The sequence below is a fragment of the Solanum verrucosum genome, unplaced genomic scaffold (assembly GCF_900185275.1).
Source record: "Solanum verrucosum unplaced genomic scaffold, falcon-dt-bn FXZP01000093.1, whole genome shotgun sequence".
NCBI lineage: Eukaryota > Viridiplantae > Streptophyta > Magnoliopsida > Solanales > Solanaceae > Solanum > Solanum verrucosum.
The window spans coordinates 45,279-116,944 of record NW_026020065.1 but is presented as its reverse complement, the minus strand read 5'-3'; the positions used below and the strand labels follow the sequence as shown (position 1 = coordinate 116,944).

Sequence of the window (71,666 nt, the reverse complement as noted above, 5' to 3'; positions counted from 1 at the left end):
AATAGCAATGATGAATGAACAGAAATACATATCCAAGATGGTCTTTCCTACCAATTCATTGTGGACCCTTACATGCTAATTCAGCAAGTTGTCTGTATTCTGTTTCTCGACTGATTTCTAACCCCTTTCTCTTACTCCGCCCCCTCTCACAAACTAAATGAATTACCCACACAATAAAAACAGAAAAATACAGCTAAAATGCAATGCATTCTTCAAACACTGCACATAAACAACAAACGGTAGAATGTAAATAACAATATGTAATAATACTCTGAAATATTTCAAATGTTCTATTGACTTGTCTATGATAAAAAAAAGGGAGCGGTTAGTGAAAAAATATAGCAGGAGCAGTCGTCACGCCTGCATGTGTACGATATCTACAGGCCAGAATAAAATTTCAACATCTATAGATGATTTAACTGTTTAATATTGTTGAAACAAAACTAATTTCCTTTTTTGTAACTGAGACACAAACCTATCACATACCGACACAATGAATTCATTAAAAGCATCAAAACGCAGCATTTGACATCACATCCAAAAGTTTAAGAAAAACAGACATAGTCCAAAACCTGATACAACATATAGCATAATTGTCCAACCTACCGTGTTTGAAAAGAACCAATGAAACTAGTATTATGTAAAAGGAGTCCTACTATTAATTGTACACGGTTACGATAGATATAAGCTTCCAACTCTCTTTACCTGAAATCAGTGCTGGGACCATCAATTATCAAGAACTTAGAAGGAACCCTTAATCATGCGAAAATACTAGATTCCAGCACCTCAAACCAGATTGGTTATTTACTAATTGGTGCATCAGTCGCAGGTCCTAAAACTTTAGCTAAACTGTAGGAAACTTTCCTCGTGCAACATACTACTGTTTCTATTATTTTTATAAACCGTGGTGTCTGGTCAAGCTTGCGTGCACCTCGACTAATTCCACAGGATACCTGTCACCTTCACCAGCAACAGGTACCCAATAACTCCTTAAGATACTACTGTTTTTCCCAGTCCAATAAAGGTTGAAAAGCTAGAAGTATTCCTTCTGCTACATGCAACGGGTACTATTAATGTCAATTGCTTGAATGGGAATTGATCCATTTAAGTTGCACATACCGATCAAGTAACAAATATCAGAACTAGCAGAAAACTCAAAAGAATCTATCTACGTCTTATCTTTGTATTGTACTTTTTCCAGCTAAATTTATAATAATTCAGCCACCAGAACCACATTCCATTCGGGCTTTGACTCACTATTCAGAGGTTTGAGTCCTTCCATCCCAGATCAATTTCTCTCACTTCAACCTAATGTTGTCAGCGGATACTCAAGTTTATTGGAAGTATCCCAATGGTGTAATGCCTTGAAAACTCACAAGAGCACTGAGATCTTCACCTTAGCCCCAAAAGGTAATTTACGACTACCAGTCATACAATGAAACAACATGTTTATTGCTGCTGGGTGACTAGGGATGAGACCAGACTGACCATTGTATGGGTACACCGGTGATTAGACTAGCGCTCTCCCCCTTTAAGAAATATTTTAAATGGTTCATGCTATAAACTAATGAAGACCGGGTCCCCAGCCCCTGACAGTTGAGTGAGGCATTCTCTCTTTCCTTTTCTTTACAAACAAAAGAAGGCACAAACTAGAAAACTACAAAAGAACATTACACATTTGGTGGACATCCTTCAACATGAAGAGAAATGTTTCTGATGTCAAACTGTAAATGAAGAGAAATGATTATACTAACTAGACATGACGAGAGAAAAAGTCAAGTAGTTCATAGGTTCTTGATCTAGCTAACAGTAATAGTAATGGCATGCCATCACTGTGAAAAAACTAATAGTCAACGAAAATTATATGGCAGTTGAAGTATATGCAACAGTGTTAACATGATACAGTTAATCCTCAGACCCACCTCGGCAGCATTGACACCACGGTAGCTGTAGTCGACACCTTTTATGTCCTTCATCCCAAAGAAGCTATCCAAATTTTCATTCTCAAATAGCTCATCTGGATAATTGAGAGAATCACCAAATAGCTCTTCATAATTCTCAATACTCAAGTCCACCGCATCCATAATGAGATTATCACAATAAGGATCCTCCTCAAATAAACTAGAGCCCTTTGCTCCCATATAGCAGCCCTGAAAGTCGATAAAGATAATAGCTCAAGAAAATTCTCAAAAGTGACAAAAGGAGAGACAATCATGCTTCAAGCACAGACATTTTCAGTTAACCATTTCCTCTCCTCCCCCCAACCCCACCAAGCCGTCGGGATTGGGGAATCAGGAGCAGAGTTGCTAAGCATTTGGCAAAATGATGTACGACATATCGACAAGATAAAAACAGAAAAATGTGGAAAAAGATCATTTCAAAAAAAAGTTATCATCAATATAAAACAGTCCAAACTCACATATAACAAACTAGCCAAGAAACGTTTTAACAGGGAACAAATCCAGGACTACAAGTCTCTGAAGAATGGCACTTCTCAATTTAGGGGAACTGGACCTACCACAGACCGATTTCAAGAGAAACAAGGTGAACACATGCTAAATAACCACCCCAACCTTTACCAGATACTAGGATGTAAATGCAATCAAATGCTAAATAAATTATTTGGAGTTCTTCTGAAGATAGAAGAGAACGTCAGAAATTAGAGTTTATCTTTCCTCAATCATTTTGACACTCTTAGAACTCCACTAATTTCCTGTGAAGTGTAATAAAAGAACAATGCACTGTCAAATCCAAAATCAAGTTTGTTAGGCCATCCCTGAAGAATAGTTATTGCAAGACAACCTTGGGTTTAAGGAGCCAGCAGCTAACAAAAGTGGGGCATTTTTATATCTACAGTCAATTGTCATAGCTTCATCAAGGACACGACACTAATGTCTTCCAAAAACATGGAAATCAGTTCCACAAAGTTCCATTCAGTACAGGACAAAATATATCAGGCAAAAGTTATTCACTTCTACCAAAACATCAACTTAGATTACCTTCGACGAAGATCCAATAGGTGGTTCCACATTATGCAGCTTGTTGTCAAAAGTAGGCATAGACGATTCCACTAAAAGATCCGATTTTTCTGAAATATTCATGTCGTTCACTTCGACTGCAGCACACACATTTTGTGAGTTGTCCTTTCCTTGAGGATCTTGACCATCCCTAGGACGGTTATCATTGATGCTCATTGAACCCATTCTCTGTTCACAAGTATCACCAATTGAAGGGTCATCTAATAAGAATGACCAGATATTAGAAAGTTCAGCAGCGGAAGGACATCCCGTATAACAACTAAGTGCTTGTCTCTTGTGCATTGATGAACCTGAACTAGAACTAGCATGACCTGACCAATCACAGTTCTGGCAAAGAGATGTTCTCTCCTCAACACATCTAACAACAGCTGGTTGTGAATTACATCTTTCACATATAAGTGTCCTGGAATGACGTTGTGAAAGGGCATTTGCAGAATGGACATTTCGATCACACGACAAACATAAACAAGCTGCATCAGACCGGCAATATACAATTGATCTTTGCTCTCCACAGTATTCACATATATAACCCATAACTTTTTTTCTCTCAGTTATTCTAGACCAGAATCAATGTACAGATCTTTAACCTTCAAGCAGAAAGTTCACAACTTTTCGTGACAGAAGATGATTTGCTCAACTGAATTCGTACTCTTCTGCAATAAGGAACAAGAATCTGCATTATCAAAAGCTAATGAGTAAAAAAGATGCAATCTTTAATATAGTACAAGTCTATCCTTCATATTCTGATATCTTTTCCCATCCAAAATAAGAAAACTTACCTACTTTCATGAATTCAAACTGAGATCTTGGTCAACAAAATAATACTTTTAAATTCAACTTAAAAGATAATAGAAAAGGAAAAATCAACTATGCCACTATAGTCAATAAAGGGAAAAAAAGTGCTACAAACTAATTGAGAATCAATCATCCAGACAAACAGTGTAGAACTTTCACAGTCACAACTTCCTTTCTTTCTAAGCATCATTAATATCTACCACAAAAAACAAAAAAAAATTACAATTTTTTCCTTATTAAATTATCTTAAGCTAGAGGGGATAAAAATTTGAACAACAAGGTAAAAGGAATCATCAACAAAAGACATCAAAAACAAAGAGATTGAGCTCAAGAGAAGCATATAGAAAGATCTAAACAATGGAAATTTGAGAAACTTCAAAATTATCAGCAATCTACAAACAGATCAAACAAGAAACACCAAGCAACCTCATAAAAGATTCAAGAAAAACAACCTCAATGAACTCAAAAATAAAAAACTTTTTAACAAAACATTCAAAAAATACAGAACCCCATGTCAAAAGTAAGACTTACAAGCAATTTCAAACAATGGAAATTTGAACAACACCAAAATTATCAGCAACTCCAACAAAGATTCAAGAGAAGCAACCTCAATGAACTCAAAAAATAAATAAAAATCAAAACTTTACAAAAAATTCAAGAAAGTAACTAACTTTACCTGTTATAACCTTGAAGCTGACCAAAAAAATCAACACAACAAAAGGGAAACAAAGTACAGATAATCCCTTTTACAGCAGCTTTTTTTTTTCTTTTCAAAGGTTAGAAGAAAACTCCTATCAAGAAAGATGACCTTTCTAAAATATCTTTCTCTATTTGTGTGTGGGGGTTGTTTTTGGAAGTCTTTTTTTTGTAAAAAAATAATATTTTTTTTGGTATGTATATGCTGATGAACTGTTGAGTTGTGATAATATCTACAAATAAAATACTATTAAAGTTGATAAAAAAGTGCAGGAGAGAGAAAGAGGGAAGGGGGGTGTCATGTGGGTCCCTGTCCTTTTCATGAAAAGGAAAAGTTAGGCCCTCCCCCCACCCCCGCACCCCATCCCACCAATTTGGTGGAAAACTGTGTGAGGTGGCACATTGTCTTTCCTTGATATTTTTAGTCTTATAAAAAAGCAAAAGAAAAGCATTTTGGCAGATGTCATGAATAATTTAGATATTTTAGAGGGAGTGATCGGACTTGGAGTAACTAGTAAAGTTATTATCACGTGATGAAAAGGTCATAGGTTCAAGCATTGGGAACAGTCTCTTATAGAAATGCAAGATAAGGTTGCCTACAGGCTACACATAGGCTCATGTGGTTTGGTCCAGCCCTTTTCGGATCCTGTGTATAACGAGAGTTTTAGTGCATCTGATAGTCCTTAGAGGAAGTGATCGGGAATAATCTCTTTTAGATTACTTACTAACGGAAAAAAGAAGATTTTTTTTTTGAAAATTTTATTTGTAAAAAATGAAGATCCTTTATGTTTTAAGTAACAAAATAATAGCTAAAACAGATCTAACGCGAAATAACAAATATTTTTATGGAACATAAGTTCATATTTCTCGAGTATAATTTTCCACAAGTTATGTTGTAAAAGCCATAACAAGTTAGCGTGTCTACATAACTTCAATCCTACAAAACTTATGGAGAACGAAACAAATATTCAATTTCATAGCCCACAAATTATACTAAAAAAGTCATACCTTAATTTCTATCAAACTTATGATAAAAATTCTCTAATTATGTGCACTAAATAATTAAGTATAAAGAATAAAGTTTATTTGTTATATATGTGTAACTAATTTTACATGTTATTTTTCATTAGCACAAATATAAGATAATTCTATACATCAAAATTTGGATAATTACGAAGAAATCACCTATTCATTACTAAGTCACACATTTCATATATTTTACTTTAAATATGTTAGAGCACTTGTTAATTATCATTTGTATAAGAATATTCAAAAGAATTTAAATTATTCTATATGCTTAGATTATGTAATCACTTTATAATTGTTTTAGCCGCTTAACCAATCAAATGAATCCACGTGACCTCCATCATGTCAAAGTATTTTTTTTCTTTTTACCAAACTATCCCTTTCAAATACCCCTCATGATTTAATTTGATTTTTTTTGTTTTAACAATTTAAGAAATTAAATAGTATTTTTTATTATTATTTTGTGATCTTAAAATAAATATATCTAAAATGTATCAAAATATTTTTAATTTTTTGGTCTTAAATATATCGTGAGGAGAGTTAAAATTAAAAAGTTGTCGAAAATAAAGAGACATTCTTTTTTTAAACGAATTAAAAGGAAAAATGAAACGAACAAATTGAAACAGAGAAAGTAGAAGATTAGAATTTGTTTAAATTTAGAGAGAATTAGTTCTTTTTATTAAAGCAAGAGATAAAATAAAAAGAGAAAAAGGTTAGTTTAATAATGCCTTATTTCTTTCTAAAAATAAGAAAGATATTGCTCATAATTAAACCGTTAATCTGTCTATAATGTAAGCATAGAACACGGGAAACCAAAAAGAAAAAAAGTTAAAACCATATAAGAAAGAGAGTAACAATTGAGGAAGGAAAAAGGGTAAAGAATAGAATTTACAAAAATTCAAATATTATTAATACTACTATAAAAATAGTGATGGTACAAATTGTAATTAATTTATAGAAATGGTTTTTTTTTTTTTTTTTTTTTTTTTTGGATAAGGTATTTAAAGTAGTCCAATTTAACATGACAGTACATATAGGGAACAATGATAAGACTAATTGATGAAAATTGAACCCAACCAAAAAGGTCCCCTTCTCTATTAAGCAATATGTCACCATTTCCTTGTCATGTTTGGACTTGAAACAAAATTTGAAAAATCAAATCAAATCAAATCTCATATTTTTAACATTAAAACACATATATGTCAAAATGTCTTTTAATCTAGAAATTGTTAATAACTAGGACAAATATAAAATGCCTCGTTAACAACAAAATAAATACTCTCTTCGTTCACTTTTACTTGTCACATTTTAACTTGATACATCAATTAAGAAAATAATTATTGATATACGTATTTTTACCAAACTATCCCTATTAAATGATGTTAAGTACTCCTTTCGTCCAACAGTAGTTATCCACTATACTATTTTGAGATGTCCAAGTCCAACAATACTTCTCCACTTTATGAAATCAATGGGTAATTTTACACTTAGTTCCTAATTTACCCTTGTCATTAATAATTGTTATTTCTCTATTGCATTTTTCAAGACATTGTTTTATTATATTCAAATGGTGATATAGTAAAATTAGCCATTTATTTATAATTTCTTAAGAAGTGTGCAAAGTTAATAGTGGACAAGTATTGTTGGACAGAGGGATGAGTATTAAGTCTTGGAAAATGATTTGAAGAAAGAGTATTTAATGTCGAGGGTAAACATGAAAAAATATAATTATCTTTTCTTGATATATCAAAAGTGACAAGTAAAAATGAAAATCTATTTTAGAAATAGTGACAAGTAAAAGTGAATGGAGGAAGTATATGAAAACAAATATATAAGGCATAATACATATATAAATGTGTCATTTAACTTGATTTCATTTCACATTTATGTCATCCAACTTTGGTTGTGCACAAGTAGACACTTAAACTTGTATAAAATTGAACAAGTAAACACATGAGTCCTACGTGACATAATACACGTAGGACACAAACTTCTATGTATGATGTGTGTGTCTATTTGTTCAACTTTATAAAAAATTAAGTATTTACTTGTGCAGATATAAAGTTAAAGGGCTTAAATATGAATTGAGACCATGTTAAAGAGCATATTATGTATTATGCCAATGTAAAATGAAACGCGAGATTGAATTATTCATAGTATACATTTAAATATTTTTCTTGACAATATTAGATTTTATACTATGACAGTAAAAATATATATATTTTACAGCCAATTCAATAAAGAATTATTTACAAGGAAACAAAATTATTTGTCGTATAAGTAGGAATCAGTACTATTGGTGTAACTACTAAGTACTATCCCATTAAGAATTGTCATTTTATATCGTTTAATATTTTCTTAGTTATATTTCTCTCAAATACTGACTTAAAATTTTATTATTACAACTCTATTTATAAGGTAGTCTTCACAATTTTTTAGGATTGCAAATCCAATGCTTTAATTGAGTACCTAAAATTTTTTATAGTTTTGTCCGACACTTTGAATCAAAAAATGTCAAAGCACAATATAACAATAAAAAAAAATTATAACTAAAAGGCGGCGTGTATGTAATTTTACTCTTAACTTGTAAAAGCAGAGTGATCGTTTTTGATACATCTTTGACTCAAGTGAATAATAAATATGTAAAACAATAGTAATAGACAAGGCATGTTAACCAACGAAGGTTGTGGTGGAGTGGTAGTACTTATTTATTTTTAATCAGAGATTCCAAGTTCCACTCCCCCTAAGTAAAGAGTCACCTTTGTTATGGACCGTTTCGATGCGAATCCAAATTTAATCGAGTTTCAATACAGATATCAAAATTAAAAAAATCAAAAATAGAAAAGAAAAGAAGGCATGCTAAAACAATGAAAGTGAGTATTATGGCAAGAATAATCAATGGATAATCCTAAAATTAAAGTGGATGGTCTTAGTGTTAACAAATATACTTAATTAACAATCCAAAGTGCTAATCTATAATATTTTATTGTTTGGTATAAGGTATTTTTAGTATTTAATGAGGTGGTCCACTTGAGGAAACAATGATTTAGACTTGTGAGTGAGATTGATCACAACAAAAGGTCCTCATATCTAATTACCATTTAGTCCTTCTGTCATCACAAAATATCATGGGACTTTTCCATTTTGAGTCACAAGGGCAACAATTAAAATAATACAACTAGTTATTTATTTTTTATTCTCCTTTTCAAATGATAAAAAAAGATAAGATTTTTGGTGAGAGATTTAAACTAAATTAAATGAAAATAAGGTTTATTGTGAATTAAGTTAAGCAACTCCTAAAATGATGTATTAATAAAGTTATAAGTGTTTGGAACACAGTGATCTGATTAATTTAGATATTGAATATATATAATAATTTAAGAAAAATGTTTATTCGTATCAAGATTTTTTCCTTTTGTCAAGATTAGAACCCGCAATTCCATCATATTCTTTGATGGTGATGTGCAAGTATAATTGCAAGTAGTTGATATTGGCAAAAGATATTTGAAAAACTGCATATTATCTTACAAATTAATGTGTACTAATATATTCATGTTTTCAATTAATTAATTATTACAAATTCATAAGATTGTTTAACACCTTGTTTGGATGGTTGTTATCTGTTGTATTGTATTGTTAGTTTGAATAATTATTTAATAGTGTCATTTATCCTTTACCCTATCTTTTCATAGTGACTCTATCATGTACCATTTTATTCTATAAGTTTATCATTCAAATTGTTGATATGTGACATGAAGGAATGATGGAGAACGATACAATCTATTCAAGTATTGTATTTATTAAAATAATATAATATAATACAATACATTACGATATATTATAAAACAATACGTAACAACTATTCAGATTGTAACAGACTATTGGATTGATTCATATATTTGCTTGGCCCAACTACCTTTTCAGCATTCTAGCCCAATAGAATGCTCAGAATTGGGCTTGTTAACCAGTTTTTAATAGGGAAATTTGTATGAAATAGCCCATTCAGTATATATATATATATGTGTTGTTTATATATAGTAATTTTGTTTATATACAAATATTGTGTTTTAGTTTGTATATCGTAATATACAAATACAGATTTTTATGTATATGTATACCGAAATATACAGATTAATTGTCATAAAGTTTGTTATGGAGCGCAATTATACAAACTATAACTATAGCATACAAATATGATTATTATGTTTGCTAAACCTAAAATTTACTCTTTTTAATATTAAAATAAAACAACTTTTTCATTTTTTATGACGCGATTAAATTAACGAGATGGGATATCTATCACCTCACATCACTAATAAATTTTCAAATAACTTTGTCCATCGAATACAAGCCACCTCCCACCAACAACAGATATCAGATAACTCTGTCCACCAAAGTTAGGACAAATGGAAAGAAATCATCTAGTCTAGGTTTTTTTGTCACTAACTGAGTTTTGAACATAAGACCTTAGGGGTCGTTTAGTAGAATGTATAAGAATAATGCTAAATAGAGTGTATTAGTAATGCTTGTATTGGTAATGCATGTATTAGTTATGCTTGTATTAATTATACATAGATTATTTTAATGCATTGTTTGGTTTGATGCATTAAAAATAGTATGTATTGCATTAAAAAAATTATTTACAAAAATACCCTCCACTTTTATGGTGGAAAAGATGTAAAAAAAAGGTTTTGAGGGACAATTGGGTCTTTTATCATTTTAATGCATGCATTAAAACCATTGCATTGCTAATACCTATAAATCCATGGTATTAGCAATGCACACCTTAGTTATACATAGGTTGAAAAAGAGTACCAAACAAGGTACTAGTAATACACAAAGTTAATACATGCATTATTTTTCTTAATACACTCTACCAAACGATCCCTTACAGTTTTCAACCACTTCATTGACTACTATTACACAAATTTGAGTGCATAGAGTAACTTTTTAATTATAAAAATAATTTAATAAGTTTTAGTACAATAAATTTAAGAAAAACACAATTAAAAAATCACTATTTTTCAACTGAAAAATGTTTTAGCAATTATTCCCATTTATATATTTAGACTGAATCAATGAAAAAAAAGAAAAGATTATAATGTTATCATATATAAAAATTTAAAAGCTTCACACTTTTCCAATCAGAATTTGTTTCTGCCATGCATTTTCTCAATAAGCTAGTTCGATGAGAAATAGTGGAAAAATCAGGTTCTATACCACAAATTTCTCATTGATTCAAAATTCACAATTGAAAAAACTTTTATGGTTAATAACGAAAGGGTTTAAAATAGTCGTGAACTATTCAAAATATATCAACTTAAACTCTTGTTTACGTTTTTAGTTCAAAAATGAAAAATTAAAACATTTCACACTATTTCACTAAGAATCTGGTTCCGCCATGCATTTTCTCAATAAGCTAGTTCAATGAGAAATAAGTGAAAAAATCATGTTCTATACCACAAAATTCTCACTAATTCAAAATTCACAATGGAAAAAACTTTTATCCTTAATAACGAAAGGGTTAAAAATAGTCGTCAACTATTCAAAATATATCAACTTTAACTCTCGTTTACGTTTTTGGTTCAAAAATGTCCCCGTCCTTATATTTTAGCTCAAAAATACACATTAATTATCCAAATATACCAAAAATACCCTTGGGCATAAACATTAGATCCCTTCACTCTGTTTCTGCCATAGCCAAAATCCAAGAAAAAAAAGAGAGAAATTCCCAATTTGTGAAGAAAGGAAGAAGAATAATTATGCATAAAACAGCACAATCATGGTTTACTGGAGGACCAAGTAACGATCTGGAGAAGACCCCATCGTCTCTGTTAGCTGATTGGAATGCTTATGCTGCTACACAAGATGAAGGTTCATCATCTGATCTTGGGTTTGATCTTGAAGCTGCTGTTAGAACGGCTAATGATAAAGTTTCCGGAACATTTAACGTGTAAGTGTGTAATTTTGTTAGTATTTGAAAATGGAAATGAAATTGAAAATATTTGGATTAAACCCAGTTCGGTTTTTGGTTTTTTTTTTTGAGGGGTTATGATGTTTGCTTGAAGAATTCGACGTTAATATAAATGAAAGTGGAAATTCAAGTATTTGGATGAAAACCCAGTTCAATTTTTGAATTTTTTGAGGTGTTGTGATGTTTGCTTGAAGAATTCGCCATTAGTGTATCTGAAAATGGAAATGTAATTCAAATATTGGATGAAAACCCAGTTCTAAGTTTCAATTTTTTTGATGTGTTATGATGTTTGTTTGAAGAATTCGCCATTAATATATCTGAAAAGATGGGAATTTAAATATTTGGATTGGAACCCAGTTCAAAATTCAAACTTTTTGAGGCATAATGATATCTGCTTGAAGAATTCGGTCGTGGTGAGATATCCCATTCAATTTATTTCGTCTCAGTTTTTACTCCCTTGTCTGATAAGAATGGCGGGTGTATCAGACCGAATGAACGTAAAGTTTTGATGTACATTGGAGTGTAGATCTTTTGAACAGGAGGGGGGCAGCTTAATTTTCAATTTTAAACTTGTAATACTTAATACAAAGCAAATGAAAGTGATCTAATAACTTCCAATGAGTTTAGCTTTTTCCATTGTGCAACCCCATTTTGATGTGGGGTGTATGGACACGACATTTGAGACTCAATACCTTGTCGAGGTGTGTGTGTGTGCTCGTGTTAGAACAAGGAGGATAACAAAGTCCAATTTTAATTCATGCAGAGGCATTTAACTATAGAAGCTATTCATCTCGTAAGGAGACTGGTAAAGCAGTATAGGGAGAGGAAGAGAGACTTACAGATGGTGTTCATCAACCTAGAAAAAGTATACAACAAAGTCCTTAGAGGTCCCGTGGAGATGGTTGGTGGCTAAAAATGTACTTGTATCTTACACTAGTGAATTAAAGACATTTATGATGGAGTCAAGACCCGAGTGAGGAGAGTGAGAGGAGACTCGGAGAACTCCCCAGTCTGGATGAAGTTGCACCGGGGATCAATTTTTAGCCCATTTCTATTTGCCTCTCGGCGATGGATGAACTGATATGTCATATCCAAGGGAAGGTGCCATGGTGTGTGCAATTTGCATATAACATAATATTGATTGGTGAGAGTCGAGACACACAATGGAGTTAACAATCAGGGGTGAATTTATAAGCACAAATTGGGGCGTGTGAACCCGTGGTTTCTTCGTAAAACTAGGTATTCTATTCTTGTAATAAATCTCGATTGGAGTGTGTTCACCCTTGATAGATTTACTGACACCTTTCTGTAAAGGAGGATGCAATTAAATTCTCTTAATAAATTTATAGACTAGTTGGTCAGAGTATGTGAAGTCACCGTTGATGAATTCAATTCGCTAACTGCGAAAAGATGGCCTCTTCAATAAGATATTAACAGAAAAATCTTAAATTACTTAAGGATTCAAGACACATGGTCATAAGGTGTCAAATGATTTTGATTTTCGTGGAGCATAGTAACGTTCATAGGGTATTATCTACTTCATTCAATGAACTTGCTTAGTTCAAGATTCGTTCACAAAGTAAATTTGAAAAGTCTTCATTAATTAATGGAGCAAGTCTCTCCCACTTCGCTTTCACAGATTTATTGAAAAAAATAAATAGGAGTAAGATTGTGATACATTCACTAAAGAAATCCCTTTGTAGCCAACAATTTACCAAATAGTTATGAATTATCTCAGGCTAGGATAAAGGAGGAGGGTATTTTAGTTGATGATCAGGGTGAAATACTCAAATAATGATTAATCAGATATTGAAGGGTATAGCCGTCTTCAACTAGTTTGGGATTTAGCTGCAGCGACATATTTGATTGATTCACGTGTAATGATGTTTGCTGGCTGTATTCACTCGTAATATTTCCCACTCAGTTGTGTGAACTCTGAGATTGTTAATTGGCTGGGATATTTCATAATTGACTTCCATTGACCTAGTGGTTTGATAATTTGGGTAAAGATTAGTGGTATATTCATGCACCAGGTAGTACCCTTGTAGTAATTTAGGCCAGGCGTAAGATGTTGCAATTAAAGAAGTAATGAATTTTGTTTGTCTTGAGTGTTTCAATTTAATTAAAGTAGGTGAATCCTCCAGGAGTTTGGGTTTTATTGCTCACTTGCTAATGATATTTGTTAACTTTTTCTTTTTCTGCACAGGGTTACTAAAGGAGTAAGAGATTTACCAGGAAGCTTCCAATTCGCAACCAGCAATGTTCCTTCTGGGAAGTCCCTTATGTACTTTGGCTTATTTCTTGCAGCTGGTGTTTTCTTCATCTTCATTGCATTCACTATGTTCCTCCCTGTCATGGTGCTGATGCCTCAGAAATTTGCTATCTGCTTCACAATTGGTTGTGCATTCATTATTGGCTCGTTCTTTGCCCTCAAAGGTCCAAAGAATCAGCTTACACACATGACATCAAAAGAGGTACTTTATCATCCTCAGTCTTGGTTTGCCTTCTTTTATGTCTAACTTGTTGGTTTGTCAAAATAGATAAAAGCACCTTTCCCGTTCATTGTAATAGCTCAGTTTTCTGCAATCTCATTATTCTTCTTTCGTGTCCAGAGACTTCCTTTTACAGCGCTTTTTATCGGCAGCATGGTAGGGACTATTTATGTCTCTATGGTGCTTCACAGTTACATTCTTTCTGTGCTCTTCTCAGTGATACAGGTATTGGATTTCTGGCCCCTTTCTCTTTGGTTTTAATGCTAGTGCTACTTTTAATTAGCTAGTAATATGGCCATGATAAGTTCTTTTGTTAGCCTCTATAGATGGGAGATGCGACAAACACTTTTAAGCTTGCTAGTTAATATTTCCAGGGCACATTGCCCGGAAAAATCAAAAAGGTTCTAGGACAAATAATATGCTACTATGAGCTTTCCAACTTATCAAGTCTTCACTTATTAAAAGTTCTATTCCGGACCATGGTTTTTTTTGATAATAGTAACTGTGTATTCACACCAAAAAGCCCATCAAGCAAAAGCTGATGGGGTGGGATTTACAACCCCAAAGGGCTTCATCGAGATTAAAAGACTAGATAGGAGGCTTTACAATTGTCCTTTGAACTCAACTAAACTATCTATTTCCCCCACTATATCATGTTTACACCAAAAATACAAAAGACTTATACTCTTCATCTTGATCTTCTGGAAACAGCCAGCTTTTCCTTCAAAACATCTTTCATTTCTCTCTTTCCATAAAGTCCACCAAACACGTGCTGGGATACTTCTCCACCAATCTTCTTGTGATCCCCTTCTTCCAACTCCTTCCCAGCTTATCAACATATCAAAGGAGGTCCTGGGCATTACCCAACTTATCCCAAGTAAACAGAAGAACATGTTCCACAGATTTACAGCTGTTTTGCAATGAATGAACAAGTGACTATTTAGCTCTGCCTCTTGCTCACACATAAAACACCTAGAGCAAATCTGAATACCTCTTCTCTGTAGTACTTCGTGTGTTAAACAGGCTCTCCTGACCACCAGCCAACTGAAACATGAGATTTTGTGTGATATTTTAACCTTCCAAATCAGTTTCCAAGGCCATTTTGCTGTCATTGTCTGGCTGAAGTTCAAACTCCAATAACATGATTTCACGGTAAAAGACCCCTTGCTATGTAGTTTCCAAATTGGCAAATCAGAACCTACACTTACTCCTGGGAAAGCATTTAGAGTCTGCAGCAAATCAGCTACTCTATGTATTTCCCAATCATTCATGGCCCTCCTAAAAATCAAGTTCCACCCTTGAGGACTCCATACTTGTGCCACCTTATCCATCTGTTGCAAGCTCAAGATGTATAGATCTGGAAAGGTAGTCCTCAGAACCTCTTCCCCAATCCACAATTCATTCCAGAAACTTGTCTTCTCCCCATCCCTAATTCTGTACTTCAGGTTGTTAATGAAAGAGGGCCACAGTCTTCTAATTGTTTTCCACACGGAGCATCCAAAAGTACCAGTCACCTCCTCAGTGGTCCAACTATTCTGGAGCCCATATTTTTGTGAAATGAATCTCCTCCATAGTTTGTTTTGTCTTTAGTAGCCATTTTGCCATTGTTTTCTTTGGGAAGTGCATTCATGCCTAAAGCTACATTTTCTAGCCACTTCCTGGGGGTACCGACTCATTCAACTAGAAGTTTATCTAGTTTTTCCTTGATTCATGAGCTGTACTATTTGGTCTTTTGTTTTGGTACCAAACAGTTCAAGCTTGGGGGTTGTCATGTCTGCAGGTGGCGTTATTTACTTTGACCACCCTGACTATCTGAAGTTTGCTATTCCTACTTCTTATGTACTAGTTCATATTGCATAGATTATTTTACCTTTCTTGGCCTTATTTGGTAATTAAAGAAAGTTTTTTTGTCGACATGCACCGATGCGAGGTAAAAACTAAAAGCAAAGTCTTAGCTTGCATTTCTGAATGCATGGAGTGATTATATTATTTCAAGGCGACCCAAGGGATGGGTTACGAGTATCTGAGTACAAGACTTCACAATATAGTGGAAACTTGTGTCTTGCCTGAATATAAGCATGGATTTTTTGGACCTGTCAAAATTACATCCTGGTACTGCAAGGAAGCTTTTTATACTGGAGCTTCTCCTTTTACAGAATAACTTTCAGAAGTTTCAAATCAATTTAGTCTAATAAGTTTTATGTGTTGAAATACTCGACATTCTGAGTGTTCTAATAAAAGAAATTTGATTGCAATTTCGCTCTGTGATTAGTTGGATATCTATCCTAGATCCCACCTGTGGGACTACACTAGGTATGTTGTTGTTGATTAGTTGGATATCTAGTAGATCCTTCATGTAAATAACATCATAGACACCAAGAAACGTGGAATATTTTCCTTTTAGTATGTGAGCTAACTTTCCCAAGTCTGCTTTTCGTAAATGTTCCCTACCAAATGGGTTTTAGCTATGATAGCTTAGTAAGTGGATAGATGAGTGGTAGGAGTTGCTATAAAACTGAATGATTTAGAAGGTGACGAAATAACTGGAGTTCTGAGTCAGTAGGTACAACTGTGGTGAAAATCTGTATCATTTTTATATGAACTATGTTGGCTCCATCCCCTTGTTTTATCTACTTTTCAAGGGTGAATATCAATCTATAGAAGGTACAAAAGCACATCTTTTAGAACCATCTGAGAGGACGGAAGATGTTATTCCTCTTGACCCGAGTTGATTCCCGTTCCTCTCTATAGAATTGTTAGATTGGTGACTTGACAATTATCCGTACCCTCCTATCCCTCTAAATCTTAGGAAAAGGTGAAAAGAAGGAACAGAACTTGCCAAGGGTACACTTGGTGATTTCTTCCTATTTGTCCAAAGCTTTGGTGATAGAGTTACTTGGTGCATGTGCTAGTGAGAGGTAGTAGGTACCCCGTGAAATTAGTCGAGGTGCACGTTAGCTGGTTGGACACGACAATAATAATAAAGAGAGAGAACTGAACTTCTGGAAATTAAGGAACTACTAAAAAGTGGCCACACCTAACACTGCCAACTCACTCAAAAATGGTTGTATGGTCTGAGAGCTGTTGCTTACATGCGTTTAGCTTTGACATTTTATCAAAAACCTTCCAGATAACCATCTTCAACAGTAAAAGAGACTGAAGTTAACCCCAACACTTCACAGGATCACTGGTGTAAGAACATATGGTACATATGTTAAAGAAATAGTATGCTGTTTCTACTAGTTTTAAACAAAAGAATCGGTTTATTTTATCAACATTGTCGCGTTCTCTCAGTGCAATGAATGTTACTATCTTTCAATGAATCTATCAATTGTACTACATACATAACTTATGTGCTCGACAATTCTGTTTTTGCCAGGTCCTTGCTCTATCTTATTATGTTATCTCCTACTTCCCTGGAGGTTCAGCGGGGATGAGATTTCTTTCTTCAACCCTTACATCCTCTATTTTCAGATGTTTTGGAAGGTGACAACATCGCAGCAACGTCCTCCCTACTTTTCGAGAATAGCGTAAGTCTGACAACAGTATGTACTCTTGACGAATTGATTGAATGATAAATGATGAGAAGGGAATCAAGATTCCATTTTTTGGTACATGTTCTTGCCTTAGTTTTCGCATTTGAACTCGATTGGTTTGTAGTTGGATTAGTTGTTAATATTGTTGAGTTGTTATGATGTTTGTAAGACCAAAGTTTAGATGTATTGCGTTTTGGAGGGAAGAAATAGAAATTGATTTCGTATTTTGCATCCATAGAGTGGGTGAAAATCACGGGAGTTCAAATCCACCACAGAAAGTGATTTATTCGAATCTATGAGTTATCTGATACCTATGCCTGATGGAAGTGACTAGTTGGCCAAACAGAGCGAGTCATGAATCAATAGATCATTTTTATTTGGCACAATACATACACGTGTCTCTTAACTTGGTTTCTGATATCTATGCCTTCCAATTTTGAGCAGGTACAAGTAGACACCTAAACTGTCATAAAGTTGAATAAGTAGACACACTATTTGTCATGTAGGATCCACGTGTCTACTTGTACATACCCAAAGTTGGAAGCATAGATGTCAATTGAGGCCAAGTTAAAGGACATGTTTATGTATGGCGGTATTTCATTGAACCTATTGACTCTAAACCCTAAATCCACCTCCGACATTGAGAATAATTTGCGTAATAGTCGCACCAATTTTCCATCTCGAATGTTTTGCCCATTCTCCTCCACTCCATCTATATTTTGTTTCTTCATCGTTGCACATTGACAAAAGCGGATCTAACTTATAACTTTTGGTTCACGTGGATTCAGTTTAATAACTTTTATCCAAACCTTATCGCATGTATTAACACATGTTAAAATCTATAAAACTTCAAATTCTAAATTCGTCGGCGATGACATTGATGTTAATATCTCAATCTTTTAAGCTTCCACCATTCTTGTTTACCAAGAAACCAACAAGGATTGCTTCTAGATTGGCTTGAAAATATCATATACCTAATTTAGTACAAAGATAGTATGAAATACATGTTTTTCATGCCATGATAAACATGAAAACATGATGCACCTAATTGATTGGTTTCAAATAGTTGGAAAAAACAATGTAAGGAATTAAAAGGACCATGTTAACATCTAGAAAAACTTTTGAAATATGATGTTTGCCTAATTTCCTGTCAAATATATTATAGAAAAATTTATAATATGTTTTCTCCACGAGTGGGTTATGTTTATGTCATTTTAAGTAATAGAACATGAAGGAAGTTAAAAAAAAAAGACTATTGGATTTAAATAAAAAAAGGAACCTAAAAGGAAAAACTACCTAACTAGACATACATCCCTACTATATATACTAATATTACCTGTACTTTTAAACAATTACATATATTATCACTTTTAATATTTTATACCATATATTTTTAAAAATATAATTAGATACACAAATCCCTTAAAACTAGGATTACTTAATTGTCTTTACATTTTAAAAATTAAAATTAATGGTCTAAATATCTTTCTCTCTCATCAACCCCCCCACCCTCCTCCGTAAATTGTCTATCCCCACCCCTCTCCCCCACCAATATATTATTTTAGTGGCAATATATATGTCATGTATATGGTCATACAATTCATCTTATGTATATTAGTTTTTATTTCATATATTAATGTTTCATTCAATGTATCTATACATATACATGACAGTGATGCGTATCTGATATAATTATTTCGTGTATCTAAGCATGATGTTATATGTATTCTATAGATGTTTAGTATACATGTATCTAATATGATAAATAGTGTATCTGACACTATCAAAAATTATTTTTTCTAAGCAAAAAAATAACAAATTACAATGTATCTAACTTAAAATTCATATTAACTAGTTTAGAGAATTAACAGTGTATCTAACATACCACATCAATTATATGAGCTACTACCCTTCTCATGTATATGAACAACAAAAATAGATGTGTATCTGACGTAAAAAAATGTATCTTATTATAAACAAAATTTAGAAACAATAATCAACAACATATCTAACAAGGTAGATAGTGTATCTGAAATATTAAATAGTTATTTATTATCATGTATCTATCGGAATTGTGTGTCTATCTGATGTACTTAAAACAAAACATATCACAAAAAGCATTCATTAAGTTATAATGTATTTGAACAAGATCTCAGATCAATCAATTCAGAGCACTTATATGAATGCTTAACATAGTGTTTATTCATTATATTCAAAAATAGTTTAGATCATGTATCTGAAGAAAAAAAGATAACCAAAGCAACGTAAATAGCTTACATCATGTATTTGAAGAAAAAAAGATATACAAAACAATGTTTCATACATAAATTAGCATTAATTGATGTATCCAACTCAAAAGTCATTACACCATTATGGCTACATCCAATATTTTCTTTGTAATCGTTATGCATAATGGAAAAAATCCAAAATCATATTTACGTCTTTTTAATTTCATAAACTTCATTCTCATCTCAATTGGAGTCGAATTGTCTTCAACGTTGTATCTGATCTCTAGAACATTGCGACTAATTTCATATCACACACTATATCTTGTCAGAAATACATCAATACATAATTATAAGAGGTGAAACTAACAATCCTCTGTATAAAAATCATATCTTGTCTAGAGGTTCATTCTCCTCCCATAGAAACATGATTTGCAGGGAAGTCGGATAATTGGAATAGGTCAAAAACTGAAGTAGATTTTCCAAATTTTAGTCTCAAACATTGCGACTACAATCAATTTGTAGTTGTTTGAAAACACCTTCAATGATATCATGGAAAGTAGCATTATCCTTGAGAAGTATTCCATTGATTTACCATTATGAAAAGGAAAAAAAATCAAACGCAAGAAAAAAAAAAGAATTGTTGCCAAGAAGAAGAAGTTTTGAATTAGAGAATTCTTGTGGTTTTAGGATTTCGTTATTTTAGGAAGATTTGTTAGAGTTGATATGTTAATGAATCTGTATTTTCAATTAGAGTTGTTAATTAAGCCTAAATTACTCCTTTATTTAAGGAAATCAGTTACACACATTTAATTCAAAATATTAAAATATGTATCTTTTTAATTCAAACCGTCAGATACATGTATCTGATAAGTAATGATACATGTATCCGACGGACAAAATATGGTATAGGATGTAATTATTGAAACTATCTTGAATCATAGTAATTAGGTACTAAACTAGTGGGATTTATGTAGTTTACTCAACCTAAAAAGGGTGGGGGAGGGGGGACTTGCACTTTTACCCTGTTTGGTGCTGGTCTTTAATTTATGTTTCTTGTAACAAATAATTTTTTTTGGCGGGGTATAAGTGCAATTTTAGACTAACAAACCATATATACTTATATATATCAGATTATTTTTAAAACCAAATCAATAAATTAAAATTAATATTTAACGTGATTATACATATTATTAATCATGGTTAAGTGATCTATATATTAGTTTGAGGTAAATATATTGCCATATGAAAGAGATCATTAATTAGGAAAATATCTAGGAAGTCAATATGTTCCTATTTGTTAGGCAATTATATCACTTGTTGTTTTATTTAGTTGCACATGGAATTCAGAGGTTTATGTTTGGCTTGGCCTAATAATTTGGCAAGCCATGGAGTACGGAACGTACTCGCTAAGTATCATCGATCAATCGTTTCTAACAAAATAATAACGAGTTAATATATAAGTATAATTTTTTTAAAAAAAAACCTTGCACATATTATATTCAATAATAGTAGACACAAAACTTTCAAGAACTGCCAGGACCAGATAGAGTTATTCTCTGAGTTATCGATCGAGAGTTTGAGTCTTGTGTGTTTTAACTTGTATGATCTGTTCCAAATCTATATAGGAATAGATCGTGTTATTTAATTTCCAACCAACAGTGAACATAGTTAGAGTTAATTGTATCGTATCACGTATGTGATTGAAGTCTATATTAACTAGAGTTAGTTGATATAGTGGGCAATAGAGTTATTGTTTTGGCTCTTTCTGTAATAGAGGTGATACATGTAGGATTAGGAGTTAAATCCTTGCATGATTGTTGAAATCTGTATTCACTTGTTACTTGAAGATAGTGAAAAGCAGTTGAAAAATCCTATTGGACAGGTCGTGATTTTTCCTCCCTTGAGCAAGGAGGTTCGCATGTAAAAATCCTTCTTGTTCTTATTCTATATATACTTTAGTTTTTACTGCATTAAAGTGTGACAAGAACCTGGTCCTATGACATGTAGTGGACACGTATAACTTATCATGCTTAATCAAAATTTTGAGTTTATGAAATCTAAATAAAAGTAATTTGTTGGATTTTATTTAAATTATTTATATACAAAAATAGAGTTTGAATTAAAGCAATTGAGAAAAAAAAGATCATTCAAACATAGAGGAAGAGTGACAATAAATGGCTATGAAATTTCATAACATAGTACTTAATTTCATTGATTTTATTACAATAATAATGAACTATTATGAGTTATTTTGCCACAAAACATCATATCCTATTTCTTCCATAGGAATTGAAGAAGAACAAAAATGAGAAAAATCAAACTCTAATTCTCCCACATCGAAAATCTCGTTTACTCCCTCGTGGGAGACAATTATATCTGACAATTCCATCATTTCTAGCCACTCGAAATCTTCGATTACAAGCTCCTCCTCCTCCTCCTCCCTCTCCTTCTCGATTTTCGAGAAATTCGAGGCCATATCAACCACCATTGGTTGTATTACACAATCTTGGACAATATTAATATTTTCATAATTTGGTTGTAATTCTTCTTCAAATAATAATTTTCTTAGTGTGTCTTCATCAAATTGTGTCACTTCCAAATCTTCAAATTCATCAATATTATTGGTAGGACTCAATATAGGAATTTGTGTATCCATCTTATCTTATAAGAATATAATAATAAAAAGGGAAGAAAGAGAGAAAATGCTAATATTTTTGAAAAAATAACTTTATGACTAAAAAGCTTAAGAAGAGAAGGCTTTAAATAGGCTCAATAAAATTTAAAAGAATTTTATTGAAAATGTCATATACCTAATATTTGCTGAAAAATAATTAGTACCTTGTCATGAGAAACTTCTGCTTGGTTTTGGAAATAACGAGAAACTTCTGTTTATTTTATTTTTTGTGGAAAATTAAATGTTCATAATAATAGGCATGTACGGATTTAATCGAACCTAATAGCTTCAATTAATATTTTATAATTATATTATGAATTTTATTAAATACGTACAGAAATTAAATTCGAAATCAACTTTTTCTGAATAACATTTCACTTTATTTGAAAATTAGTGTCTGATCATGAAAAATTTAAATTCAACTTGAAGGTAGATTCCGAATTTTAAAAATGACTTATAATGTGTTTTCCTTGTCTATCTTTATAAATTCAAAGAAAATGCTCTCTTCTCAAAAGTATAACTAAACGCAACTATAACTTCTACTACAATTTCAAATAAAATAAAAAATATTTGATTTTTATGATTAAATGCCTACTTTAAATTCGTAAAGTTTAAATTCCATTTCCCCCTCCACAAAATAATATATATATTTTTGGAATCCCAAAATAATCTGCAGCCGCTACAATCTTTGCCTTTCGAATGAATACTTTGCGATGAGCACTATGTGCATACTATGTAAATCCCCCAACTGTGTAATTACCTACACAAAGGATATATTCCACTAGGCAAGCTCTATTACAACAAGCGCGATTCAGAAGATATTAAGGAGGGATCGATTCAGAATCATCTATGCGGATAATCGTCCTCTAAACTAACTGAGCCATTCCGTAGGATGGGACAATAATATTATAATATATATATATATATACCCTTTATTTCCTTTGTCAGCAAAAGTGATGTTGCTTTTTTGGAAAAGTGGGGTATGCTTATCCCTTTTTTTGGATAAATTGTGAAAGGGAAATGTTTGGTATATAATAATTTCAGTTGCGTTTGAGGATAGGATATTATTGAGTGCAATATTACAACTTGGTTAACACCATTTACAGCTCATCATTTTTATTTTTATTTTTTAATCATACGACATGACAATGTAAGGAATTTTTAAACTATTAAATCACGTAAAAAAAGTAGTGTTTATTTTAAACTTATACATATTAGAATAGAAAATTAACGTTTATATCAAATACTCATAATGAAGGCCCTAAGTAGGAGATAAAAAGGATGGTGCATGCCATAACAGGTAAATTAAATTACTTCTACGTCATTCATAATATGAAAAAGTATCGATATAATCTTATGTAGTTATTCCGTTTGATATTATAAATATTAAATTGATGCGATAGATAAATATGAAGCTATTATCCGTAAAATTATTCGAGATGCATGATTGGTTCATTTCAAATTGGAGATTCCATATGGCCAAACCAAGCTATGCCATATTTAAATATTAGTTAGCACACATGGTTTGCCTCCAATAATTTCTAAACATATTAATTACTTGTAGTATTATTTAGTTTCTTCTCATAACTAAAAGTTAGGTTTTGGAGAATAAAATGACTCATTAAAATTTGTGTTAGCTTTTCAAGTACATGATGGGTGCATTTGTTATGACTTGTGAACATGATAATAGTTTTTTCTTTTTTACTAATTTACTTCATAGATATGATTAGAAATAAGTTTAGAATAAGATTAAAAATTAATTTTTAAATCGTGTGACGATCATCTCATTTAAAAAGTATATATAAATTGCCTGGTGATAAATCATTAATTTAGGAGCACAATATAAAAATAATTTTTAACGATAACTAATTAACGATAATAATTTAATTGTCGCTTAATATGATTTTTAGAGGTAATTAACACTTTTTGTACATATCCCTAAAGTCTATATCGATATTGAATTTAATGACAATTAACTAATATCAATAAAGACGTTAGTATTCTTTATTAATGTGTATATTACCGCTAAAAGTTTTTTTTATTTTTTTATAGTAGAGCCCTTGAAAGCTTTAAGCTAAGAAATTGACATATACTTGTCCCTAAGTGAAGCATCATCAGAAAAAGTCAGTGGCCACATTAAAATTACATTCTAGGACATAGTCGAATTTCAACAAAGGGATAAAACAAAAAAGAAAAAGAAAAGAGAACACGATATTATTTCAACAAAGTTTGATGATATAATTGAACTTTTTCCTTTTATTTAATTATGTATTCGATACGCTTCTTCACATACATGAATAATTATTGTTTTTCTTAAGCCAAATATGTGAATTTTTTTTTAAAAATCAATTGGTGGTGCATGAGTGGTGACACTTAGAAGTCAAAACAATTGTTTGTTCCGTTACTATACTTTAGGCTGGACATAAAATATCGAAAATCGAATTATCGAAATGAATTGAATTTTGTAATAATTTGATATTCAGTAATTGGATATTTGGTATGGTATTCGGAAGTAAAATTTTGAAATCATGGTATTCAGGTTTAGGTTTAGGTTTGGTATTTTCTGAATACCGCACTATTTACTTAATGAAGATCATGTATCAACATGTCCATTACTCATTAATAAAAGTCCAAAGAAGAAAGTTAAAAGAATAAACATAAATAACCCATATACATGTCTTTTAGTTGTATCAATTTGTTTTTCTTAGTGTCTTCTTACTTATTAATTTTCTATTATACTGTGCCTCCACATAAAAAACAGAAATAATTGGAAAATAGTATTAACTTTGTAATACAATCGGCTACAACTTCAATACAGTATTACCGTATACCATACCAAACTGAAACTTAACTTACCGATTACCAAAATCAAAATTTAAAATTTTGAAATTTGATATCTATTTGTAACTATCAATTACCGAATGCGAAATTAATAATATCAAATGCTCAGTTCTAACTATATTGTATGGTTATCTTATATAGAAATTTAAATTATTTAGAGAAATATTTATTAATTTGATTATATTGTCGATAATTAAATGAAGAGTAAATATAAAACAAAGATAAGATAAAGATATAGAAAAAGGACAAAAAAAAAGTGTTTGCAATTGATGAATTCATTTGGTTTCATTGTAACCCCACTTTTATCTCTTTCATATGAATGGTTTTCCTTTGCCCACGTATTATATTTAGCGTTGTTTGTGCTCAAATTTTGGTTTGTGAAAAATAACAATATTTTACTTAATTACAAAATGTAAAAAGATATTTTAATTTCAAAATATAGTGAAATATATTATATTCATCCACATAGTAAATTAGTAATGATGAAATAGATTATATTCACGTATATGTAATAACATTCGGAAAGTAGTATAAATTCTACTATTAAGATAGGTTAAAAAATGATTGATATTTTTTTTTTTTTTTAATTCTAATCTTGAAATTTTTAATTGATAATGTACTCTTAGTCTATTTGAATAATTTTTACCATTACTTGTTCACTATCACTAACCAATAGCCATCTTTGTTATTACAGCTATTATCATCACTCTCAATCACCATTATATCAACAATGACTATAGTATCAAAGCTAATAGTTTTGTGAGATAAGTAAAGATGACAGAGTTATGGCATAAGAGTGTGGCTGTAAGGCCTTCGCCCGTCGTCTATTGGGTGGTGCATTACCTTTACCCATAAATTGAAGATGCTTACCCAACAAAGTAGCAACAAACTTTGTTGGCTATAAATATTCGGAGGATAATGTGGGTGACACATAAATAATCTCCAAATTAATCTATAAATGGTTGATATATATTGTTAAACTTTGTTTTTGGGTGAGATTGTTTGGTGTACAAACTAATTTTCACATCGAAAGTTGAAAATAAAAGGAACCTATGTATAAGTGGTAGGATTCTCTTAATAGTATGAGGCCTTTTGGAAAAATTGTACGGACATGACCCAAACAGGTAATATCACATTATGTAAACTGTGTAAGGGTATCGTGCGGATCACCACCTCTGCCACCTTTGCCATAATTACAATTAGACATAATACATAAAAAATGTCTCTTAATTTGACCTTACTTGATATCTATGCCCTCCGAGTTTGCGTGTGCATAAATATATACTTTAATTTGTAGAACGTTGAACAAACAGACACACATCAGATTCGAATATCTTAATTTTAATGCAAACATATAAAACTTAAGTCAATTTATTCGGTGCGAAATCAAATTAGTCATACCAATATATCTCGAATATAGAATAATTAAATTTTTGACAAAATAAAAAGCAAATTGAAAATGAAATAGAAGTTGAAAGACAAATAATGAATTAATGAGTTGAGTGATTCTTTTCTCCATTATGTTGGATGTGGAAAAGATGAAAACTTGTACATCGATTGTGAGAGGCTTTTTATCAACTTATATTATTTTGAGACAAGAAGACATAACACGTACTACAATATATATGATGGTCTATTTTTCTTGACACTTACTTATACCTAATTTTTGTGACAATAATTAATGCAACAAAAAGTATTAAGGAGGTAAAAAGAAGTTGTTTATGTTAAGATCATCAATATAGGTCTTAAGTCACCATTAAAGCAGTATTGGAATCAAATTTTTTAAGAGTCGAAATACGAAAAAGTAAATATATGAAGAAGTTAAATAAATTTTAACATTTATATATTAATGGATTCAAGAATTAAAGTTTATCGATTTTAATGATCCTTTACTTGCCAACGAATCCACAATTCATTGATATACTAACTAAGTTCACAACTTATTATTCGTACATATTTTGAATTTTCTTTTTATATATGTATATGGTATCATTAATTTGAACCTAACAATAATAATTTATAATTAATATATGCAGAAGCTTAATTGGTTGGGTTCAAATTTGTACAAAAAATATAGCTACAAGGACTAGCTAGTACTTCACATTTTATTGAACTATAGGAAAACACAAAAACTGGGTTGGAAGGTATTTTATTAAAGATATTTTAATTCTCAAATCAATAAAATAAATATAAATTAATAGATTAGCCTCAAGATTTTGGTCTAGTGATAAAAGTGTAACACCATGACTCATGACAAGTGGATTGTGCATACATTATGAATTCGAACATGTGACATGTCGATTCAGTATTAAGATAAAAAAATTTAGGAAGGAAATTCAAAATATAAATAAGTAAACATTTAAAAAAATAAAAAAAGTTCAATATATATATATATAAATAATAATCTATGCAATGTAATTCTGCTATGAAAGATTGTTAATTGATACCTCTTAGACAAGAACAACCCTGCTAGTGATTGAGTTAGTATTTTTATCAAAAAGATTTTAAATATATAAAAGTAAATATGTAAAAAAGTCAAAGTACAAAAACTTAATATCTATTATATATACATAAAAAATAATTTTGATCCGTACTTCTGCCCATGAGCTTTGCTATATAGTGTAACACTTGGATATATTGTTAAGGTGAGATAGGTAGGAATATGAATCATATGATTGGAACTTTACACAAATTAAAGTGGAAAAGTGTAGGGCTTTTTTTTAGGTAAAAAGTAAAAGTAAATATATATCACATTCAACCCATTTTCAAAATTAAGATAAGTCCATGGATATTGGCTAGCTCCATTTTTCTCTTGAATTACCACTTTGTAGTTTTTTGATATTTAATATTCGATATTCGAAATTTACTAGATAAGCTAAATTTGAATTAACATCAGATAAGCTTATTAAGGGGGCGGGGATAAAACACCTTTTATCATAAATTCTTCATTTTCATATTTAAAAAATAAAATATGTAATTAAAGATCGAGGAATCTCGACCATTTTACTGCACCTTCTTGGTCGTCACTAGGGGTATGTCAAATTAGGGGATTAGGTTGAATTTGGATGAATCGGGATAAACTAAATTAATAAATAGATGAGTCATTAATCCCCCCGTAAAAGTTACTTAAGCTGAGATGAGTTAGGTCAAGATGGACTAAATAGTGGATCACAATCCAACTATCAGACTCTTACCAAGTTTTAATTTCTTTATTTTGTCTCTTTTTAATTTATTCAATCATCTAATAATTTCTTCTCTTTATTATGACTATATACAAATATTAAAATTTAAAAAAGTTGATAAATTTTCTCATGGATCAATTTAAGCTATATATTAGCCAACTTTTATATGATTTGAACTGAAAGTGTCAAAATATGTTAGAATAAAATAAATGAGTCAATTAACTCATCCAAACTTTGACGAATTAGATCGATCATATTTGTATGGACTAATTTTATCATCTCCACATATGTCTTCACATTTTCCCACTAGAAAATGGATAACTAATCCATAGTCAAATCTTAACATTTAGTCTCAAGTCCAACCAAATATTTAGGCACAATTAATGTGAATAAATAACTGAGGAAACAAAAGAGCATTCTGTTATTTGTTGGGATCAAATTGAAAATAACAAATACCTAACTTACATATTGCTAGCACAAAAACAAATTTATCAAATGGCCTAAAAGAAGATTCATAGGCAAATTCATGTTAGATATGTGTGGCTAAATTTGTAATGTTAGTGAAACATGTAATGTTTTTTTGTCCTTTTTTTAATATACATAATTTAGGTACTATAGTTGGATGGTATTATACAACTATTTAGGGGTGCAATATATAATGTTAGAAATTTTTAATAAGTAACAAAAAGTATAACACTTATCACTATATTTTATAAAAGGGTCAATAACATTTGGTTATTATTAATACTAAATTCTAATTTTAGTTTCTATGATACCTGATTAAGCATATTTAATCTTTAATTAATTGAAATGTTCACTTTTGATTTCTTTACTCGTGAATATTCACAAAATTATCATAATTATTAACAGTTTTAATGCTTGACTACTCGAATATTATGTTAAACTTGTATTATTACTTCATATCTAACTGCATATTGTTATAAAAATAGTTCACAACATATAATAAAATTACTATATAGAAAGATAAAAATGTACATTTTAATTTGTTGAAGGTTAGACATGCATAATCAAATATAAAAGGATCAAAACTATAATTATTACTTATAATTATGTATTTCACATACATATATACATGAGAAATACATAAATATACATCCTATTAACTAAGAAAAAAGAAAAAAAAGGGATATGACTACACACTATGCTTTCTATAACAACCTAATATCTTAAAATGCGGTGGTCGATTAGATATAAACATATTATCAAAGCAAGTAAAATATTAAGTGCTAAAATATGTTTCATTATTTCTCCATTATCAATAAAAAGAATTTTAACGTGCTTGTCAGAAAATAAAAATCAAATTCATACGTACGTGATCATACATGTTGTTCATCCAAGAAGCTCAAATTATTTTAAAATTTTGTAACTTTTTTTTAATACATACATGTTCATGAAAGAAGCTAATAATCCATCATTGATCACTTCCTTTTGGAAATTATGTAGATAATCTTAAAATAGGACTACACACCATGCTTCATATAACAACTTCATTTCTTAGATGAGAAGTTCTTTTGATTAGACAATTCAACATACTAGCAGAATGCTATAACAACTAGAAACACATCTCACTGCTATCCATTATCAATAAAAAGGATTTTAACGTGCTTGTCCAGATAAACAGAATCAGGTCTACACGTGAGGAAGCATATAACGTAGACATAAGTAATTAAACTATATACTATTTCTAAATTTTGTAACTTGAACACATACATATTGTTCATTCAAGAAGCTCATAATCCATCATTGATCACTTCCTTTTGGAAATGATGTAAATCATCTTTTTGAAACTTTCAACTTGACATAAAATCCTTAAGGTTCCATCTTGATTGTAGCCAAGCTCATTAGCAGAAAAATCAAGCAAAGTTACAACATAAGGATGCTTAATCAACTTCATGGGAATCAGGATTTTCTCCACTAATTCCTCATGATTTCCAACAACAATAGGGACATACCCTTTTCTAATTGTTTGATCATTTTCATGAATCTCATAATCACTTCTTAATCTCACATAATTAAAAGAACATGTGAGTTTCTTAACTCTCATTAGTCCTACTAATCTCATACTCACAACTCTTATGGCCATTGATAATTGGCTTGTAACTCAAGTTTTTGTTGTTTTTTGTTTGGTTGTGTGGTTATATTCCAATATAACATAAGATCTATAATCTATTTATACCTTCTTTTTGCATATAAAGATGTGAATGTGAAATTAATATTTTTCCTTGACTTACACATAATTTAATTAATCAATTAAGTGACTCTAGCATCAACTCCTATATTATATGTCTATATGAGGACTTTTGATTGAAGTTAATTATAGTTTAATTTTGTTTTCTTTTTTCAATTGGTCTTCGAACCAACTACAAAAACATGTTTTTTCACTGTAATCTTATAAGTGAAGTCTAAAAGGAATAGAGTATACGTAGATCTTATCTTTACCTCATAAAAATAGAGAGGTGGTTTCCGAAAGACCCTTAGCTCAAGTAGGGCAAATCAAAATTAAATATTCACGTTAAAAGAAAAGACGAAAATGAAGTAAGACATGTTAAATAATTAAAAGAAAAAGCAATATCTTTGAACCAACTGTCCAACAAACCTTGATAGGTAATTAATTAACTTATAAAATACAAAGCTTTTACTAATTGTTAAAAAAGAGGGCGGTTTTGATGAATCATCAATATTCGATGGATCAATCACTTAATTAATATGAGAGTTTTGAAGCATTTAAAAAAAAATTCAACTTCTCTTGGAATCAATTATATATATCCAACAAACCTTGATAGGTAATTAATAAACTTATAAAATACAAAGCATTGAATTGTTAAAAAAAAAAAAAAAAAGTTTTGGTGAATCATCAAAACTTGATATATACATTACTTAGTATATGAATTTCTTAAACAATTACAAATCATTGAAGAGAGAATTAAGATTAAAAACTCAAATAGTTTTATTATTGCCACTCATTATATTATGGAATTGCTTTGATTAAATTATTTTAATTGGACCATGGATCAGAACGAAAAATTATAAGCCATAGTATTTTTTTTGTTTGTTGTATTATAACCTATCTGGTATCAATACTCAATGGAACTATTAATTCAGATTTGAGTCGTGTAAGGCCTATTAAGAGGAAATAGCTCCTTAGTCCTTAATGGGGGTTTGTCCGATCTATTCTGAAGGGTTGGAATTCGAAGTCACTGATTAAGGGTGGGAAGATCCTATCCAATACACCACATCCCTCCATGATGAAAGCTATAGTGTTTGACGACTACATGACGTATAACAACAACAATAACCAACTCGGTGTATGTAATTACACAAGTAAGGATTGAACTCCTGGAAAGGATAAGATGTATGCGACTTTACTTTTATTTTGTAAAGTAAAGAAACTATTTTTGATTGACCCTCGATAAATCTCCTTCTTTTTATTGGATTTTAAGTTGACAATGTGAAAGAGCTCCTGCGAACTAAATTAGTATGATAGTCTTCTAACTTGAAGATTATTTCAGTCTTACAAAATAATCTTTGAAAAAGCAATAATCTCACCTGATTGGCTTAATTATATAATATAAGTTATTTGGTTAACCAATCTAAAGCTCTTATATTGTGTTTCTGTCATGTGTAGTTGTCAATCATCTCTATTCTCTACTATCTATACTTTTCTACTTAGCTTTATATTTAATCTTTTGACTATAGTACTATTCTTATATTTAATCTTTGGGCAAAATTATTGTACTAAAAGATTTATCAAGTTTTATATTTATGGATAACTTCCATGAACTAGATATATAATGGGAAAATTTTCAAAATGTCAATATTTTAGCATTTAATAGGACCCCTTAGACACACTTTCAATATTTATTAAAAATGTCAATATTTTAGTTTGTTATATTGCTGATTTATGTATTTTTTTTTCTTTGATTTAACTTTAAAAAATATAACTAAGCAAATAACAAGATGAATTATGTGACTAGTTTGCTAATTTTCCCATATATAATTACTATAATAATAGTAATTTGAATTATGTGACCACCTAATTCTAAAGCAATATAGAACACAACAAGATGAAAATATAATGAGAATAGTTAGAAAAGATCATAATTAATGACACCAATTTTATATGTGAAAGTGAATAAATTTTGAGAAATTTATGCTCATTTAGTTTAAATATTTGATCAAGCATGTTTAATGACGTAAAACATTTTCTCATTAGAATTGACATCAAACTTTAAGTTTGTATTATTATTGCACTAAACATGATGGATTATCATGTATTGAAATTTTGATAAGAAGCAATTTATATGCCTTCACTATTATTATGAATTATTAATTTCTACGCTTATTTTAAATATATAGGGAATGGTCAAGGTTTAAGTGTCCCTTATAACTTGCCAAACAACACTTAAACAAACAGAGGCACACGAAAGCAAGATGTATCAATTGTTCATTCCAATATATATAGAAAAAAAAACTCTTTTTTTTGTCTTAAATTTTACATCAATTTTGAAAATCTTGGTACGTTAATTATGATGAGTTCCCCACCTCGCCTGCTTTAGAGCCTGTTTGGATTGACTTAAAAAAAATGGTTTTTAAGTCAAAAAATAAAAAGTAGGGAGAGGTCTACTTTTAATTTTTTAACTTATTTTAAGTAATTTTTATATTTACCAAATATTTCCAGAAGTCAAAAACTGACTTAAAAGTCGGTTTAACCAACTTTTAAGTCAATCCAAACACCCTCTTAGTCTCAAATAAGGCACAAATTAAGGTGAACAGACTGGACCGTGCCTCCTTATGTCAAGAGCACTAGGTCTAACACCATAAGACTGCACCCCTATTTAGTTATTATTTCTATAAAAATTAGACTACCTAATTAGTACCTAAGGTACTAATACGAACTCCAGAATTCAAACACATTACATTGTATAGAATGACAGTAAACTTACAATTCATTCAAAAGGTTTTACCAAGATTTCATTCAGAAATGAAGCAAACATATGAATTTGACTGCGTAAAACAGTTAAGTCTGAGAAGCAAATCAAGCTCAAAGGGAGGCAAAAATCTAGAGATAAACCATGAATGTGTTTTCTAAATGATGGAAATGAAATGAAACGAGACTGAATGAGAAATTTCAATCAGAGATGATGATTAGCGCACTTGGGATGTAGCAGTATTTGATTCCTCAGCTTCATTGACAGCAATTGGTGTCGTCCCACTGTGTTGTGTCCTGTAAATCAGATAAACAACCTCAGAATTGATTCAGAAATATACTGAATTTTTATCTAACATCAATCTCGTTGGGACATAATGAAGACTAATAAACAAAAGAGCACATATAAGGTTCACTTATTAGGCATATACTCGTAGCATAGTGCGCGAAATATAGACATCAAAGAAGCAAAGAATACCTTTGTGAAATGTTAGTTTCTTCAGACAATGCCTTCTCTAGTCTCTCCTCAAATGGCGTTGCGTGCCAACTAACTTTTTGATCCTAAAGAAGTAACAAAATCATCAGTTTTTTATTTGTCGAAATATATAGCTGAGAGTAAGTGAAATGAGTAAAGTAGAAAGCATGGCAAACCTCTTTGTACTTGTTAGTAGAATTTGGAATCCCATTTCCATCCCACCATTTAGGAGATATACGGGAAGTTTCATCGTCATTCCAATGAGCAGCAACCAACCCGATGATAGGTCTATCTCTAGGAGTTCTTCCATAATGAACAGGACCAAGATGCTGCTTACTCTGCACTTGATTGATTGAAGGTGGTTTTGAGTCTTTATTAGCAGCACTTTCTCCGAATCCAGACATTCCTAGTTCTGAAATACGGGTTGCCTCTTCAGGCCTTTGATCAGAATCTGTCGTGTGACTGGACAATAATCTAGAATTGGAATCTTGAGTAGAGTAAGAATCTTCATCTGACAATTCCTTCAACTGTGAAGCATCATCCACGGGGTTTAGAACGGGATACACATACTGAGACCTGATCCGTGCAGTTTTAGCTATTCCCATGCGGTCCAAATATGCTGGAAAAACGGTTCCAGGTGTTTGCATCTCATCCGACAGCTTTAATGGGGTTGGATAGGGTGAATACTTTGATGCATTGTAGTTGCCTGATGATTCAGATTGTTCGGAGCTTTGACTTGTTTCAGATGAAATACATTTTGATGACATTGAAGACAGATCAGACTCGCTTTCAAAATGAACAGATCGGTATCTGTACTGGGCAGTTGGAGCAGTGATTGGTGAAGCTGCTGAAGCCTTGTTATCATTACGAGCCAGATTAGCTTTAACTTCAATGAATATCGGAGTGCTAGAATTCTCATTGCCATTGATGAAGCTTTTAGATAAACTTTGATCACTTTGTCCATCTGTTAAACAACTACATAAATATAACAACACATTAGATGGCTATTCATGTCTTTTACATTTGTGAAACATGAGATGTTAAATGACTAGGTGTATATATTCAGAGTGAAACACACCGGAATAATAAAAGGTGGATCAGTATATGCAATGCATTCTTTAGTAAATAAAAGCAATATTTCTTGCAAAATCAGAACACGAATTCAGTTCTAGAGATAGTATGTGAATAGGAGAGCTAGAAATAATGTCATTTTATACACAAAGTAATGCTACATTTAGTTTTAGAGAAGAAAATGGAAGGAACTGAATACTTGCATTTTCATTTGATAAGGTTCAGTAATATCTAAGAATATCATTTAATCAAACTTCTCTAGCCATGTTTTTGAGGTTAGAATTCCACCTGCTAGGCGTATGCACGAAGGAACCAGAATGCGTCTTTACTCCATCAATCTTGACAGGTGTAGGCTGATCAGATAACGAATTCAAGTTGAGCTTCTGATATGTTGTATCAGAGGGCCATGAATTGACTTTTAAAGGCTCAACTTCTTCCATTGGAGCTGACAGGTCTTTGCATTTCATTGAGAAGTTCCGAATTTCAGGAGTCTCAGGTAAGGTTCCACAAGCTTTGAGAAACTTGGCCTGCAAAATTAAATTGGATAAACTATATAAAAAGCAATTCTCAAGAATAGGAGCTGTTCACCTTAAGTTAACTTTAGAGAACTTGAAAGTTAATATCTTAAGAAAGAGGCATTAGCATTCACCTCCCAAAGCCAAAAGGAAAGTTTTCGAGGTCCTTGTACAAATAGAAACCACTAGCAAATCAAAAAGAACAACTGTGGTACAATACACAGGCATTCAACTGACTTTTAGTATCGTACTCCATGTTACATCTTGTTTCTTTCAGCAGAATAATCACAAGCCATTGATTTTATCTAAATATTTGAATTCAACTTCCCTAAGTTGACATGACGAAGCTTAAACAACCAAATAAGCAGGTAAGGGAAATCGTACTAAGATCCTGTTTGGATTGGCTTTTGGATTTTGACTTATAAGCCAAAAGCCATAAGTTAGAAATTCTAACTTATGGCTTATTTTTACCATTTTAGCTTACAACTAAGTGCTTATAAGTTATAAGGACTTGTTAAAGTTACCTAAACATTCCAAAAGTGCTCAATAGCAGTTTTGGCTTAAAAGCACTTAAAATAAGCCAATCCAAACAGACTCTAAGCCTCAGTGTAACAAAATACGTACAGCAGCTTAGTGAATGATCCAGAGTGATAGATCAATAGACTGTAAATACCAAAACTGGACTTCGACAAACAGAAAAGGCTAACATAACAAGAAGCTGAGACTATTTTAACAAGGATTAAGAGTAAAGACCAAACTCATCATCTGCTAAGATAACTCAAATACTTTCTTCTCTTTCCAGACATCTCCGCAAGTATTTCCAAGTGGAACTAACATACACTACATAACTTTGACCACAGCCAATTTATAGATGCTCCAAAGAGTGACAGCATACTTATTACTGAATTCTTGCTTCCAGAAGATCAATGGTGTAGGTTTCAATCAAAATAACTTTCACGCAGGTTAAATGTTACTAAACAAAAATCTTTGCTTTGTAATTAGTGAAAATTATAGGTGTAAGGAAGAAATTGCTACGCCATGTTTTCATGTTTTACATGGAGCAGAGATATGAAAGTAAGAAGTAAAAGAGAAATTCAGGGATATCTAAATATACAGTAATGCAGTCAACATAGTTTCAGTTTCAATTGATATGAAAAATTACTAAAAAGGAGATATTGTGCACTTCATCTTAAGATACAGTAAAACACAAAAGACAATCTGTACACATATTTCTTTATTAGTCTGCTAATATATTGAGTACCTCAATAATATCCCTTTTTTGCAGTTCAAATTCGAAATTTTAAGGCATTTATTGCTTCTGTCAAACATATCCTCCTTTTTGCACATCTCAAAATTTATAAATTTGTATCAAAACCATAGAATTCCAAGAAAACCAACCTGATTCCTAAGCTCATTTGTGTCCAACTGTGGCATTGGTGTATCCAAACTCAGATTCTCCACTTCTTTGCATCCCAAAGTGTTGGTCTCCTCATTTTCTGAAATCAGCATTATGAAAAAACATATGAACTTGAGTCTAACAACACTCTAATATAATTGATAAGTTGAAAAGCTACCTTCAGTAAAAAGTAAAGATAATGGACTTCTATTGCGAGACACCATAGGTTCCTGATAAGCAACAAAAACAGTCAAAATATATAGAATAAGAATAAAATGGAATTATTTGCTTCTTTCAGTAGATATTAGTGCAGTATTCACAAACATAAATAACACGAACTATCAGCAATTTTTGAATCGTTAGTCATTACTATCTAGCAGACCAAATTACGTCTTTGAATCGTTAGTCATTACTATCTAGCAGAACTGCCTGCAGATTAGTTCTCTGTACAGACTATAAATTAGGAACCTATTAATCAAATTTCACAGAGAACATGAGAAGTAACAGTAAATAGCTTCTTCATTCTCCTTTCTCTTACAGATTTCATCAGCAATAAAACATAGCTTCAAGCCAAACAGCAAAAACAAAAAAACAATTAAACAAATAAATACTCGTTAATAAGAATAAGAAAACAGCTAATCGAAATATTCCGTTGGAATTGAGTAACACAGCTACTTCTTTGCTCTTTCACCGCTGATTGCTACTCCGAATTGATCAAAATATGAAGTAGTCCGAATGTCAAATGGTTATTTTCTCGAACAGAATCAGAACCATAATACACACAGGAAATTAAAAAAAAATTATATCATGAGAAAACCGTAGCAGGAGCAGATTAAACTTACAATTTATCCCTATATTTGTACCTTTTTCCACTTCATCAACAACCGAACAGAATCAGAACCAAATCACACACAGAAAATTCAAATTCAAATTCAAAAAAACAAATACAGCATGAGAAAACCTTAGCAGGCGTAGATTGCGAAACGCGATTCGACTCCGAGCTAGAACCAGGTGTAGCAGGAAGCGTAACATCCTTGATTTTGAAACAACCAAATAGGCAAGCCATGACCTCCACAACCACCACTACCACCGCAGAGTTACAACTAGAGAATCCACCATTAACTAGTATTAATAAACAAAAAATTCAAAATTCATCATCAATGATAATCCGAATAATCATCTGCATTTATTGATTGATTGATTGCGATAACTGTAATTTGAAAATTTTTATCCCAAAATCTTAGCTAAGATTTCAATTCACATTGCTTGCGATTCAATTCAATTATTGGAGAGTTTTAAGGGGGAGAGGTGAGCAGTCACTGTATGTGAAAATTGGCTCTAATGGATTTTTTTTGAAATTTTAAATCGGATTCTTATAGGACACGTGTCAGTATGGGATTGGTAAGTTAGTTTTTAAACTTGACGCAACTGATTAGTTTCGTTCTTGAACTATTGGCCGCCTTAGAAACACCTCTCTACTTGACTAACTAAACTTAGATACACCCTCCTACACATAGCAAGTGGTCTCAAATTCTTATAGGAGCATGTAGTTTTTAATAAAAATCGAAAGAAGTGTTGAAAATACCCCTAAACTTGACGAGAATTTAGGGGTGTATTTTAGTAATGTTGTAAGATTGGGGGTATATTTAGCTTCAGTTAGTCCAGTAAATGGGTGTTTTTAAGGCAATCAATAGTTCGGGGATGAAACTAATAAGTTGTGTTAAGTTTAGGGATGTTTTCGATACTTCTCTCTAATAATAATAACACTTTTGATCCCTTAATTATCCATAAATTTTAATATTGGTCTTTGTGGTATCCGTTTCAATGTTTTTGTCCTACTTTTTCTTTTAGTTGGATCCATTGGACGGCAAGTAGCCGCGGTGATTCCGGCTCCAGCAGTGTATATTTAAGTTGTTGAAGTTAAAAAGCTTGTAGTTTTAAAAAAGGATATTTATTTATTTATTGGTAATTTTTTAATTTGAATTTTTTATATGATATACTTAAGATCACAAGATTAAATGATAGTTTGGTACATTCTACTTATCTTTAATTTAAGATCATAAGATTCAAAAGTTTTGTTTATTTTCTCTAGGGATAAGGGCCTGAAAAATATCTCAACTTTGGTCGGATTTGTTGTTGCGATACTAAACTTTCATAAGGACCTATTACCTCCCTAGACTATTTAATAGTGTATTTTAAAGGTATTTATGTGCCCACGTGGACACATTACTATTTATAATTTTGTATTATTTTTTATGTCCACGTGGACAAATATATATGTTTAAAATATGGTATTAAATAGTCTAGGGAGGTAATAGGTCATCATGAAAGTTTATTATCGCAACAACAAAGCGACCAAAGTTGGGGTATTTTTCAGACCTTATCCCTTTTCTTTAACTCCGTGTCAAGTCAAAATAATACAAGCAAATTGAAATAGAGAAAGTAATATAATTGAATACTTCTACAACAAAAATATATCTAGTGTAATCTCATAAATGGTCATTTTGTATTTTTGAAACTTATAATACTTAAATATAGATAATAGTACAAACTTAATTTACATACTATTTGTTGTTGCTCTCCATTATTTTTTGCATTTTCTTTCCTAATGATTTTGAAATGCTTTAGTTGAATCGATGGTCTATCACAGCAACAACATAACCTCACTGTATTCGCAAAATAAGGATAATTTTGTGTACACACCACCCTCCCTAGACCTTTGGATTAGAGTATGTTGTTGTCACAACCAAAACAATCAAAAGTGGATATTTAAATTAATTAAAGGTTAAATGGGCTTAACAAATATTACTAAGATCAACTTCATAATTTGTCAATATTTAAGGGGTTAACATTAAAAATTCTCTCTTTTTAATTAAAAAATTTGCTGGATTAAGACAATCATTAATTGGTTTTGAATGTTTGTAACGGTAGATTCTCATGGCATGGAAAAATATAAAAAAGAAAATTCAAATTTTAGGGGAGGGAAATACTCCTTGAATAATAAAAGAACTGGTTTTTTAAAATAATTTTTATGTGAATTTGGATACTGTTTCTCAACTTTTGAAGCAAATTAATAATAATATTACAAATCACACATTTTCCAAAAAAAACAAACAACAATTGGTCAGAAGTGACGCACCACCCATTAATAACTTTATATAACACAAATTCAAATTAGTCGAAACTCTAATATAAAATTGAATATTCACTGAATTAAAAACTAAAAAATTTGTCATGTCACATGACTAACATATCCAAAAATCGATGAAGGTGCAAAGAATGTTACACATTTGACAATAAAATGTCAAAGCTTATATTAAAAAAAAATTAAGTAATGAACTTAAAAAGTTCAATCTTTACCCAATCCTTTTGAGCTTCATTCTTTGCGCCAGCTGACAAATAGACTTTGGTGGTACCAATTATTTGAAAAAAAACGACTTAAATACAAAGCAAAAGTATTTCATATTATGAGTTTTGCTACTTTACTATTCAAACTTAGAACTTCTAATTAAAAATGAAATTTTTTATTTGTTTTACCACAACTCTTCAATGATACGATTTATTGAAAAAGAATCACTCAAAAATCATGATTATATCTTTGAAAAAAAGGGTCTTTTTATAATGAAAAGAGTCACATGCAAGACTATATAATAAAGAATAAATAAGAGAATATTATAAACACTATTGAAATGTGTGAACATACATCTACAAATTTAAATCATTATTATTTTTAATTCCTTTTCCACACATTGAAATGTGATATATTCCACGTAATAAGGAAAATCAAGGATAGGTTAAACAAAGTGAATCACATAGATAAATTTCTATCATAGAGGGAGAGTAGGAGCAGTCGTTAAATTCGAACTATCTCTTGGACTAAGTCCTTTTGCCAGTATGTTGAACACGGGAGTGTGACCCGAATATGAGTCTGAAGTCTGAACTATACTTTTTGCAACTTGACGTATGTAAAGTGATGTCCAAACCATTAGTTTCCGAACAAACTTCATTCAATTATGTTATTTAATTTATATTTATATAGTACATAATTTCTATGAATATGTAATAAAAAAATTCAGACGAGGCAATATCGTTGCATGACATCTCTATGACTAATCTACATTTGTTTTTGATGATGCTCACATTGTCTTCAAATCTTATAACCACCTCTATACTTAATTAAAAAATATCTGAGCAATTGAAAATACCAATCTTAAAAGTCAAAAAAGTTTAAAATATACGAGGAGAGTCGACAAATGTACATAAATTCTCTCTTAGTTTTTTTCTCCCTCCCACTTGTTGTCTATCTTAAATTTTTGTTTCCTTCCAATGATGGACAAAAACGAAAAAGTATTCCATGTTATTACAACTATAATTTTGACCTTAGGTTTATTAACAGCTAGATATAGAATATGCTATAGACTTTATGGTATGGATAATTTGACTTGCTGAAATTAAATAAAAGGCTGAAAATAACGCACGTTTATAATTTAATAAAAATTAGAAGTACAAATACATTGTTAGTAACGTGTGATAATTTCCATCCTTTCATTCCACAATATAATTCATTTTTAAAAATTATATCATATTAAAAATAAAAATTAGGCAAGATTCCAACTTATATTATATTAAAAATAAAAATAATAATTATTATATAGAGATGACATAACTGTATATATTCTGAACGAGTGAAAAGGAAAAAAATTATACTTAGTTCTTTTTCATGAAAAAAATAGAAAATTTCTATATATATATATATATAAAATATTGTGACATGATTTCATTTAATATAATTATTGGATAGGTATACTCTCTCAATATATATATAATTAGCAAAAACTATAAATTTATTAGTTGCTATTTACATCTAGCGCCTAACTGCCTATATGATTTTAATTCAGTGATATTAAGAATATCAAAATAATATAATGACGGATAAAAAAATCACTTAATATTTTTGCTTTAATTAGAATATGATTCTAGGTGATTTTTTTATGATTCTGATCAATCCATTTTATTGATGAATTATCCATACGTACGGCAGTTATATAACTCAATTGTACATACAATAAAACATCTAATGACATTATTTTATTGGAACAACATTTTCAGATTATTATATCGAAATGTTATTATATAAATATATAATATAAAATAACATAAAAAAATATTTTTTTGGAAATAAAATTAATTATTATAGTGAAATAATATTATTATGAAGAGATTTGATTGTACATATCGCGAGGCAATGGCGTAGTCACATATAGTCCAGGATGATCAGTGATCGAAGAATTATACTCTATATATAAAAAAATTATACAAAATTTATTCATCAAAAATTACTTTTCATACATATATATTAAATTTTGAATATCCATAACGGAATTTTTTATTTCGATAGTGTGATAAGGTGAGTTGTCAACATCATTTTGCCTTTTTGAGATTATTCAAAGATTATAATAATTGCCTAGTCATTTTCAGTTTGGAATGAATTATTCAAGCCCCTTAATTGCACTGCCTTTTCCACTCTACTTTTATCTATTTAAATTTATAAAAACAATATACTAAAAATAATATCCCAGCCGCAATTATTGTACCTAATCTTTATTATTTTCATTTATTCGTTTTCTCTATTACTTGCATGGGATTTCTACGTAAGTTCATTCAAAAAGGGAGAAAATAAAAAATAGACATAGTGTGGTACTATATATTAAAAAATAAAGACACTTTTCACATTAATAAGTTTGTAGTAATTTCTTCGTTTAGTGTCGTGTCCTCATTTGACTGATACACAATATTAAAAAAAAATATATCTTTCTAAAAATCTTGTAATTTAATTTTAAGCTAAATATATGAGTATATAAGATACCAAAATAAATGGTTATTAGATTTTGTGATCCTAAAATTATCATGAGATGCTAAAATATGAAAAGATAGTTTTAAACCGTGTAGTTTTAGTGCTAAAGTAAGTTATCCGATTAAGTTATTTGAATCTCTTTGAGTCATAATAGATTGATAATTTGAAATTTACGAGTTCTGATTCTTAATTTCTTAAATTAAAGTTATTTAGTTTTAAATAAATAATTTTAAATGAATATAAAATTTGAAGTCAAAGTTACGAAATTTTGCCGAACCAGAGCCTCAACTCTACATACGTGTTTGCCCTTGGCTATAACATATAGTTTCTCCCTGTTGCCAACTTTTTTGACTTATTATTTTCTAATTTTTAACTTTTGTATATATATTCATTTTGAAAGAACTGTTCAATTCCAACGAAAACATTTGTTGATTAATTGCTATGTTGCATTTGAATACCTATATTATATAGTTTTCCCCTCTAACAATAAATCACATGTATTGTTTTTTATAATTTGTAACTTTATTCAACGAATTGAAATCCTAATTTAGATATATTTATTTTGTATTTGTTTTCAAGTCCTCCAAGGGCAAACAGCCAAAAAAATTAAAAATTAGAATGTCTTTCATTTTAGTAATTTATGTTTCACCAAACCTTATTAACGCGGAATATTTTTTGTACATCAGACTGGCCTTTCATTATATGGCATTTTAATATTTCTAATTAATTAGAATTCATATTGGATATATTCACCGAAAGAGTGAAGTGCGCGGTTCATAACTTCAATAAAAAACATGATATTTTTAACGAAATTTTCATTAGAAATCACTCAGAAATTTGCTTGTTGAAAATGTTTTTGATAGGCTTTTCATAGGAAATCTCCTGATTTTTGACGAATTTCCAAAGGGAGTAGTTTTGTTGATTCTCAATATGTTATTATAACCCAAGCTCATGACACGTACTGCTCGCTTTGCCCTATCAAATCTCATAGATTTGCTCCCCTCGAGCTACACTAATCATTGAGTCTAAAATTGCTTGTACCGTGTGAACTTGTGCTATATCTGATAAGTATTCTTTTCAACCTGTTAATCAACCCGCCCTCTATCATGAACATCACACAACATTTAAACATGACATATTAAATTAAGAATGAATATATTTCTACCATATTCTTAAGGTACAATTTGATTCTAGCGAGCCCCCTCCTTCCAAAAATAAGTGTTACCCTTAGCAAAAATCACGTTCAAGAAATCAATAAATACAATGTATAGTTTATTAAATCGCCTTATTTAATAAATGTCTCTAAAAAGTTAAATATTATTAAGAATGAAGTATATATAAAGATATAGCTGGAAAAACATATAAACAATTTTTTGTCTTGAATTCCTAAAGACTTGTGTAGTAATAACTTTTTTTAAAATTAAAATAACACTTATTTTAAAACCGAGAAAATAGTAAAGAGAGAACAAATGTTAAACCAAATGTAAGTTTAATTAGTATTAAGTGGAACCTAACAAACCTAGATACCCTTTATAGGGTAGACAATTATGCACCAATATATATGAATATCAAGTGAACTTCTTCTTTCTTTCTTTTTTATTTATTTTTTTTTTCTATTCTTACTTTTAGCAAAATAAATAAATAAAGATATAGTATATGTTGCTTTCATGAAATTCTAGGGTTACATTGAATTTGGTTTACTGTTGAAATTAAAACAAAAGTAGGCACCGCCTTTTTTTGACATGAGAATTTTGAGACTTTAGCTTAGGTTAAAAAAATAGTATTTAATAGGAAGAAAAAATAAATAACACTTTTTTTCTTGGTTCAAACCTTTGACTTTCCATTTCTTAATTATTTAATTTAAAATTTATATATTAATATATACTCATCAATGAAAAAATAATTTCCGTTAGAGCAGAAAGTCGATCGAATATAGTTTTTTTTATTGTATTTGTTTCTTAGATTTCATTTATAAAATTACGCTAAAATTGATGTTATTGTTATTTTGATTATAATTTGTTGCTATATAAGATTAGTCACAAATTTTAACTCATATTTTTTAGTAGTGTATCACTAATTCTTTAACGAATGACGATTAGTGATGAAATAACAAAAATGTTATGTTAGCTACGATTTATTTAACGAAAAATTAGCAATTTTTAAAAAAAAATATAGAACAGCAAAATTAGATCACATCAATTGTAGTTAGTTTTCTATATGCAATCATTTATTAATTATCGTGCCTAAACTGTACGATATACATTTAATATCGTAGTAATAGATTCTATGGCATCAAACATAAATTATGGTTTTTTTAAAAAGAAAAAAGTTACACAAATTAATTAGACTATTAATAGCAATCCTTAAATACCATATTTAAAGTTAGTGTATAGTTTGGGATATATGCCAATTGAAATTCTTAAATGTATAGGTTTATAGGGTTAAATTAGATATTTATTAAATTTATTTGACTAATTTCTTTTCGAGATCAAGAAAATTATGATTGCATTATAATTTTTATTTTAGCTCTTGCGAAATAAGGTATAATATTACTTATCATATATTGTCATCGTAAAGAAATTTTTATATTGTTGACCGTGCAATTTAATTGAGTATATAAATATATATAGTAGGGTTTATACATATGAATCATCAAAATTTGTGATGGGATGAAGTTGTAATCGATAAAAAAAATTTACTCTTCAATTATAAGTCTTGAGTTTGAGCCTTTAAAAAAAAAAAAAGACACTAGTAGTGGAGTGTTCCCACTTTTATAATGGGCGTTATGTACACAATATGAAGTTTGTTCAATCAAATTTTTAAAATTAACCTATTTTGAAAAGTGTTTTTTAAGTGCTTTTGTTGAAAAGTGGTTTCTATTTGGTTAATAATAAATTTATTAACAAGATACTTTTGAGCAATAATTATTATTTAAAAAAAATACTTCTAGTCGATATTTCAAAATGAATATCAGACATCATATGAGAAATAGAAAAAGAGGTTACACACAGTGGTGTAGCTAGGTGTCCAATTGGACACCCTTCATCGGAAAAAAATAATACCGTGTATATAATGATAGTGATACACAAAATAATTAAATAACATATTTTGGACATAACATAATGAGTTGTTATAGCCGAGTGGTTTTAGATGCTTGAAATAAGTTAGTACTCACGTATTCCGCCACTCGTTACACATGCAATCCATTATAATTCATAAATAACCATTTGACAAAGTCATTTTACAAAGAATTTATTATTATTATTATTCCCATTATAGGGCTTTTTTTTAATCTGTTTTCTTTTTCAATTTTTTTGTTTTTTTTCTTGTGAGGGAAATTCAAGATGGAAATGACAAGGAATTAGAGGATGTTTCCTAAAGTCCACACAAACCAAGAAAAGTCCATAATCTCATACCCCTCCTATATATATATATATATATTTGTTCTTTCCTACTATTTTTTTACACAACATATATAATATATCTATATATATAAATTCATGTTATAGTATATGGTTTTGAGATGATGGAAAGATTCTTAATGCCACAAGAAATGATGAGAAAATCCAAAAAAATGAAGGAAGTTAGAAAATACAAGAAATCATTAGCTCCACGTTTAAGATGGACTCCACAACTTCATCATCTCTTTATTCAATCTGTTCAAAATCTTGGTGGAAGAAATAGTAAGTTCTTTTTTTCAATAAAAACATCATAATAATTTAGAATATAGTTTTAAAAAATAATAATTATATTCTATAATAATAAGCAAAGAAATTCTTGAAAATCTCATGTGGTTTTTAATCAATAGAAAACTAGAAGGGTGTTATTAATTAGTCGTAGAAGCAAATTCAGGATTTAAATTTTATGGATTCTGAAGTTTATTATGTGTACATATTCAGTAGATTATATGTTATTGAACATCTTGATGGAAGAAATAGTAAGTTTTTCTCAAAAAGAAAAGAAATTCATTCTTTTGGTGTTCTTTCTTGGATTTAGAAGTAACCTAAAAAAAAAAGAGGGGTGGGGTTGCATGGATTTAGCAAAGATGAATTCAGAATATAACAGTTATGTTTAGATCGATATAATTTTATTATTATATGTGTATATCTTAATTTTTCTTTTATATAGGTACACAAATCAACAAATTCATAATTTAAACAACCTAGAAATGTTTTAACAATGAACTCATGCACTTATACAATTATGTGTTCAGAATCCACTATTTATTACTATATAAAAGTATATGAATTATCGCATATCTGAAAAATATTGATTTAGTTGAACTTATAGCATAAAAGCTTCGTCCGCTTTTCTCTCTCTCTATATATAGAGAGAATAAAAAATAATAACTAATTAGTTGAATACATAGAATTTGCTCTAGATTCGCCTCGATTATTTGAATTAATGATTATTATTTTTTGCTTGTATTTTTATAGAAGCAACACCAAAGAGAATTGTGCAGATGATGGCCATAAAGGGATTGAAGATTTCTCATGTTAAAAGTCATCTCCAGGTACTATATACCTAATTTACCCTAGCTAGTTAGTAGTTACTAATAATAATTACTGAAGTTTTTGTATTTACTCGAATGATGCTATAAATTTTTATTTAAAGTGCTTATATTTGTTTTAGGGATGATTCTTGCATATATAGCTTTACTTTTTAAGTAGTTATTGCTCCGATTTTTTTAAAAGTTTAAGTATCAGAGAGAGTACGCTCTTATTTATTTCATTGTATCTTGAATCTGACTCATCATGTACGAGCCTGATTCTTTTTTCGAAAGTTTAATTCAATTTCTTATAAACCTTGTGGACCCATTATGGCACATGGAAATGATACTCTAATTAGTAACTCTAATATTCCAATTGCACAACAAATTAAACTCAAGTAAATATATATAATGCCTATTGGAGCTAGGTCTATGTAGACATATAGATTGGTCCAAACATCTAATTAAATTAGTGGAAGAATTTTGCATAATATGTTAATTTAAATAAATATATAACTAGGTTAGGTATGTATCATGCTAGCCCTAGAAGTTCTAAAATTATTGATTGACTACAACAAAAATAAAATAAAAATAAAATACTCATCGCTAATTCATTGCTAAATACATCGCCACGAAATGAACTTTTTTGATAATTCATCGATGTTTTGTACTAATTCGTTGCTAAAAATAGGATTAACAACAATTTTCTTGAACCTAGCTATGGTGATCTTTTGTTAATGATATTGTGTCTCTTATGAAATTTGTATAACTCAAATTAAAAGATACTATTACTTATTTTTGTGATTTTATAATAAGTCTAATTACTATTTACTAGTTATTAATTTTTATTTTCATCAATTTGAATATGAAAATCAGATGTATAGAAACATGAGGGAGCATCCAAACCTCCATGTTGTGATGCCAGATTTCAATTTGTCTTCACCAATGTAAGTACTCTTATCTAAGCTCATTTATATTATTGGTTTCAAGTTCGGAATAATAAATAAGGAAGATTTATTGAGGGTCACTGGAAATTAAACAACCTCTCTATCTCATACAATAAGGTTAATTATATAAGACAGAGTATATCTTACCCTCTTAAAACCGCACTTACAGAATTATACTAATTTTTTTTGTTATGTGTTGTTGTAATTTCCATTTAATAATGTAGAAGGTTACATTCGTCGAAAAATTATGTTACATATATAGGATCAAATTATTTTTTATGTATATATAGTAGGTGTTGAATTCCTTTGACTTCCTAGTATATTTACTTCTTTCGATTTTGAATTTTATTAATGAGAATCCTGACAATCCATCACTATTACTGAATTCGATCAAACCCGTAACTGATATTCTATCTCCGACGTCCCCTAATCTTTACATCCTTTTTCAGGCATGTGTCAAAAATATTAGGAGAACATGCTCAAAATAGCAGCAAACAGAAAGAATCTGGATGCCAAAATGGTGAAAATATACATTATAATGATTACCAGGTAAATAATTTTCTAAAATATTATTTGTGAATTTTAACAGTAGATTAGTTATTATATTTATCAAGTTACCTATTACTCCCTTCCTACAAATTTATGTGTTACACTTTTATTTTTAATCGATCCAAAATAATATCGTGATACTTTTTTATTTAAAAATAATTTAATTTTAAACTTCATATCAAACATCGTCACACATGTATGATGTATATATCCACGTAATTTGCGATAACGTGTAATGTTTTATCATAGAGAAGTTTAAGTATAATATAAATATATACATTGCTAATGTAAAATATTTTTTTATTATTAGGTTATTTAAAAGGCAACTACAGATAATTGTTTGTAAAAATGGGATAAGTAGCCTTATAAATAATGAGAAACTTACGTAAATTCCACTAGTTTAGGAGCTAATTACTTAGATACACTCTAATTTGTAATTTTACATATTTTATCAGATTTTGGTGTCTCCATATACGCCCAGATACATGTATCTCGAAAACATATGGTTAAATTTAGGTGTAATTTGTTCTAGATACATGATATCCAAGTGGATTCACATGTATATGAGATACATAGTAAATCTTGCTCGCCACTCTCCCATGTATCTGGTATCCCAGATACATGCGAGTCACTCCACATACATATATACAAATACAAGTATCTAGTGTGATTCACATGTATCTGTCACTCCACATGACCACATGCATACAAAACATGTATCTAGTGTGATTCACATGTATCTATACAAATTTCGCTCGCCTCTCTCCCTAGTCTCGCTTATCTCTCTCCATATTTTTGTGTATCTGGTAGCAAAATACAAGTATACATCTAAGTGTAAGATACGTAGGGAACTCTCAATTAGTGATAAGATACGTAATATATATTTTGAAAGTATACGTAATAATAGTATATATGTTAGTGAAGTATGTCGAATTACGTTGTTGGAAAAACAGACATGCATACATTGATAGTATAAAACTTGTATATTGTCAGCATATATAAATTAAATCCTAACAGATATAATTACTTTATAATTAGTCATGATTTGATTGTATAAATATTTTTTACACGCCGCATTTTAAAAAAAAAAAGTTAAATGTTATGCATATTTAAAGTGTTTTTTTTTTTTTTAATTTCCAGGAAGCAGAAGGAAGTCTAAGTAGTGGAATGACAAAGGAGGAAGAAGAAGATAATGCTGGTGAAATATATGAGTATAGAGAAACTAGTACTCAAATTAACCTAGATTTAACTCTCTCTTAATCATTTTTTTAATTGTTAATTAATTAATTATGTGAGTATAGAATTAAATAGTCCCCTAGCTAGTTGATATTTACCATTTTTCTTATGTTTATGTACATTAGGATTATAATAATACAACTAAGCATCTATAAATACAATTGTGGTGTTCGAATCAACATGTACATACCTTTACTAATATTATAAGGGACTTAGCTTGCTATCTACCACCGGCATAGGCTAGATTGGTGCTTTACGTGTCAAGCTTTGGATATATGGAAAAAAACCACCTAGTATTTTTGCTTCTGATGAAATTTGATCATGACCAAAATATTTAAGAGATAACAAAGGTTGAACTTGAACCAAATTGAAGAAATAATCAAACACTCACCCTTACATTTCAATTTGTGAGAATATATAATTAGACACAAAATTTAAGAAAATAAGAAGTAAGCATTTTTGAAAATTATGATTTTAAACATCCTATGAAGTTTTTGAGGCTATACGAACATGTCAATTGACTATACAATAAGAAGTTTAAAAGTTCAAATGTAAACACATGTCGTTCTTTTTTAAACAGACTGATATGAAATTTTGTATTTTAGTCTGAATTCAATTTTACCTATGTTAATACACCTACCACAAGAATGTTGAGTAAAGCCATAAGCAAAAAAGCTCATTTGTCATTCCAAATTCCCAGTGCAACACATGCAACTTCTTCAAAAACTACCATTCATACTTTTTTTTTTTTGTCATAACCGTGGTGTCTGAGCCAACTTGCCCACACCTTAACTAACTCCACAGGATACCAACAATAGTTACCAGGTAACTTTATCTACCAAGGGTAGAACAAGAAGAAATCACTTGAAACCAAATAGTTATCAACCCATTTCGTTGACCACTGGGACGTTCACATATACTTTCTGCAAAAACTCAATTTATTTTCAAATGCCAAACATCAATCGAAGTACATGCAACATTTACACAACGAGGTGACCTACGGTTCAATACCTCGTCGATTAATCCTAAGCATACATACAGCAATTTGTTGCCTAAGCACGAATACGAGTTTCATATTTGATCTCTGCATACAAGCTAATGTTTTTTCTCCACGAGATTACGTTCAATAATTGAAGATCTATTCAACCTTCTTTCCCCTGAAGCTGCCTCGCGGTAGTCTGCTGAGGACACCAGAATCCAGCTTCTTGTAATGGCCTTGAAGCTTATCGAGGGCACTGTAAACGAAACCATCAACTTCATCTTCATATCTTTCGTATAGCACTGGAAGAGTGTGAGCAGCGATGAAACCTTATAAACAGTCAAAATTCAAAGTATAGTCAAGACGACGTCTTTTAATATTTGTAATAAAAACAGCAAAACAACAACATACATCATGCTATCATGGAGATGCAATTTCATCTGTATAAGGCGATACCAGTTAGTTGGGATGAAGTTCTATTGCAACTTACATAAACCCCTTTTTGTGATCTTGCAATGTAAGAGCGGAATTTTTCTAATGATATGGTTGAACTTAATGTCTTTCTCCCTCTTCCATCGTCTTTGTGTCATACGATATTATCAAGGGTCCGCCTTGTATTTCCAACACTAATTAGTACTACTTTTCGTAGTCTTACACGTTCCAGATAACGAGTTTAAGGTGATATCATAGGATGCATCGAAATGCTGAGAAAATTAATTGCCTATTTGTATCTACAAGTGACGTTTATATTCGTATATTAGACAGCTTCATATCAGTATGAAATTGCTATCTGGGAAATGAAATGCTTTCCGGTTTGACACTCAAAGAAGGAAAGGTAGTATGCTATCATGGAAATGAGAAATCTCTTACCAATATATAGAACAGTCAAGAAGTTGCACCAGCTTCCTATCATACCAGCAGCCCACAAGCTCAGTATAACCTAAGACAAACCCGAATACATTAAAGAAAACGAAGAGCAAGAAATTTCAGGGAGACAGGCAACCCGCAACAGTCTTTTGTGAGGGGTGTGTGGGGGGGGGATGTCAAACAGCTGCAAGAAAATTTAGTGATCAGAGCATAGAATTTTCGCCTAACATATCAATCTTAGTCCAAAAATATCACTAGGGATCGTGAAAATAAGTTAGCAAGTATATAATATTGAACAAACAATGGCAGAAGTCTTGGGATCTCGGAATTGAGTTTAAAAGGGAAAACCTATCTCGATTAGCCTATGAAGGCAAACCTAACTCACTTGGCAACTATTGCCTGGTGGTCAATGATTGGACACAGTTCATACTTACGTGTTACGTCACAATTCACCTAGGGAAAAGATACAAATAAAAAGGTTACAACAGTCAAAGAAAGTCTGCAAGATTAATGCCCGCAAAAAAAAAGGTAACTTGGAATAGGACCACATAATTCAAATCAAATACTTCATACTTTCTATTATTTTACGGTAAGCATATCCTTTTGAATAGAATTGATGATATATATGTATGGTTAATGACTTTAAGCATACCACTATGAATTGTTTCAGATTACCGCCCAAGGCAGCATCTTGAAGGAAGCGCAAACCATGGTTTATTTCAGTGCCAATTCTCTTGGCAATATTGATGAAGAGGTCTTCAGGTAAGACAAGACGAGGAACCGTAGGAGACCTGTTGCCATAGAATGTAACTGCCATTAATTTGATTCAAGAATGTGATATAGCACACAAATTAGAACAACAAAGGACAGAAAGAGAACATTGCTTTAGAAAATATACAATCTCCACTACAGGTCAATGAGTCTTTTACGCCAGATAAATTCCAAATTAGGTATTACCAACTAGACCCATGACTCAGGCCAGTCCTACGTTAAACTTCACTCTGCCTTGATTCTAATTTGAGTTATATATTAAAGCACATCCCGAATGGAAAGAGATGAAAAAATCAAAAAGAAACAAAGTATGGTGTACCATGTTCAAATTGATGTTGGGAGGCACTTTTCTTTTTGGATAACTATGGTGTGCAGGCCAACTTGCACGCACCTTGACTAATTCCACGGGATACCCACTAGGTAACTCTGTCCACTAAGGCTAGTACAGATGAGAAGCAATCACCTTGTGTTTTTTGTCTTCATTGGGATTTGAACCTAAGACCTTATGGTTCTCAACCCACCTCATTAATCACTAGGCCACACCCTTGGGTGCGTTGGGAGTCACATTTAATAAGAGTACTTGGATATAATGTTTATAAAGTTCTACACCAATAAATAGAAAGGGATCTATTAGGTAGAAAATCGTTAGAGTATTAGCAACTAGCTGCTAAAAAATGGACAGTCTTTGGGAGACAGCATTCAACACTTATTTGTTCGCAACTTTTATTTTGATATCCTTAAATATTCAACACTTCTGAGTGTTAGGAGAAAAATAATGCGTAGTACTTTATAGTTTATAGCAATGACTTCTTATTTTGTGATACAATGTAAGCAGACCGCATTGTCATAGGCTTATAGCACCTGAAATATTATATAAATAACTCTGGTTACTTTTCTCCCTTAAAAGGATCATTGAAGAAAAACAAAAAAAGAATAACAGACATGGAGGAAATATCCTATATGTGAAAGAATGTGAATATTCAACCTAAACCTTAACTGAATGAGTTAAGTCACACGATATATTGTAGCTTTAAAATTAAAACCCAACGGAGACATTTATATGCAATGTGACAATGCCAGACATTATTATTACCTGTTTATTACCAACAACAACATACCCAATAAAATCCCACGAAGTGCAGTCTGGGGAGGGTAAAGTGTACGCAGACCTTACTCCTACCTCGTGGAGGTAGAGAGGCTATTTTCGAAAGACCCTCAGTTCAAGTGAAGCAAATCAAAGTAGTAATGAAAAGGAAAAATGGCAGTGAAGAAAACATGGAAACTAATAGGGACATAGTGTAGAACATAGAGGCAAGGAACAGTAACATCAACAAAATAGTGTGATCACCGAAATATAATAAACAACAGATGGTGACAGATAACAAAGGCTACCTGTTTATTACCCCAGAAGCATTTTTCAACAGAAACTGCGCGATCAGACCAAAGGACAGACCAAAGCACACGAGTGAAAGAAAATTGTAGTTAAGCCACTCGAATAGTACCCAGATGGCTGTAGCACTGATTAAAATGCCAGCTGAAATTTTCTTGTTTCTCCACAACATGCTATCAGCAGCTACAAATCCGAGGAAACGTATTCAGTATTGCTACAGAGCCATAATGAGATAAAGACGATAATGTATAAAACTACCGTACATTTGCCTCCACCCAAACAATGGTGGATTGGTTTTTGACGTCCAAATAGCCTACTGAATTGAGCACTAACAGAGCTTTCACTTTCCTCTTGAAAGAATGACGCAGCTTTATGTTTCAGGTCACCCTCAGAAATAGAGTCCATGATGTTCAAAAGATTCTCAGCTGTTATTCCTTCCGGCATTTTGTTCTTTCTTTTTTCTTTGGACACATAAGAAGCTAAGTCAGTATCAGAAGAATAACACACGACACAAAGTCATTACGGAAAGCTGCAAGATTTATGTAGACCAAATACTGGTAAATCATGTTGCTCGGACTCTCCAAAAATGTTGTCACACCCATGTTGGATCCTCCCAAAATGCAATACTTTGGAGGATCTAATGCACACTTGTCAATATTTTTGAAGAGTCCGGGCAACATCGTCAACAACCAAAGAAAATAAGTTTTTGGTAAGTAATAACTCAAAGTAGTAGAATATTGAACAAGAACACAAATCATATATTAGCATTACAAAATAAAAAGGTACCTCAGAAGAAATAATGGAGCAGATGTGGCACACAGTATTAAAGAACGGAGCAACCCGAAAAGGAAACTAAGAAGTTCGCAAAAAAAAACATGAACACACACATACAGCAAGGAGAGAAGCCTAAAAGTCATCAGAAAGTCCGTGTCTTCCAGTGAAGCAACAAGTCATACAAGATTAATCCCCAAACATGACACAGGAAATCTACTGATTGTATGAAATCACACGACTAGTCACATTCCAAAAGCACTTAACAATCAGTTTCTATTGCTTAGCTTAGGCAGCATGAATTCTTATTTGCTATGATAAATGATACTCTTCCGTCTAAAACCAAATGCGGAGAATCTGAAATGGTACTGATATAGATATCAATAGAACCAAAGACCTCATATGTACACTAAAATTTATCAAAAGGCGACGAGATAAAGAACGACAAATGCTTCAGAAACCAAAAAGAAACAATCATTCAGAAAGAACCAAAATCCCTAAAACCCAAAAAGGTAAAATATAGTGTACAACAACAACAACATACCCATTGTATTCCCACAAGTCAAGTGGGGTCTGGGGAGGGTACAGTGTACGCAGTCTTACCCTACCTCGTAGAGATAGAGAGTCTGTTTCCAAAAGACCCTCGGCTCAAGTAACACAACGTAAAGACAGTGTAAAGAAGAAAATCTTTTTTGTCAAGTTTATGCATTACTAAAAAGCTAAGATCTTTGCAGGAGAAAACCTGATAAACCTAAGTAGAAACAAGAACTTAAATTAGAAGATTTCTAGCAAAGGATTTCATCATTGAGTTCAAATAAAACTTCTAAGGTATACACACACAAATCACAGATATCAACCAAATTATCACTCAACCCCCATCCATGGTACGAACAACAACAGATAAGATAACTTTGTCCACCAAAGCTACAACAAATTGAAACAAATCACCTAGTATTTCGTCTCGGTTGGGATTTAAACCCGAGACCTCATGGTACTCAACCCAATTCATTAACCACTACCCCACACCCTAGGTTACAACCCCCAATCTACTTATATTGGTTCAATTTTCTTCATAACTTGAACCTTTTTTCTTAGGCAATTCTTAAGTAATCCTAGTTTTTCCTAGGGAACAGATCAAAAAGATCTAAGCTTTTTTGACTATCTAACATAATTAACCAATTTCCATTACAAAAGTTAAAACTTTTCAAAGAATCTTGAAGGTACCCCACTAATTATTTTTTCCACAATTTTCTTAACACACAAAATGTAAAGAACAAATCACAACACTAGAACCATAAAATCAAAAACCCAAAAGGGAAAATGAATGAGTAAATAAAAAAGACTAACCTTTATCAAGAATTATAAACCCAAAGTACTCAAAACTGGAGAAACTAACAAAGAAAATAAAAAATGTGTCTTTTTTAATCAAGAAGATATTATGTTCTTGGGTTTTTGGTCATTTTGAAATTTCTTCACCCACCCCTCAAACCCCGCACCCCACCCCCCACCCCCCACCCCCACTTGTAATTCTCGTAAGGTTAAAATAATAAAATACATATCAATTAATTATAATTATAATTTAATGATAAATTTGTATATATAACATTTATTGATTTGATATATATATATAAAATTTACTGATTTGATTAATTTATACCTATTTAATATAGACTCCCGGGAAGTATTCTATATCAAACTATATATTTCAAATATTTAAATTCAGACCTCTAATTAAAACCAAAAGAATATTAGACATGTGCTATGGTGGTTCTATACAATGGCGGAACCAAGTGGTATCAAAGGGTTCGTCTTGAATAAAAATTACATGGTATATATAAATTTTTATCTCTTTTTCTTTTAAAAAAGTATATTTGACATTTTTGAAACTCATAAACACAATATTAGAGATTGATTTAATGATTTAGAGGTTCAAAATTTATATAGGTCTCAAACATGATATTTTTATATCTCAAACATCCTTAATAGAAAATTCTGAATCCGTCAATATTGGTATAAATTTTTTAATTTCGACCACATACTCACATATTTCATTTCACAAAAGGAATTGAAGTGTGAATCACGTGGAATTATGGATATTTTATCCATAAGACCTTTGGAGGAAAAATCATTTTAATCTTGCCACGACTCAGTTCTCTTTCTTTTAAGTTTTATTTTATCCGTCTCATTTTAAATGTTATTTTAGCCCAAAATAAATATCACTTCTATGAATTTGAAGACCAAAATTGTCAATTTTAAAGAACTAATTCTCCTTAATATTTATCGGTTCTTTAAAAACATCTAATAAATAAAGAATAACTTATAAGTAAATTATACTTTATATTTATTATTATTCTTAATGAAAGTGAAAAAAAAAACTGAAACGACAGTTAAAATGAGATCGAGGGAGTAGCTCACAATATTAAAGAATGGAGTAACCAAAAAATGAGGTCGGAGAACCTTTTGTTTCAATAGGAAAAACTCTTATTCTAGTGTATATATATCCTTTCCAGTGTCAATTCAAATTAATTAAACGACTTCAACAAAAAAAGCACACATATATATAAATTCCAATCAATATGTCACCTCAATGCCCTATTATAAGCACTTTTCGTGTAGTTTTAACTTATATATATTTTTTCTTTAATTTGTAGAAAAAAATAGACCAAGTTAAAACAAAAAAAAAAGATGTGCCGTGTAGAACTTATTATTTCCAATTTCTTCTCCGCAACTCAATCAATGGTTTAAAATAGGTGGAAAGTTTCAATCGTGCCAAAAAAAAATTACACTATAAGTAGGCTTCAACATTCATAATACAAATTCATAGAAGACATTGAAGTATATATACCACCCCAAAAACTAAAAAACAAAAAAAAAAGTTGGAGGGGTTTTAAAAGATGGATTTGAAATTCAAGTTGGTTCATATTGCATTAGGTGTGTTACTTCTAGCACAAATTGGTGAATCTCAAAATGCTAACTTTTGATATAACAAAATATGGTGCCAATGCCAATGCTGATATTAGTGAGGTAAGTCATGCATTTTTAAATACTTTCACTCAAGTGAAAACATGTATCGCACCGAAGGGTGTGACCTAGATAGGGGCAGAGCTAGATGGATATAATAAGGCGGTTCAATTGAATTTCTTTCATCCAAAAATCATAAGAGATGAAAATTAATTCATTTGCATACACATGAATAGTTGAATAAAAGATTCTAGTGGAAATGCAAAGGGGTTCAAGATTTGTTGAAATTCTTAACTTCGTCATTGTTGTGTTTAGTGGAAAATGGAGTTAAAAACATAGAACACGTCTGAATTTACATTCAAATTACAATAGAAATATGGAGTTATACCTTTGCTACAAAGTATTTTAATCCTTAAAGTGAGAACTGTAATTTCTGACGCGAATCTGGATAAGTCGAGCCATATTGGGCATTAGGTTAGGAAATCAAAAAGAAAAAAAATATTAGATATTTTCTTCTTATTTGTCTAAATCTTGAAGAACATAGTTACTCTTGTATTACTGATGAAATGTAACATATGCATGTGAAATAATCAAAATGCGTACAAGCTGATCGTACACCACTTGTCATTGAAACAAAACCAAAAGACCAAAAAAAGCACATTATATATATCTTCAAAACTAATTGCAATTCTTTTTCTACTTTGTTATTGTTTAGGCTGTGGGCAAAGCTTTTAAAGAGGCATGTCAATCAACAAGCCCAAGCACCATTGTGATCCCAAAGGGAGCATTCCAAATGAACCAAGTGAAACTAGAAGGCCCGTGAAAAGGACCTATTGAACTTCAAATCCAAGCCACTTTGAAAGCTCTTTCAGACCCAAGCCAAATCAAGACTGGTGAATGGTTAACAATCAACAAACTTGATTTCTTCACAATATTTGGTGGTGGAATACTTGATGGTCAAGGTAAAGCTGTATGGGAATGCAGAGAGTCCAAAAAGTGCACCAAGCTTTCCAATGTAAGTCATAAGACGTTTCTGTTTGGTCAAACTTTCAAAATCTGCTGACTCTGATAAATGTACTTTTTTTCTTTCTTATATTTGCATATGGTGTAGAATTTGAGCTTCAACTCCCTCACAAATTCCATAATCAAGGGCATAACAACATTGGACAACAAATCATTCCACGTTAACGTGAACCAATGCAAGAATTAACGTTTCTCCAGTTCAACGTCAGTGCTCCAGCTAGTAGCCCCAACACTAATGGCATCCACATCTCAAGATCAAGCTCCGTGAATGTGACAGACTCTAACTTTGCTACTGGTGATGATTGTATCTCCATTGGCGATGAAACAGAACAACTTTACATCACTAAAGTCACTTGTGGACCTGGTCATGGTATTAGTGTTGGTAGCCTTGGTGGCAACCTTGATGAAAAGCCAGTTATTGGTGTGTTTGTTAAGAATTGCTTTTTCATTAGCACTGATAATGGTGTTAGGATTAAAATATGGCCTGCTTCTCATCCTGGTGTTGTCTCTGACATACATTTTGAAGATATCATTGTGCAAAATGTTAGCAACCCTGTTATCATTGATCAAGTTTATTGCCCAAGTGGCAAATGCAACAAAGATATAAGTATCACGTTTTCATGTCTTTCATCGTTCTTTTTTTTGTCATGCATAGATGTTGCACATGGTATTAGAGTCAGGCCCATCCTGATTTGTTGTTCACTGATATTGGGCCCCCATTTAGAAGTGTTCACTCTCCAGTTGAGGTTTGGGCGTGCGGGGAGTGTTATTAAGTTCCACATCGGTAGAGGGATGAAAATTTGGTCTCCTTATATGAACTTGGACAAACCTCCCCTCAAGAGCTAGCTTTTGAGGTTGAGTTAGGCCCAAGTGTCATATCTTTACAGCACCAAAAATAGATAACCTCATAATAGAAAGTGTTTTATCCTAGTTATCTGATCTCCCTCACATTGAATCTATTGTCCACAATCTTACTTACCTTTACAAAAGGCGATTTCCATCCCTTGTATGGTGACTTCCTAGTCATACATACCAACAACGACTTTGAATTTCTATCGTTACGCTAAACTTTCATGCATCCAACTTATCATTCTTTATCGTGTCTTTTGCAGTTGCCTTCACAAGTGAAGATTAGCAAGGTGACATTCCTAAACATAAAGGGTACATCAAGAACTCAAAGTGTAGTATCACTACTTTGTAGCAAAGGCTCACCATGTGAAGGTGTTGAAGTTGGAGACATTGACATTTCATATAGTGGTAAAGAAGGACCAGCAAAATCAAGTTGTGAAAATATTAAGCCAAATTTTAAGGGAAAACAGAGTCCAGCTGTTTGCTCTGCCTTTGCTTTTTCCCCTGCTTCTGCTCCCGCTGCTCCTACTCCTTCTTTGTCTTCTTAATTGATTTTATTTTTGAGTTCTATTGTAAGTTCAAGTTTTTTTTTTTTTTTCATATGATCGTTGAACTTACAATTTTTTCTTCGAAAAATGGTTAAAAATACCCTCAAACTATCCGAAATAGCTCATATTTATCCCTAAACTATATTTCGGCTTAAAACTACCATTTCCGTCAAACTATTAGGTCAAAAGTGCCCTTCTTATTAACGGAAGTTGTTAAATGCCATGTGGATGCCAGCACGCCAATAGGATTCCACTGCTTCATAGACTAAAAGGAAAAGGGTCAAAAATACCCTCAAACTATTTGAAATAGCTCATATTTACCCTTAAACTATATTTCGGCTCAAAGCTACCATTTTCGTCAAACTATTAGGTCAAAAGTGCCCTTCTTATTAACGGAAGTTGTTAAATGCCATGTGAATTCCATGTAGATGCCACATTGCACGCCAATAGGGTTCCACTGCCACATAGACTAAATCACTAAATTTTGATTACTTTTTTCCCCTCATTTCATTATTTTCCGGAAACAAGTTCACCAATCCTCCTTCATTTCGCAGCTAGGGTTTCACAGTTTTCTTCGTCGTTGGATTTTAAAGTGGATATTCGTGGTTGTAGGTTAGTAAATCTTTTTTCTTATTTTATTATGTTTACAACCACGAATATCCACTTTGAAACCCAGCTCCGAAGAAAGCTATGAAACCCTAGCCACGAAATGAGGGAAAAGTTGTGAAATCCTAACTATCATGCTTTGAAATCACAAACATACTGAAATAAGAAATTTTTTTTACTAACCTACAACTACGAATATCCACTTTGAAACTCAGCCCCGAGGAAAGTTATGAAACCCTAGCCACGAAATGAGGGGAAAGTTGTGAAATCATAACTATCATGCTTTGAAATCGTAAACATAATAAAATAAGAAAAAAGATTTACTAACCTACAACCACAAATATCCACTTTGAAACCCAGCCACGAAGAAAACTGTGAAACCCTAGCTGCGAAATGAGGGAAAAGGGGTGAAATCGTTTATGGAAAATAATGAATGAGGGGGGGGGGGGAGAGTAATTAGGATTTAGGAATTTAGTCTATGTGGCAATGGAACCCTATTGGCATGCAATGTGGCATCCACATGACATTTAACAACTTCCGTCAATAAGAAGGGTACTTTTGATCCAATAGTTTGATGGGAAGGGTAGTTTTGAGTCGAAATATAGTTTAAGGGTAAATATGAGTTATTTCGAATAGTTTAATGATATTTTTGACCCTTTTCCGTTTAGTCTATGTGGCAGTGAAACCCTATTGGCGTGCAATGTGGCATCCACATGGCATCCATGTGGCATTTAGCAACTTCTGTTATTAAGAAGGACACTTTTGACCCAATAGTTTGACGGGAAGGGTAGTTTTGAGTCGAAATATAGTTTAAGGGTAAATATGATCTATTTCGGATAATTTAAGAGTATTTTTGACCCTTTTCCGTTTTTTCTTACTCAATTTACTAAATCAATTTTGTAAGTATCATTTAAATCTATAAATTTATGATTTGAGAATGAATTTGAGTGGTTGGCTAACAAGTACTTTGAACCAAATCAAGGAGAAAGAACTCGTTGCGATACTAGAGCCTTTTAACGGAAATGACATTTCAGTTAACAAATAATAGGATGAATGAACCGATAAAAATGAGCCAAACTTTTAACGGATTGCATAGATGAGTCTTTTTTCATAATTCGATAACATGTTTAAAGCCTTTTCCGTTTATAATAAAAGTACAACATCATGTAAAAATGAATGACAACAAATATACAGGTTCAAATCTTGTATAGGTGTGTGTGTATATATATATATATATATAGGTTTAGAATTAAAGTTGAAATTAACCACGTTTGTCCCTTTTTAATTATTATCTTTTAATATAATTTAGTTTATATTTTATGTTTGGACATCTATTGATCTATTTTTAAGTATTGTATTTTAAGTTTTAGTTTTGATTTATATTAGATATATTTGAGAGATTCAATATTATTATTTCTTCTTGTATATTTATATTTTTTTCAACATGCAAAATATAACTTTGATTATATTATTGATTATTGACATGACCGAAAAAACGAATTGAAAAACGCCAAACTAAATCAAATTTATTTGAGTTTGGATTGGATTATACTTTTTCAAAATAAAAAATCGGAACAAATAATACTAACCTAAATCGAAAAATCGAATGCACACTCCTAAATCTATAAAAATTTCAAGTGTTAGAACTTTGAGTGTTAATTATGTTATCGCTTCCATTATCCTGGGTCTAAAGCAAAAAAATTATTATTTTTAAGCATAATGTGTAATATATATTTTATACATATATTATTTCAATTAATTTTTATAAAATAAAAAACCTTCCTAATTATTCGGTACAATTATAAATTTATATAAAAAATATCAATTTTATTTGATACAGTTCAATTCGATCAGTTAAATCATTTTTAAAAAAACAGTTGACCCCCCTACCATCCCAACAAGTCCCAAATAGGTATATAATAAAACCAACCCAAAGTTTCAATACACATTGTTGACATAAAATCGACAGAGGCTTAGAAATACTCTAATTTTTATTTTTTTTGGTAAGATTATTATTTGTATAACTTCCACAATAATGTTTGTATTTTTAAAAAAATTGAAGGATATTCTTAAAAAGAAATACAAAAGTGAAGATGTAGACTTAAATAAAACTCTAGACTACTAGAATTTTCCAAACAAGAAGAAGTTCAAGGACAATTGTTATAACTGTGGAAAAAATGGACATAAGTTTATAGACTGTCGTGTCTCAAAGGAGGACAAGAAATCCAAATATCTCACAAAGACTTAACGAGATTGACTTGTGTGATATGCGCTCTGAATGCAACTTACTAGGAAATTTCAAGAAATAGTTATTTCATATTCCCAAAATAATACGCAAAAAATTAATTTTTATTGCAATTCTAAATCAAGTAAAACGGGAAAGTGGAGAATCGTAGTATCTTAGTTGGTTACATGAACTCTCATGCACTTAGTTGGTGAGAGTTTGATTCCCCATCATATTATCCCCTCTCTGTTCCCCTATCCCTACCCCTATTCAGTGGTGGAGTCAAATTTCGACCAACGTGTGTCAAAACATGAAGAAGTCAAATCACTTAGAAGCTAAAGAGTGTTATATATATATATATATATATATATATATATATATATATATATATTTATATAACAATGTAGTTTTTCGACGAAGGGGTGTGTGACTCCGCCACTGCCCCTATCTCTACACTTATGGCAGATCCAAGATTTTCACTAAGGGAGTTCGGAAAAACAAAAATATATGTGAGGAATTTGAACTTGATCACCTCAACCACTAAATCGACCAAGACCTTCAAAATCTTTATACATACATAAAATTTTAAAAATATCTTATATATATCATGTAATTTTTTATCGAAAATGTTCAAGAACCCCTCGCTACCCTCTAAATCCGCTCTTGTCCTACCCCCAATTTTTTTTTTAAAAATAGACCATGTACAACTAATTTCCAACTTCTTCTCCGCAACTCAATCTATGGTTTAAAATAGGTGGAATGTTTCAATTGTGCCAATTTTTTTACACTATAAAAAGGCTTCAACATTCACTTTACAAATTCATAAATTGAAGTATATACTACCCCAAAAAACTTCAAAAAAAAAAAAAAAAAAAAAAAAAAACCTCAAAAAAAAAAAATGGATATGAAATTAAAGTTGGTTTATTTTGGGTTGGGTGTGTTATTTCTAGCACATCTTGGAGAATCTCAAAATGCAACTTTTGATATAACTAAATATGGTGCCAATGCCAATGCTGACATTAGTGAGGTAAGTCATGCATTTTTTTTCTCTCATTATTTTGTTGATTTCAACCTACTATATACCTACTTAAAAAAAAAAAACCATTTTGTTTTTAAATGATGAATAAAATAAGTACGTTATTACACCGAAGGATGTGGCCTAGCCAAGGGCGGAGTTACGTGTACGAAAACAGATTTAGTTGAATATCATTCATTTGAAAATTATAATGCATAAATAAGACAAAACTGATTATAAATCGTTGAATGTCAGTTACATATATAAAAAGAAGATAGTGTAGTTGCAAACGGAATTCAAAATTTTCTTTAGGTCATAGGTTCAAATCTCAAATGTAATATTTTTTGAACCCCTTTATTAATTTATTTGACTCGGTCACGATCAAAGTCTAGTGATTATGAAGTGAATTAAAATCATGTAAGATTAAGTTTACAATCAAATTACAGAATTTATATGCCTAAGTCTTGAATGACAGAGTTATTCAACATCTGTACTGGTGAAATATAGCATGCAAATGTTATATGACATAATCAAATTACACACAAGTTGATCAACACCACATCAATATAAGAAGAAAAAACAAAGCTAGCACCTTACAATATCTTCAAAACTAACTATACAATATATTCTATCTTCATCTTTTTTTCATTTTTTGGTGATGAAATTTTTTATTATTATAATGTTTAGGCTGTGGGGAAAGCTTTTAAAGAGGCATGTGCATCAACAAGTCCAAGTACAATAGTGATCCCAAAAGGAACATTCCAAATGAACCAAGTGAAATTAGAAGGACCATGCAAAGGCCCTATTGAACTTCAAATTCAAGCCATTTTGAAAGCTCCTTCAGACCCTAATGCAATCAAGGTTGGTGAATGGTTAACAGTCAACAAACTTGATTTCTTCACAATGTCTGGTGGTGGAACACTTGATGGTCAAGGTAAAGCTGCATGGGAATGCAAACAGTCCAAAAAGTGCACCAAGCTTCCCAATGTAAGTCCAGATGTTTCTGTTTGATCAAACTTTCAAAATCTATTTCATCTGATCGGAAAAAAAACATTTGAAAAGAGTAACAGTTTCTATTTGACTACTTTTTTTCTGAAAATCTTTTTTACTTTACTCAGAAATCAGCGTTTGACCATGAAAATTCTGAATACAACTAGAATTTTTTCGTTTTCAAATTTACCCTAAACCTTTTATTTTATAAAAATAAACTCATTTAATTATATACATGTTTCTTTTTAAAGAAAAAGTACAGTCAAACAATCAAATATTATTAATTAATTTGCAAAGAGTATGCAGCTTGTATATGAGATATAATCAATGACATTATGCGACTATCTCTACTTTGACATATTACTCTTTTATAGCAGATTTGATTAATTAGTCAAAAAATATTTTCACGATCAAACACGCACTAACTAACTCTATTTGTTTTTTTTTTTTGGGTGTAGAATTTGAGCTTCAACTCCCTCACAAATTCCATAATCAAGGACATAACAACATTGGATAGCAAATCATTCCATGTGAATGTTAACCAATGCAAGAACTTAACTTTCATTAACTTCAACGTCAGTGCTCCGGCTAATAGCCCGAACACTGATGGGATCCACGTGGCGAGAGCAAGCTCTGTGAATATCACAGAGTCTGCTTTCTCCACGGGAGATGATTGCATCTCCATTGGCGATGAAACGGAACAACTTTACATCACTAAAGTCACTTGTGGACCTGGTCATGGTATTAGTGTTGGTAGCCTTGGTGGAAATCCTGGTGAAAAGCCAGTTGTTGGTGTTTTTGTTAAAAATTGCACTTTTACTAGCACTGATAATGGTGTTAGGATCAAGACATGGCCTGCTTCTCATCCTGGTGTTGTATCTGATATACATTTTGAAGATATCATTGTGCAAAATGTTAGCAATCCTATTGTCATTGATCAAGTTTATTGTCCAAGTGGAAAATGCAACAAAGATGTAAGTATATATCGCTCGATCGTACATACGTACGTGCACTTTTATAATTATTAGTAGTTCAGATGGTTGAGATCTTTACATTCTTTTAAGTATCGCTCCATCGCATACTAAGTGTTTTACATGGATACTTTTACAAAAATAACCACTTTTTGTTGGGCATAATACATAAATATACCATTTAACTTAGCCTCATTTACATGTATGCCCTCCAACTTTTAGTGTGCACAAATAGGATCTTAAACTTGTACAAAGTTGAACAAATAGACACATGAGTCCTACATATCACAGTACACGGAGGACACCACGTAGGACACAAATTTCCATATAGGATGCCATGTAGGACGTTTGTGTCTATTTATTCAATTTTATACAAGTTTAAGTATCTACTTGTGGACACCCAAAGTTGGAGGGCATAAATGTGAAATGAGGCCAAGTTAAAGGGCATATTTATGTATTAGACCGTTTTTGTTGCTTTGTATTTAAAAACTAGCCAATTTGAAAACTTCTTAAAAATTAGACCATTGGCCTAAAGTTTTTAAAATGTGGCCCAATGAATCACATTGAATCTATTGTGCATGGTTTTACTTGCATTTTATTACAAAAGGACTATATTTCCATGGGTTTCGTCCTGGTCTTCTAGTCACATATCGATAAGTTTTTTTTTATCATTACACTAAGGTTTTCTTCTTCTTTTTTTCTTATCACCGTATGATAAATAGAGTTGACCACTTTATCTAGCTAATTTTCAAAAAATAACCACTTTTATCTCGCCCTATATTTAAGAGTTAAATCACTTTCCAACATCAGATCACCGATTTCAAAAGTTGCCCCACCCACTCACCCACTATGCACATACGCACGCCAAATCTATTATGCACAATCTTAATTACTTATACATCCTGATCACACGTATAACAATAATTTTTATACATCGATATTTCACGATCCTAATCTAATATTTTTTTATTTTTTTTTGTAGTTGCCTTCACAAGTGAAGATTAGCAAGGTGTCTATCCAAAACATAAAAGGTACATCAAGAACTCAAAATGCAGTCACACTACTTTGTAGCAAAGGCTCACCATGTGAAGGTGTTGAAGTTGGAGACATTGACATCTCATATAGTGGTAAAGAAGGACCAGCAAAATCAAGTTGTGAAAATATTAAGCCAAATTTTAAGGGCAAACAAATTCCAGCTGTTTGTTCAGCTGCTGCTGATGCTCCTGCTCCTGCCGCGGCCGCCGCGGCTTCTTAAATTAATAATTGTAAAAAATAAAAAATAAAATTACGATTTTGAATAAAGAAAAATCTCGATGTTTGAGAAAAATAAAAAATAAAAAATAAAAAATAAAATTACGATTTTGAATAAAGAAAAATCTCGATGTTTGAGATTTTATCGTAAGTTTGATTGATTAATTTCATGTATGATCATCGATTTTTTTTATAGATAAAATGTTTGTTTGTTTTTGTTTATTGTTGAGAGATGTATTGTTAGTCGGCCCAAATCAAAATTATCCAAACAATTGTTGGATTAGCTGAATTGAAATGGTAAATTTCGTATGTTTACGCACTTTTGAAATATGTATAACTTAATAAATCCCACAACACATAAATTACATTTTATTTCTACTTTTTTCTATTTTACAAAAAATTCTTCAAATATCAGTTATCCAGATACATAAATTTTATCCGGATACATTATACAATCAATTTGTTGATATTAAAAATGAAATTAAATATAAAATTAAAACAGTTTTCCAAATCATGCAAATCAAATTGATGTCAATCTCTCCCAAATAACAGCTCCAAACAATTCAAATTTCAAATTTTCTTCTCTCAAATTCTATCCCAAATTGAAACAGATTAAAAAAAGTCAATAATTTTATATAGTTATGAACCATATACAAACAAAACTATGAATATGATAAAACTGGTTTATTTATAAAACAATGTTGCAGATACTTAACAACATGCTATACATCACAACATCTGATACATTACTATGAATATGATACAAACTGATTTTGTTATAAAATATTAGTGTTTATGTATCAACAGTAATATTTGATAGTGTCTACCGATACATAGCCTTCTACTAGTTGAATAAGACTGGTGTATGTGTCGGTAGTAAAAGATAATGAAATTTGTAATATTTGTGTATCCAATACATAACTATGAACATGATACATACTAATTTGTGTTTCAATAAATTGGGTTATGTACTAATATGTGAAAAGGATATATTGTACATGATAAAATTGTAAAGTATCATAAAGGTGAAACAAACAAATTATACATTAATTTAAGAATCAAAAGCAACTAGAAAATTAAAAGATCTGAACCCATATGTATCAGAAAAAATGAACAAAAAATCGGAAAAAAAGTCAACAATCTGATTTGCTGAAAGCAAAAAAACAATGATGAAGAAATCCTTCTACACTTTCTCTTTTTCTCTACATCAACTCCCGCAACTTTTTATTTCACTTTCAACAATAGCATCACCCATGGATCTAGACCCAAAGCCCTTATTGGAGCCACCAAAAACTCAACCTTTTCCTCCTTTTTTTGGGCATTTTTTTCACAATCGATTTTGAAGTTGAAGATGCATCATTCGATTAAATTAGTAGATGAAAAAGCTAAAAAAAAAAAGTCGACTACCTGATGAAGTAGAAAGAAAAAAACAGATAAAGAAGAAGATGAAGAATAACTATCTCTTCAATAACTTGCAATTGATAAATCAGAAAGAGAAAAAAATTGAAATTCAAAAATATAGTGATGGAGATAATTGATGATATGTGATTTTAGGCGTGAATAAAGGGAAAAAAAACTTGAGGTGATGTATCCGAAAAAGTGAGAGAAATTATGGGGAAAAAATGATTTTTCTAATTTTTGGAAATGGTAGGGAATAATAGAAAATATGGTAGAAAAGGATATGTTGTTAGGTAATTAATCCTTGAAATATTCACCTTAGCCTTTTTTGCATCTTTACTTCTTTATATTCTAAAGGCAGAAGGGTCTGGTGGACCCTTGTACTTGTATCTGTTTGTATTGTGAACCCTTATACTTACCCTTTTGTCATCTGGACCCCTGAACCCATCCAAACCCCAACATTTTAAACACTTTTTTTGATGTGGTATGGAGCGTGTTGCACAAACACGTACACGTTGGCCAAAAAGAAAAAAAAAGTAATCCACGTATGATATTATATTCCATGTGGCAAATGACTCACCTTAAACTAAGAATAGTCCTAACTCCGGCGAAATTTTTCAAACCTTCACGACTTTTACTCTTCTCCTCTTCTCTTTTCCTCTCCGCGACGTTCATCTGTGATTTTCCAAACCTTCGCTCAGTTGAAGATCAGTTCCACTCTAATTTTCGTTGTAAGTTCTTGCCTTTTGCGTTAGTTCTGATCTTTTTCATTTCCTCGTGCGTATCTGTTTGATTTTAGGGTCGATTGTCATTCGATTTTCTGAAATTTTTTGGGGATTTTAGTTTGGTTTGGATGTAATATTATTGTAATATGTTTTCTTAGTTGATGTATGACTTTGAGTGACTTCAATGGCATATTTCGTGAATTCGAGTAGATTCTAGGGTTTATTCGTAAAATCTCAAATTTCGACTAAAATTAATATTTTATTTCTGGTCAATTGTCTTGGGTATTGATAGTGTTAATGGAGCATTATTACAACAATTACAGTCATGGTAAGTTAATGGCTTTAACTGTTACAACAATTCATTATTTCCTTAAAAAAATTAGGGATTTTTGTGTTACAGTCATGGTAAGTTTATGGTTTAACTGTAGTTATTTTTTTTTTACTTTACAGGCATCGTAAGGTAATGGCTTTAACTATAGTGACACTTCAATTTCACTATGGGGGTTGTTTTGTATCTAATCCTACTTTAAGGTATGTCAATAGAATCAGTAGTGTTGAAAAGATTAATATAGATGTAGATGAGTTGCATATTATGTTGTTTCATAAAATAGCAATGGAATTGGGTGTTGAAAATGTTGAGACATTTGGATGTAGAGTCAACAAGAAGGGTACTTTTTACATGTTAAATACTGATTCTGATGTTTTAAATTTTCTGAATGGTTTGAATGGTGTTGATTTTGTTGATGTATATGTTGTACATCCCATTAGTATACTTTTAGTTGTAGAGGAGATACTTGTATTGCCTGCACTAATGCTGATATGTCCTCATCTCCACAACAAGATAATGCTGATGTGTCCTCCTCCCCACAAATAGATAGGGCTGATATGTCTTCATCTCAACCATTTGATGAAAATGAAAATAGGGATTTAAACCAAAATCAACCCTCTTTAGTTGAAGAGCAGTCCCCTTTAGTTGAAGAACAAGCCCCTGCCCTTAGAGTTGAAGAACATTCTGATTCTGATTCACTCTATGATACTGATGAAAATAGTGATGATTTGAGTGATTTGGATGAGGAGTTGCTTCAAGCTAGGCAGTCTAATATTCAAGAACAAGTTAAAGAAAAGACTGCTAGAGTAAATCTAGATGAGATACCATCTGGTCCTATAGGTATAGATGCTGGTTTTGAAGACATTTATAAGGAGAAGAGGGGGAGATTTGGAGGCAATTTGGGTGGTGATGACCCTTATTTTGATAGCTCAGATCCTGGTAGTGACATTAGTGAAGATGAAGGGGATCCTGTTGAGAATGATGAAGTGGTAGATCCAGCACCTAGGAAGGAAAGTACAAAGATCTACTTTGATCCAACTGCTAAAAAGGTTTTATTTCAATTGTATATGGTATTTTTGAATCACATAGAGTTCAGGGAGGCACTGCAAACTTACTCTATTCAGAAGGGTGTTAATATTAAGTTGAAACCTAATGAGAAGGAAAAGATAAAGGCAAAGTGTAATAAAAAAGGTTGTCCTTGGCATATTCTTGGAAGTATTGATGGTAACACTAGAAATTTCAGTGTTAAAACATATTTTCCTGTCCATAAGTGTTTTAAAAGAACAAGAAACAAACTGTGTACCCCCATTTGGATTAGTAAACATTACAAGGAGAGGATTATGAGTGAGCCTACCATCAAACTACATCAGATTCAGTCTTTGATACAAAAGCAATATGGTTTGTATGTTAGTAAGACAAGTTGTAGAAAGGCAAAACTGAGAGTTATGAATGAACATATAGGAGATTTCAGAGAGGAGTTTGCTAGGTTGTATGATTATGCTGAGCAATTAAAAACCACAAATCCTGGAACTACTGTATCTATTAGGACATCCAAGAACACAATTTCAGGAAAAAAGGTGTTTATGAGCATCTATATTTGTCTTGGTTCCTTAAAAATTGGATGGAAAGAAGGGTGTAGAAGGATTATTGGTTTAGATGGTGCATTTCTTAAAAGTGTATGTAAAGGTGAATTGTTATCTTGCATTTCCAAAGATGGAAATAATCAGATGTACCCTATAGCATAAGCAGTAGTTGATAAAGAAACCAAAGACACATAGTCTTGGTTTCTCAAGTGCATCAAACATGATTTAGAGCTTACAGAAGGTGAAGGACTAACAATGATGTCTGATATGCAAAAGGTATTACTATATTATTTGTTAAATTTATTTCTTCATTTTTGGAGTAATTAATATTTAACATTGTTGTATGTCAAATGTTCTTTGTTTGACAGGGTCTTCATCTTGCACTTATTGATGTATTGCCAAATGCTGAAATTAGATGGTGTGCTAGGCATATATGGGCAAACTGGAAGAAAGA

At 31.2% G+C, this 71,666-nt stretch overlaps 9 protein-coding genes across 10 annotated transcripts in view; 4 read left to right on the top strand and 5 right to left on the bottom strand.

The window, feature by feature from the left end:
* LOC125823752 (uncharacterized) overlaps nucleotides 1-961 on the bottom strand; it is a 297,644-nt gene extending 296,683 nt beyond the window's left edge. The window contains exon 1 of the mRNA XM_049503135.1: nucleotides 958-961. The gene's annotated coding sequence lies outside the window, so the exon portion shown is untranslated. The remainder of the gene's footprint in view (nucleotides 1-957) is intronic.
* Nucleotides 1-4,737, bottom strand: part of LOC125823733 (zinc finger protein CONSTANS-LIKE 9-like) — a 7,642-nt gene extending 2,905 nt beyond the window's left edge. Inside the window, exons 1-3 of one of the 2 annotated variants that reach the window (XM_049503109.1) lie at nucleotides 4,510-4,737; nucleotides 3,000-3,711; nucleotides 1,923-2,150 (exon numbers count right to left, since the gene is read on the bottom strand). In XM_049503109.1, coding sequence (XP_049359066.1) covers nucleotides 1,923-2,150; nucleotides 3,000-3,572 — 801 coding nt within the window. In that variant the 5' untranslated portion in view covers nucleotides 3,573-3,711; nucleotides 4,510-4,737. The remainder of the gene's footprint in view (nucleotides 1-1,922; nucleotides 2,151-2,999; nucleotides 3,712-4,509) is intronic. The other variant, XM_049503110.1, reaches the window with a different exon arrangement.
* Nucleotides 4,738-11,225: 6,488 nt separating this feature from the next.
* Nucleotides 11,226-17,784, top strand: LOC125823749 (protein transport protein SFT2-like). Its single transcript, XM_049503131.1, has 4 exons — nucleotides 11,226-11,508; nucleotides 13,736-14,003; nucleotides 14,142-14,246; nucleotides 17,401-17,784. Exons 1-4 carry the CDS (start codon nucleotides 11,318-11,320, stop codon nucleotides 17,509-17,511), a joined length of 675 nt encoding a protein of 224 aa, XP_049359088.1. The 5' UTR covers nucleotides 11,226-11,317; the 3' UTR covers nucleotides 17,512-17,784.
* Nucleotides 17,785-21,958: 4,174 nt separating this feature from the next.
* On the bottom strand, nucleotides 21,959-22,485 carry LOC125823762 (uncharacterized). Its single transcript, XM_049503143.1, has one exon. It carries the CDS (start codon nucleotides 22,439-22,441, stop codon nucleotides 22,025-22,027), a length of 417 nt encoding a protein of 138 aa, XP_049359100.1. The 5' UTR covers nucleotides 22,442-22,485; the 3' UTR covers nucleotides 21,959-22,024.
* Nucleotides 22,486-33,446: 10,961 nt separating this feature from the next.
* LOC125823728 (protein JASON) lies at nucleotides 33,447-38,194 on the bottom strand. Its single transcript, XM_049503102.1, has 7 exons — nucleotides 37,849-38,194; nucleotides 37,066-37,117; nucleotides 36,890-36,987; nucleotides 35,265-35,503; nucleotides 34,082-34,880; nucleotides 33,909-33,991; nucleotides 33,447-33,727 (listed from the first exon to the last, which is right to left on the bottom strand). Exons 1-7 carry the CDS (start codon nucleotides 37,951-37,953, stop codon nucleotides 33,649-33,651), a joined length of 1,455 nt encoding a protein of 484 aa, XP_049359059.1. The 5' UTR covers nucleotides 37,954-38,194; the 3' UTR covers nucleotides 33,447-33,648.
* An 8,042-nt stretch (nucleotides 38,195-46,236) lies between these two features.
* Nucleotides 46,237-50,095, top strand: LOC125823758 (putative Myb family transcription factor At1g14600). Its single transcript, XM_049503140.1, has 5 exons — nucleotides 46,237-46,424; nucleotides 47,178-47,254; nucleotides 48,107-48,177; nucleotides 48,627-48,726; nucleotides 49,867-50,095. Exons 1-5 carry the CDS (start codon nucleotides 46,265-46,267, stop codon nucleotides 49,984-49,986), a joined length of 528 nt encoding a protein of 175 aa, XP_049359097.1. The 5' UTR covers nucleotides 46,237-46,264; the 3' UTR covers nucleotides 49,987-50,095.
* A 787-nt stretch (nucleotides 50,096-50,882) lies between these two features.
* LOC125823747 (reticulon-like protein B8) lies at nucleotides 50,883-56,209 on the bottom strand. Its single transcript, XM_049503129.1, has 6 exons — nucleotides 56,088-56,209; nucleotides 54,233-54,430; nucleotides 53,972-54,152; nucleotides 52,461-52,599; nucleotides 51,812-51,881; nucleotides 50,883-51,270 (listed from the first exon to the last, which is right to left on the bottom strand). The coding sequence occupies exons 2-6, from the start codon at nucleotides 54,411-54,413 to the stop codon at nucleotides 51,101-51,103; spliced, it is 741 nt and encodes a 246-aa protein (XP_049359086.1). The 5' UTR covers nucleotides 54,414-54,430; nucleotides 56,088-56,209; the 3' UTR covers nucleotides 50,883-51,100.
* Nucleotides 56,210-58,898: 2,689 nt separating this feature from the next.
* LOC125823567 (polygalacturonase-like) lies at nucleotides 58,899-60,121 on the top strand. The gene is made up of 3 exons (XM_049502926.1): nucleotides 58,899-59,294; nucleotides 59,399-59,470; nucleotides 59,837-60,121. The coding sequence occupies exons 1-3, from the start codon at nucleotides 58,899-58,901 to the stop codon at nucleotides 60,119-60,121; spliced, it is 753 nt and encodes a 250-aa protein (XP_049358883.1).
* A 3,713-nt stretch (nucleotides 60,122-63,834) lies between these two features.
* LOC125823566 (polygalacturonase) lies at nucleotides 63,835-67,182 on the top strand. Its single transcript, XM_049502925.1, has 4 exons — nucleotides 63,835-63,978; nucleotides 64,654-64,953; nucleotides 65,415-65,930; nucleotides 66,910-67,182. Exons 1-4 carry the CDS (start codon nucleotides 63,850-63,852, stop codon nucleotides 67,180-67,182), a joined length of 1,218 nt encoding a protein of 405 aa, XP_049358882.1. The 5' UTR covers nucleotides 63,835-63,849.
* The last annotated feature ends 4,484 nt before the right edge of the window (nucleotides 67,183-71,666 follow it).

What these genes read in the sequence shown, in the direction of transcription:
- LOC125823749 (XM_049503131.1), top strand. Translation starts at nt 11,318, where the DNA reads ATGCATAAAACAGCACAATCATGGTTTACTGGAGGACCAAGTAACGAT. An exon ending in CACACATGACATCAAAAGAG is followed by an intron (nt 14,004 to 14,141) that starts GTACTTTATCAT and finishes TTTCGTGTCCAG; the next exon opens with AGACTTCCTTTTACAGCGCT. An exon ending in TGCTCTTCTCAGTGATACAG is followed by an intron (nt 14,247 to 17,400) that starts GTATTGGATTTC and finishes TGTTTTTGCCAG; the next exon opens with GTCCTTGCTCTATCTTATTA.
- LOC125823762 (XM_049503143.1), bottom strand. Translation starts at nt 22,441, where the DNA reads ATGGATACACAAATTCCTATATTGAGTCCTACCAATAATATTGATGAA.
- LOC125823728 (XM_049503102.1), bottom strand. Translation starts at nt 37,953, where the DNA reads ATGGCTTGCCTATTTGGTTGTTTCAAAATCAAGGATGTTACGCTTCCT. An exon ending in TTCGTGCATACGCCTAGCAG is followed by an intron (nt 34,881 to 35,264) that starts GTGGAATTCTAA and finishes ATATTTATGTAG; the next exon opens with TTGTTTAACAGATGGACAAA. An exon ending in GAAACTAACATTTCACAAAG is followed by an intron (nt 33,728 to 33,908) that starts GTATTCTTTGCT and finishes TCTGATTTACAG; the next exon opens with GACACAACACAGTGGGACGA.
- LOC125823758 (XM_049503140.1), top strand. Translation starts at nt 46,265, where the DNA reads ATGATGGAAAGATTCTTAATGCCACAAGAAATGATGAGAAAATCCAAA. An exon ending in AAATCTTGGTGGAAGAAATA is followed by an intron (nt 46,425 to 47,177) that starts GTAAGTTCTTTT and finishes GTATTTTTATAG; the next exon opens with AAGCAACACCAAAGAGAATT. An exon ending in ATGTTAAAAGTCATCTCCAG is followed by an intron (nt 47,255 to 48,106) that starts GTACTATATACC and finishes TATGAAAATCAG; the next exon opens with ATGTATAGAAACATGAGGGA.
- LOC125823747 (XM_049503129.1), bottom strand. Translation starts at nt 54,413, where the DNA reads ATGCCGGAAGGAATAACAGCTGAGAATCTTTTGAACATCATGGACTCT. An exon ending in TTGTTTGGGTGGAGGCAAAT is followed by an intron (nt 54,153 to 54,232) that starts GTACGGTAGTTT and finishes TCGGATTTGTAG; the next exon opens with CTGCTGATAGCATGTTGTGG. An exon ending in ATCTGAAACAATTCATAGTG is followed by an intron (nt 51,882 to 52,460) that starts GTATGCTTAAAG and finishes GGTTTGTCTTAG; the next exon opens with GTTATACTGAGCTTGTGGGC.
- LOC125823567 (XM_049502926.1), top strand. Translation starts at nt 58,899, where the DNA reads ATGCAAGAATTAACGTTTCTCCAGTTCAACGTCAGTGCTCCAGCTAGT. An exon ending in ACCCTGTTATCATTGATCAA is followed by an intron (nt 59,295 to 59,398) that starts GTTTATTGCCCA and finishes ACATGGTATTAG; the next exon opens with AGTCAGGCCCATCCTGATTT. An exon ending in GTGTTCACTCTCCAGTTGAG is followed by an intron (nt 59,471 to 59,836) that starts GTTTGGGCGTGC and finishes TGTCTTTTGCAG; the next exon opens with TTGCCTTCACAAGTGAAGAT.
- LOC125823566 (XM_049502925.1), top strand. Translation starts at nt 63,850, where the DNA reads ATGGATATGAAATTAAAGTTGGTTTATTTTGGGTTGGGTGTGTTATTT. An exon ending in AGTGCACCAAGCTTCCCAAT is followed by an intron (nt 64,954 to 65,414) that starts GTAAGTCCAGAT and finishes TTTTGGGTGTAG; the next exon opens with AATTTGAGCTTCAACTCCCT. An exon ending in GTGGAAAATGCAACAAAGAT is followed by an intron (nt 65,931 to 66,909) that starts GTAAGTATATAT and finishes TTTTTTTTGTAG; the next exon opens with TTGCCTTCACAAGTGAAGAT.